The 71,797-nt window shown below is 36.6% G+C and overlaps 6 protein-coding genes and 1 long non-coding RNA gene across 10 annotated transcripts in view; 3 read left to right on the top strand and 4 right to left on the bottom strand.

Moving 5' to 3' along the window:
* The window catches only part of LOC117574761 (baculoviral IAP repeat-containing protein 5), a 765-nt gene extending 159 nt beyond the window's left edge, over window positions 1-606 (bottom strand). Inside the window, exons 1-3 of the mRNA XM_034258704.2 lie at window positions 366-606; window positions 130-309; window positions 1-69 (exon numbers count right to left, since the gene is read on the bottom strand). The exon at window positions 1-69 is cut by the window's left edge and continues 159 nt beyond it. Of these exons, the coding sequence (XP_034114595.1) occupies window positions 1-69; window positions 130-309; window positions 366-494 (378 nt within the window). The 5' untranslated portion in view covers window positions 495-606. The remainder of the gene's footprint in view (window positions 70-129; window positions 310-365) is intronic.
* A 6,173-nt stretch (window positions 607-6,779) lies between these two features.
* On the bottom strand, window positions 6,780-24,653 carry LOC117575779 (uncharacterized). 3 transcript variants are annotated; one of them, XM_052006486.1, is made up of 8 exons: window positions 23,594-23,964; window positions 14,017-14,796; window positions 13,376-13,698; window positions 10,112-10,891; window positions 9,817-10,052; window positions 8,931-9,103; window positions 8,157-8,284; window positions 6,780-7,550 (listed from the first exon to the last, which is right to left on the bottom strand). In XM_052006486.1, exons 2-8 carry the CDS (start codon window positions 14,544-14,546, stop codon window positions 7,417-7,419), a joined length of 2,304 nt encoding a protein of 767 aa, XP_051862446.1. In that variant the 5' UTR covers window positions 14,547-14,796; window positions 23,594-23,964; the 3' UTR covers window positions 6,780-7,416. The 3 variants fall into 3 exon arrangements, with proteins under 3 accessions (XP_051862446.1, XP_034116037.2, XP_034116038.2); XM_034260146.2 differs by lacking the exon at window positions 6,780-7,550 and adding an exon at window positions 24,607-24,653 and having other exon boundaries at window positions 8,044-8,284; window positions 23,594-23,728; XM_034260147.2 differs by lacking the exons at window positions 6,780-7,550; window positions 23,594-23,964 and adding an exon at window positions 15,448-15,544 and having other exon boundaries at window positions 8,044-8,284.
* Window positions 24,654-35,360: 10,707 nt separating this feature from the next.
* LOC117575019 (uncharacterized) lies at window positions 35,361-36,576 on the top strand. The gene has a single exon (XM_034259098.2). The coding sequence runs from the start codon at window positions 35,867-35,869 to the stop codon at window positions 36,479-36,481; it is 615 nt and encodes a 204-aa protein (XP_034114989.1). The 5' UTR covers window positions 35,361-35,866; the 3' UTR covers window positions 36,482-36,576.
* Window positions 36,577-36,918: 342 nt separating this feature from the next.
* On the top strand, window positions 36,919-37,425 carry LOC117576861 (uncharacterized). Its single transcript, XM_034261963.2, has one exon. It carries the CDS (start codon window positions 36,919-36,921, stop codon window positions 37,423-37,425), a length of 507 nt encoding a protein of 168 aa, XP_034117854.2.
* An 8,358-nt stretch (window positions 37,426-45,783) lies between these two features.
* On the bottom strand, window positions 45,784-47,145 carry LOC117577311 (uncharacterized). Of its 2 annotated transcripts, XR_004573116.2 has the most exons (4): window positions 46,968-47,145; window positions 46,402-46,895; window positions 46,024-46,277; window positions 45,784-45,962 (listed from the first exon to the last, which is right to left on the bottom strand). It is a non-coding gene; the product is annotated as an uncharacterized LOC117577311 (long non-coding RNA). The 2 variants fall into 2 exon arrangements; XR_004573118.2 differs by lacking the exon at window positions 46,024-46,277 and having other exon boundaries at window positions 45,797-45,962; window positions 46,968-47,144.
* A 14,382-nt stretch (window positions 47,146-61,527) lies between these two features.
* Window positions 61,528-63,032, top strand: LOC117577314 (uncharacterized). The gene has a single exon (XM_034262280.2). It carries the CDS (start codon window positions 61,612-61,614, stop codon window positions 62,896-62,898), a length of 1,287 nt encoding a protein of 428 aa, XP_034118171.2. The 5' UTR covers window positions 61,528-61,611; the 3' UTR covers window positions 62,899-63,032.
* A 2,803-nt stretch (window positions 63,033-65,835) lies between these two features.
* LOC117577222 (protein ABHD11) lies at window positions 65,836-67,034 on the bottom strand. Its single transcript, XM_034262215.2, has one exon. The coding sequence runs from the start codon at window positions 66,962-66,964 to the stop codon at window positions 66,047-66,049; it is 918 nt and encodes a 305-aa protein (XP_034118106.2). The 5' UTR covers window positions 66,965-67,034; the 3' UTR covers window positions 65,836-66,046.
* Window positions 67,035-71,797: the final 4,763 nt, after the last annotated feature.

Here is a 71,797-nt window from a genome sequence, read left to right as displayed (position 1 = left end):
AAAATTCTTTATGTTCTTTTCTATGTTATTTTTGACGACGGTTCCAAATATTTTAAGAAATTGATCCACCTTCAAGTAAATATATGTTATGTAGCTGTGTTAACTGAATCATAGCATAAGGGCACTTACAGTCATATCTTTCTCCGGGCAGCTCAATTTTACAAACTCGCATTGTGGCGCATGCTTCAGATGCTCCTTCCAAGGATCGTCGTCGGACTCCCAGCCGTCAAGTGTTTTGCCGCATACAAAACATGTGGCTGTATCGTTCTCCCGTTTCGTGCCTGTCCAGTAGAATCCCGCCTCAGCCATCTACACACAATAGTCATATTGTCATAACATTGAAATTACATTCAGATTTTACTTGCCTTGGCAATGCTGCATGTTGAGTTTGATGGAAAAGGCCAGTCCTTAAAACTGTCGACGCGACTTTTCTCCAATAGGTTAAGTTTGCTAAATGCATCAAGCCTTGGATCGTGCGTTGAAGTTGTATGCATTGTGCAATCCGATTTTATTAACGAAATTTACTAAATATATTCTACTCAACAAATACGGCGCTTACTTAAGTGAAGCGCGTCGATTTCGTTATTACAAAATGCCATACCTAAGTATCGAGCGTCGATTTTGCCTGGAGGTGGAAGTATATATATCGATGACAGCATCGATATATCGATATTTTAAAATTTTATATAAATAAATGTATTTGTTTTATTGAAACTTAATGTTCAATGCGTTTAAAATATTTTTTCTTAAAAATAAGATTTTTTAAATTAGATTTTTAAATATCGAGTTAATGAGAATATAACAAAAAAAAAACCATGTTAATACCATTTGAGCATTTATCAATACATATTGCAGGTTGAGCGACTCAAGTGTTGCAAACATTACTGTAATTGGATTGGTAGTTGAGTTTTATAAATATCGATAGCTTAAAATTTTTAATAATTTTAACGTTAAATTTTGAAATATTTTATTGTTATCGGAAAATGTAACAAATAGTACAGTTGGTTTTTAAAAAAAAACTAGTAGTCGTGTCAATTGCTGAAATTTTATTTAGGTGTATAATAAAATGGTGAGTAATATTTATAATTATCATTTATCGTCAGATTCCATGGATGTAAAGATTTAAAAAATTGGCGCACTTTTTTATTCATATTTGCAACATTTCAGTAACAATAATTGATATTAATAATACAAAATTATATTTAAATTGCCACTCGCAAGTAACTGGACAACTTAGCGCAACTTGTTAACTTTGACCAATCTCGCTGCACCAAACTCCAAACTTTGAGTAAGCGTATTATTAAATGTAGTTTATTAAAAAAATATATTTAAATTTTTTGGACTATCATTACTTAATAAACCCTTGAAAGTATTCTTTATACAAGTACAGTTTGCTTTTTACACACCTGTGATGACCTTTAACTCGAAGACAATAAACTTATTTCCAAAAAAGGAAAAAACTCCCTTATTGGTTGCATTCTCATTTTTGTGTTGGTCCACGCTTGTCTGTCTGATTTCAATTTCATTGGATTTCAACGATAATCGTTCAATTTATGGTACTTTTTACAACACAAGTCATTTAATCTTTTATGGGTTTGATTTGGATAAAATGTACGTGAAAGCTAGTAAATTGGATTTTGTTTTTACTTGCCAGCAAATTCGATCGGTCCGGTATTTATTCTCTTCTGTTTTTTAATCACGTGGATAACTAATTCAAAACCAACTTGTGTGGGCAATGTTAATGAACCTGTTTTGTTGTTGTCGTACCCCGAACATCAGACGACGGAGCACGCAAATCCGCAATGGACAATTGAAAACGTCTAGACCAGGGAGTAGGTATAATTCTTGGGAGAGGAGGTGGAAGTATGCAGAGTTTACAACAATCCTTTTGTGCTTGAACTCTGCATGTCAGCTGTATCAATATTGTTACAGTTCATTTTGTTTGCCCCCTGCAAATAAAGCATTTTATACAGTTTCCAAAGCAGCAGCGGCGATAAAGTATTTCATCCGGGCTGTTTGTCCTTTAAGAGCACCTTCCTTCTCGCCGTATATGCATTGGCGTATTTGTGGCTTATTTGCCCATTCAATTGACATTGGCTAAACAGTTGAACAGCCTTTGGAGCTACCTTCAATTATTACTTCCCAGTTTCAATCTGATGGACTTTAAAATTCTACGAAATTTACAGCATCATAGAAGTCTCCTACAAGAATTTCTGGAGGCAGGCTTTTTTGATAATTATCAAATTTAATCTAAAATTTTAAAAAAATTGGCAATTAAAATTTTTCAAGTTTTAAGTTGAAAATAAGGTGTTAATTTCCTAAACACACACCCATCTTTTTTATATTAATACATATAAAATGTATGAATTTTTGAAAATTAGGTATAAATATTTTATTTTACAATTTTGAATAAAATAAATTACAAAATAACTTATATTTTCGATTTTAATTTTCAATTTTCAAGCAATAAAAGACACTTTAATTAAAACAACAAACAAAACTATAAAGTATTTATTGAATTTGTTAAGCATACATTTAACGAATTTGATAACTTTCAGATCTCAACAAGCAATCGTGGTTAATTTATCTTTATACTAGTCCTTACGCTATTTTAACCAATAACTCTTGAGATTTTATCGTTCACATGACTTTTTTGATAGGATAGGCCAGTAATTGGAATGAGCTTCCTTTTTGAGTTATGAGAGGGCAAAGTTCCAGTCCGACAAATGCGAAGGAAATTTGTACGCGTGAAGCCGTGAGAAAGTTGTTTCTGCTCCGGACGCAGTCATAAATAAATAAAAATATACTTATATATGTGCATATATATATGTATGTGTGTGTGAGTTTGCCTGTGTGTGGCACACAATTTGGCGCATTTTTTCACTTTCATAAAAGTTTGAAATGAATTACTTAAGTCGACGGTTGGTTCTTCTCTGTGGTTTCCTTTCTTCGCTTGAAATTTGCTCCGTAGGTTATTCTAATACATTTGCGAAAAATGTAAAGAGTATTTTATTATTATACTTGCTTAACCTTTTAGACATAATGATTTGATGTAGAGCATTTCTCTAATATAATTAATATTTAGCTGTTAAAAGTACTTAGATATAGGGTAAAATAAGATGCGGTACTCATTTTCTGCAATATTTTTTTTATTGTAGTTGTTAGCCAGCCAAACTTGGCAAGATTTACGTTTGCAATTTGGAGTGGAAAACTGAGAAAAGGCCGAAAAGGGGCAAAGCCGGAGCACATCAAGTGCAACACGTTGTGCGTTAACTGAAAACTTAAAATAACAACGAAAATGGGAACAAGACCGAGAACGACAACGAACCTAGACCAAAACTGAAAATGTGAACAATGAGTTATGCTAGCAATTGTCAAGCCATTAATTTATGAAACTAATGCGGGCCTCACGAAACAAGTTAAATGGGAATGACGTCCGGACTAAAATAATTAAATATGTATAAACTTTATACTATAAAGTTTTCCACATATGTATGTATTTGCACTTGATTATGTAAACTGAAAAAAGACCAATTTCTAAAATCAAGAACATTCGTCTTACAATTTGTGCTCTCAATATAAGACCACTTTAAGAACAAATTTTGAAAACTAAGAACATTAATCTGAAAAATTCCAAATTTTCAAAAAGTTTTTATCTAGGTTTGAGTATTTTCGCTTATAGCTCAGTTAGTTCTTCATTGAAGACTAAGACTACTTATTTCGTAAGTAGAATGATTAATATCCATCTAAATGCCCCAATGAAATATTTAAAAAATAGTAAAATAAAAAAAAATTAAAAAGGCAATCAAATATAATGTAACATCCTTTTTATCGTAAAATAAGATTTTGCGTCTTGAAATTATAAGATATTTTCTCTTAGTTATACAAAATTGGGTTTTCCATTAAATTTTCTTGAAATCAAGTTATGTTTTCTAATATTAAGATTTGCATGTTCTTGACACACTTTTCAGATTGATTATTTTAGAACTTTTTTTTAGAATGTACTGTTGGATTTAATATTTTAGGTTGTTCTCCTAGTTCATGTTCATAGTCTGCTTCATAAGGTCTTCATGGTCTTAATGTCTTTTGATTTAAAATTCAGTGAATATAAAAGACAATAAAGAAAAACTTAAAATCTGAACCATATTTGAACATCTTTAGTTAATATAAAGTATTATTTAATTTAGTTTTTGAGTGAAATGAAATAAGAGATATATTTTTGATTTTTAAATAAATATGTATATGTAACCATTTGTTTGCTTTTCATCTGTTTATGTTTTGTGTCAACTTTGCGTTTGCAAAAAGTTGGCTAAGAGCCCTGTGCATTGCCAACCAACTGTAACTAATTGGAATATTTTTGCCTTGACATGCAGCTAGAATACGATATAGCCATATAACGATATGTATGTCACTTGCATTGCTCCGCACCCCTTTTCCCCCCATCGCCCCATCGTTTCAGCAGTTGTTTCGTAGGCTGCAATATTTAACTAGATGCAAACATAATTATCTCCATAATGTATAAATATTAAAGTGTTAGCATACATTTGCCACTCCCACAATGCTCGCCTTCCTCTTGGGCATCTTGTGAAACGCAGTTCAATGCACCGCTGGAACGTGAGTAGGAAATTATTAAGTCACAATGGGGCAACATCAGCACAGACATTTGTGCAGATAAAAATTTATTTGAGTTTTTGCCAGACGTTGCTGCGCCAGGTGCTCATTTCATCCTGCTCGTGTTCCTTTTGCTCCTTTTGCCTCTTGTGCCACTCCACCACCTCAAGCAGAGTGACTTGCAAGAGCAATGCGACAGGAAATTCATCAATGTCTCCAACGTCTGTTGGCCACATCCGACGCATACCCCAGTGCGGCAGCATTTTTCACCAGAGCTTGAAATTGCCTACAAGAAGAGCAAAGAGTGAAGAGGAGCCATGCAAAGAGAGAGAGAGAGAGAGAGAGAGAGAGAGAGAGAGAGAGAGAGAGAGAGAGAGAGAAAAATATATAGAATGTCAGTAAATGAGAAGAGTCTAATGGCGGTGCTGGGGTAAGTTTAGGGTCGGTTCTGGTGCTGAGGAGTATGCTTATTTACGAGCCGGAGACAGCGAGCAAACCACGCAAACGGAAGAACAACCAACTACAGACTAGTTTTGGTTTTTTATTTTAGACAAGAGGAAATTATGAATTTTTTTCTTGCTATTCCCTTACTCTATAATTTTTGCAAAGTTAAACGATTACTTCGTAAAAATCAGCAGATTACAACAACATTGAAATACAAAACTAAGAGTTAAATGGAAAATTAAGCTATATATTTTATCGACCGTTCTAAGAACAATTTATAAATTCTTGTCGGTTCACTTTAAGCCAAAACATTTGTAATAATTCCATAGCTTAAAGAATTGTTTCACAAAATATAGCATAACATAAAAATAAGACAATATTTTTTGTTTGTTTTCTCAAAATCCACTGTCTATTTGACCAGTTACTTTGCACTTGTCAGTGGCACGCGGTGAGGTCCAGCAAATTTTAACAACTTGATCCTTTGTCAAATCAGTCAAGCGCACTCGAATGCGAAAAATCCGAAAAAGTGACTGCAAAGCGAGCGTCGTAAACCACCAACTGCTCCCAACAGCAATATCAAAACTCCAGTAAAAAGCACCCATCACGGTAAATGGGAGGCAGCTGTAAGTACTTAAAGGCGATATATGCAAATTCATGTGTTCGTAGGGTCAGAAATGAGCTTAGTCAACGATGCAGATAAATTATGGGCTACAAATATTTCGTATATAAAGCATATTATTCGCATATATAATATATTACGGTTAAAATCTTAGACGCTCAGAAAGTGTGAATATCCTGAAAGTAAATTGTATAGCATTACTACAACTTTTTAATTCAATATTGATTCTGTCGAATTTTTTTTTTTAAATTCCATACAAGCAAATTGATAATAAAATAAATTTTCCGAAACTAGTTTTTATTATTTTAGATAAGTCGATACTATAAAAGTTGTATATTTTTTCTAATTTCCTTTGTACATTGGTACAATACTTGTTTTTGTTCATTCATAATATTAACGAGTAGGAGATGGTTTTTATACCCGCTATCCATAGGGTAGAAGGGTATTATAACTTTGTGCTGGCAGAGAATGTATGTAACAGGGAGAAGGAGTATATATATTCTTGATTAGCGTCAAGAGCCGAGACGATCTAGCCATGTCCGTATGACCGTTTCTCCGTCTGTCCGTATGTAACAATGAATCTCAGAGATTATAAGAAATAGAGCTATATTATTTTTCGAAGGCATTTGTTATGTTTGCACGTAGATTAAGTTTGTTTCAAATTTTTGCCACGCCCACTTCCGCCCCCGAAAATCAACTAAAATCGAATAACAACCGTAATTTTAAAGCTAGAGTCGCGAATTTTGGTACATTCAATAATAACTATAGTAATTGTGATTCCTGGCTGCGTTGAGATGAAAACTGTATAAGTTGTGTAAGTAATAACTTTGTATGTGGAAATTTCGTATATTTGTACTCTATTTTATATTTCGTATTTCGGATATTTGAGTATTTATGCGGTATATTTTTAGGGTATGGTGTTATTGAAAATGGGTAGCGGGTATCTTACAGTCGAGCACATCCAACTGTAGCTTTCTTACTTGTTATTTTAAAGTCGATTCCATTCTGCAGCAGACATCTTTCTTGGTCAGCTTTTAGTAAAAACCCTTTAAAAGTGAAATGAGCAGTAATAAAAACAATGTTGCGCTTTTTACACTTATGCATAATTAATTATTTTATTGATTTCGTTTTTCACTTTAATCTTATCTGATATTCGCATTATTTTTGCGCATTTGCAATTTACATCGATAATGTTGCTGTGTCTCATTTTGTTTGCATTTTCTGCTGTTTGTTTTTGTTTGCATTATAATTATTGTTTTATGTCAAATTAGCTTAATTATTACAAATATGTATCGTGTTCAGATGCATACAAGTGTTCAATGAATTCACAATAATATTCATATGCAAAGTGAATAGTCACTAACGCATAAGTTGTCGAGTACCATAATTTACAATACTTGAAATGCACAGCTAGGAAACATCAATCACTTTATATATATTTGATATATATATGATATACATTTTTATGTATTGTATTTATAATATATATGTGCTGAGATTCGATGGACCGAATCGTATCGTTAGCTGTATTGCATTATAGTCTCCTCATTTATATTTGCCCGGCAAATGCGAAAGCAAATACAAATAAATGTACTATGTGTTGTATAGTATACTATGATTTTCATTTGATTTCGCTCCTATTATTGTTTTCTATTCGGATTCGCCGTGGTGAACGCTACTTCGTGTTCAACTGGCTATGGAGTGGTTTTGTCTGCTGTTTGCATTGCATATGAGAATCCGCTTCAATTGTTGCCATAATCCTCGATAAATGTGTCAATAATGTATCGCTTAACCTCGTTGATCGACGTCCTTCGGTTGCTGCACTGCAATCGCTCTTGGTGTTCCGGCAGAACCAGCAATTGTTGCAGTTCCCCCCCTGAAAAATTTTGTATTATATTATATTCACAATTATTCAGCATTTTAATTATTATTCAATTGGTCAATGAGGCGTATACGCTATGGGCGCCATGTAGTATTCAGAGTGAATAACTCATACGCAGCAATGCATTTACAGATAGCGCATTAAATGGTTTTCAATCGTCCTCACTCCCATTCCCCATTTATAGAATCATATCAGAAATTGCTTGTGAAATGTTACACATTGTTGCTCAGTTTCGCAATTGGCACAGTGGTTCAAAGTTGCAAATAAAATTCCGAAAATTTTTGATTTGATTAAATCGATTTCATTATTTGGAAAAAGTTGAAACCAAGCCCCCATAGTGCTTTAATTAGCTCTATAAACATAGAAATATTTTATTGAATTATAAAAACAAAACCAAATGAGCTTCCAATTTTATGAAATCAAAGAATCAAAGTGGTTGTTGCATTGCGAATCATTCCTGAATAAATAAATATTTTGTACATCTCTTATTTTGTATAAAAATCTTAAGAAGCATAAATCTATGTCCCTAGTTCGTGACGTATATGCCACATGTATCGTTGTCCTTCTGGTGGACAATTACTTTTGAATTTGTCCCAATACTCACATTAAATCCACGTCCAATTTCCACATCCGCGTCCTGGGGCAGCGTAAGCAATCGCTTCGAAACAACAAAACTGTTTGTCCACGAGCAATCGACGTAAATCGATATGAAATCGCCATTTTGAATGCTGTGCGATAAAAGACCAACAAATAAACAAATAAATATGTGAAAGTGTATGCTGCAAATAATTAAAACACATGCCAGTACAAGCATGAGTACAACAGCACAGTGCCATATAGAAATATGCCAACAGCCGATGACAAATGGCACCCACTTACACCAAGTGTCAATTTGGCTGTTGTTTGGCTCCCGTTCACCAAAAAAAAAAAAAAAAAAAAAAAAAAAATATATATATATATATATATATATATGTGTGTATGTAGAAAAGATGCCGTCGATATTAACACATATCTGTTTGACTGTGTGTTCTATGTAGGTGCTCTCACTCATATATGTAACAGTGCGTGTTGTTTGTATGTGTGTCAAGGGTGCATTTCATGCCACAAGCATTTATGCTAATAAATTGAAAATGCAAATAAAATAAAAGTGTCAACGACTGTGTTGGCCATCAAACCGCAGGCAAACACACTTACACATTCCCACCCACACACATACTTACATACGAGTGAGTGGGAGAGAAACACTTAGCCTCTTTCTGAGCATACACTCAGATGGCCAATCAAGTAGAAGAATAACAACAAAAAACAGAGCGACAGCAATCTTTCTCTCCTACTCGTTCTGTCTCCCTTTAGCCCACTTTTCCGCCCTCTTACCTGATGGCCACTTGATGCCAACGATAATCATATAAATTGAATTTCACCGGCAACATTTCCGTTGTATTGTCGCGCTCCAGATATAGGCGAAGTCCATCCTTGCACGCCTCCAAATACAGATTGTGTGTGACGTTGCGAATGGAGAATATTGTCGATGTATTTTTTGTATCATTCTGCATCAGCGACAGGGGTGAAAGGACAAAAATTGAAAAATGGCAGTGTCAAAAGTTAGTAACTATATTACAATGTTATTGTATTACACGTTAAATGTGAATAAAATTATAAAACATGATAGTAAGCATTAAACAACAAAGCAAACTTGAGACAAGTAAGAAAGCTACAGTCGAGTGTGCTCGACTGTGAGATACTCGGTACCCATTTTGAATAAAAGCAACACAGTGAGGTATTTTTCTTTAAATATAAAAAATATTGTAAGACAAACTACTACTAAAATATACCTAAGGCCATATTTGATATATTTCAGAAGTACTAAAATCGGTCAAAATATACCAGATTTTCAGGCAAAGCAGCTAACCCCGATTGTAGCTTCAAAGTTACGCTTGTTTTCCGATTCTATTTGCGGGGTGGAGGTGGGCGTGGTAAAAATTTGAAACAAACTTAATCTGCCTGCAAACATTAGATGTTCATACAGACGTACAGATGGACATGGCAATATTGACTCGGATGTTGTCAGTGAACAAGAATATATATATTTTATGGGGTCGGAGATGCCTCCTTCTGCATGTAATATACAAAGTTATAATACCCTTTTAACCTATGGGTAGCGGGAATAATAAATATTGAATTGTTGAGTTTAGAGCTGAATAGTGATCGAAAAACTGTTTAACAAAAAGTCATATTTAATAAATTGACATGAATTAGCTACCTTTGCTCTTAAAGTGATCATCAAGGTAAAATTCAGCATATTTCTCCAGTTACGTACATAACCCATATTCGATGGCGTTGAAGAGGAAGGCACGCCCATGGATATTGGCGTTGTTAGATCTGTAAATTCTGTAGGTGGCGATGGCGCACTCTCATTGATGGGAGGATCATTTGCCTGCTCTTCGGCCGCTGAGATCGGCAGCTTCTTATAGAACTTGAGCAAATCGCTGATATCATCTATATGAATATGGAGATTCAGAATAGTGTTAATGGAGTTGTGCTACAGCCACACTTACCACTGCACTCAAAGCTGTTGCAGTTGCGCTGCTCGATGTTGTAGCCCTCACACAAAAGTGTCGATAAGGCAACGCTTTTAGTGGATTTGCGCTTCTTCTTATGCTGATTATTTGCACGTGTCCTGCGATGGTCATTACGTGCAGATAGCAAAAATGTGACGCCACTTGCGCCTGCTCTTGCTTCTGTTCCCGTTTCTTCATCTCCATTTGTACCTGCGGCGGTTCCGCCCAGTTCATTACCATCGTTTGTTAGTCCAACCGTTGCATGCGTCGATGATGGTTCAGCTGCAGCTGAAGCTGGTGTCGTTGTCTGTGCGGATTTTTGCAACTGTTTGTTCAAGGGTCGGTGAAGGACATCAGCTGCGATGCCAACTGGTTGCATCATCAGTAATGCTGCCTCATCATCCCTCGCACGTTTCTCCATCTCTTTTCCATTCCCGTCATGACTGAGCACTTCATTATTATCAGCATTGAATGTGAGTGCTGTTGCCGCCGTTGCCGTTGCCTCAGCGCTGCCGACATCATTATTTGCCTCGTCAGCAACCACCTCAGTCTGCTCCACATCTATCGCCTGCTCCTGTTCTTGTCTTTTTTCATCCCCTTTCTCCACCTCATCATTGGCGCCGTCGTCTTCGTCATCGTCGTCCAGACTCAGATTCAGATTCATATTCATGCTGATGTCCACCAGCGGATTGTCCAGCAGACAGCGACGGAAACGCTGTTGCACACCTTTGCCGCAGGTGACGCTGCACAATGTAAAATCGCTCCAATCGTCCCAGCCTATAATTGAGAAATGAAAGCCATTTAAATGCTTCAATCTAGCTGTTCAATAAAAACTTCGCAAAATATGTATACATGAATATGCGAACGCGACTCACAGGAACGATTCAATTTCATTACATTCATTCACTGCCAATTTAAGGATATTGTCCTATTAATGTATGGACATGTCTCTGTTGTCCAATGTGGTATTCGTGCGCATTCAAAGTAAAAAACAAGTCGGAACGCTACAGTCGAGTATGCTCGACTTTGAGATACCAGCTACCCATTTTGAATAAAAGCAAAATACTGCGGTATTACTCTCAAATATATCAAATTAATATTCCAAAAAATACTAAAAAATATTACAAACAGTATATTCGGTATATTTATATGGTACTATTTTAAAGATATACTATAGCGTGAAGAATATACCAGATTATCAGCCAAAGCAAGTCAGAAGTAGGCGTTTTTGCCCATACAAAAGTATTTCTTAATAATTTTGAGAATTTTTATCTGATCGCAACCAAATTCAGGAATATCATAGACTATAGTTATTATTGTATAAACCAAAATTCGTGACTCTAGCTTTAAAATTACATTTGTTCTTCGAATATTGTCAATTTGTGGGGGCGGAAATGGGCGTTGCAAAAATTTGAAACAAACTTGATCTGCGTGCAAACAGAACAAATGCTTTTGAAAATATTATATCTCTATCTCTTATAGTCTATGAGATCTAGGTGTTCATACGGACAGACGGACATGACTAGATCGTCTCGGCTCTTGACGCTGATCAAGAATATATGTATATACTACTTTATAGATATGCTTCCCTATACCTGCACTAAGTTATAATACCCTTCTACCCTATGGGTAGCGGGTATAAAAATATGACCAACATTTTGTTTTGTGGTGATTCTGGGTAAGTGTTTGATTCCAGATAATATCTAAAATTAAGTGCACGAAATGAATTGGTCGATTCCGTGGTGAAGTGTTCTAACACTGATTTAAGTAAAATATATCAAAAAGTTATGCATGGATGTTCCCTTATAATGCTTATTGCGTAATAAAAAAACGTCATTTATTTTTAAATTAAACTTAAGCTCAGTCGCATTTGCTTAGTTGCCTAATTGTTCCCATCACCTTATTTATATTCAATTTGAAAAGCACGTCTTTTAAATAATACAAGTTTTTATTCCTTCAAACGAAATGAAAGTGTCTCAGCAGGTAAAACGTTTGAGGATGCGGCATACAACCAAATTGAAAACTGAATGGAGAAAGTGTCAGAACACTCATACTCTATAAATACGGCGTCATCCAGTTTGGTTTTTATGTTCTCCTTTTCCACCATTAACTTGCTACATGCGCCGAAGTCACTGCAAAGGCCTCGTTTAATAGTACGGTATATGTTGTAAAAACTTTGTATGTGAATATGTGTGCTTGTCCTATCATCTCTTGACACAAAAGTCAAGTGTTACTTCCCACGTGTGGTGTAGCAGCCTTTGCAAAAGCGCCTCGTGTCTGTCCTGTCAGCTGAACTGAAGAATAATCGGATACACCCATGCTCACACACATTTTCTTACTTAGTTCACCGCATGCTGTGTCATCGTTATCGTCATCGAAATATTTGCAATATAGATAGATTTCATGGACTCACACAAGCATGACAACAATTTGGTTAGGCAATTTCCATAGGTTGCCTCCTATCAATCTTCATCAAAGACTAATTGATTAAAACTCAGGCAGGAACTAACTTTGGGATGTGCGCGACTCAGAGATAGGCACGAAGTATTTTACCTACATATATTCTAGCTACTAAACTGATGAAAATATTTCATAAATTATCTATTTTATTATCTGCAAGTATAGTACTCTTTTTTTGCAGGTAATTGGTGTAAGAAATCTTCTTATTCTCTCTGATAGGCCCCTATTAATTATATCCTTGTGGGAGACAAAATGTTCCTTTTAAGTCATGTAAAAATATAAATTATTATATGAAGTCTCAATTTATCGTCTTCATTAGCAAAATATTTATTAAGCTCAGTTCTAATTTATCTAAATTAATTTTATAAAACATATATTTTTCGCCTCAGGAAAAAATATTTGTATCATTCACCAAATAAAAACTTTAAAGTTAACTTTATAAGTTGAGATTAGTTTTAATGCTCATAGTTTGAAAAGTTGGTAAATTTTATAAATATTTCAAATTAAAATAACAATGGGGACTGATGAATTCAAAATATTCAACAACGTTTCAGCATATTTTATTCTATTTCCATTTTTCATTTTTGCTACCTAAACAAAGTTTGCTCGATTTTTTTGGTATTTTGAGTTTATTTAGTTAGATTGATTGGCATCAGAGGTTCATCACACTCTTGCATCATTTATGAACAATACACGTGAAACGAGCTTAAGCTGCGGAAGGGGCTTATTAGCAATAATAACACTAATACCAACTGTTCTAATTGATTATGGGCGAATGTTTAGGTTGGAACTTAAACTTACCCAAATGCTTCCAGATATGATTTTCAAATTGGGGCGTCCAACGGTGCAGTCCATTAATGCTGATGTGTAACACGTCTTTGTCAGTGGCCAATTGAGAGCTACTATCTAACGATGAGCCAAGCAACGGTCGTTGCATCTGCCCTGAGGTCATAGGCACGGGGTTAGAGCTGGGGAGAAAGTCTGTCCCAGCAACACCTGAGCCTGAGCTTGAGCCAGCGAATGATGCGGGTAGCAAATTGCCAAAAGCAATTAATTCCGTAGGCAGCATTTTCAGCATATTAGCATCGAAACAATGCAGCGGCTGCAGAGTGGCATTCAGTTGCCTGCGAAATGGGAAAGACACGAAGAGATTGTGGGAATAAGCTGGATGGAAACAGTTGTAAAGATACGCGATAGTTAAAGTCAACAAGGAGTCAGCACTATATGAATTGTGAAAGGTAATATAATATTATAATGATTTTTTCTTTATGTTCATTTCATGTATCTATTTACTTAAAAGATATATGTACTGTTATTTTATAGATATTCTTTAAATTTTTCACATTCTCCAAATTAATTTCACATTTTAAACTCTTCCACTTAAAAGTGGCTAAATTCAACATGTGCTTTTTCGAATGTAATTGATTAATGTTTTTGCTCACCCCTCATATTGATAAGCTCCACTGCCACTCCAGGTACTAGAGCTTCTGTGGCTGGCAAAACTGTTGCGTCGCAACACGTTGCCTGAAGTGCCCCCTTCTGATCCCATCATGCTGTCGCCGGCAGCCGATGCTCCATTGGCCATTTTGAGCATCGAGGCGCCTTTGTATATCGTTTCCGGTGTTAATGTTATTAAAATTGTGGCAGCCTCTGAGGCTGATGCCATTGCAGCACCGTCAGCAGCCAATTCGTCCAGTTCAGCATCGGTGAAAATTCGTGCTGCCAGCGCCTTAACAATTACGGGACTTGTGCGAATGAGTTCAGCAATACCTTTGTGTGCACAGCGTCGACGTTCTGCGGTCGACGTCGACGATGACGCTGACGATGACGATGACGATGATGTGGGTGCTGCAGTTGCAGCGGCAGCAAGCAAGGGCAGGAGCAGCATCCAAATGGTTGTGAAGTGACTGGGGGAATGCTGATGATGTCGCCTCACTGCGCTCAAGCGTGTTGCCGTTGAAGGGGCCGCCATGGACAGCTCTTTTTTCTCTCCCTCTTTCTCTCTATATATTTTTATCTGTTTGATTGCGTCAGGCGAATCTCGCTCAGGTTGGCATTGCAGTTTTTTATCGCTCTGTGGCTTCAATTTATATTCGCCAAAAGTCACGTTTCGTTTCTGATTCCTTTATGTGTCTTCCTCTTTCTCTTTCTCTTTATCTTTCTGTTTCGCTTGACGCCCGCAACGAGTGCTGAGCGCACTTAAAAAACGTTGACGCTCATTTCTATGCAGCAGAATAAAGATAAAGTTAGAGATCAAGATAAGAATACCCGTAATAAAGGAAACGCTTGCAAATAAAAATAATGCAAGATGCAACGAGAAATCGCAATTTGATTAAATTTTATGCAATAACGAAAAGAACAACAGTTATATTATTTTTAATATTCAGAAAGAGCGAAAATGAATAATCTGATTAATACAAAATTGTTTCATTTCAATGAATTTTTGAGCTGAAATAAGAGTAAATATTGAAAAAATAAGGAAATGAAGAGGATAAGACGATTACAGAAAATAATTGATAACGCTATTATTGTTGTATAAACATCGTTTAATTTACTGAATGGGTTCATTTTTTATTAGTACACCAGCTCGTTAAATTTTGTTCCCAAGATTGTTCATTATTATTACCCTCTACCTTTTATACCTAAAGAAAATGTGTTGAGTATATATATTCTTGATCAATGTTTGCAGCCGAGACGATATAGCCCTACTATACAATATATTTGGAATGTATATGTATATATACCAAATATAGCCTTCGGTATATTTTTGTATTTTTCTGTATATAAATTTGGTATATTTTTCAAAAATTATGTTATTGCTATTGGGTTGCGGATATCTTACAGTCGAACACACTCGATTGAAGCTTTCTTACTTTTTTTTATTTCGTTCGTCGTTTGCGTTTGTTCAGTATTCAGACTTTGACGCTCTTTCAATTTCAATTTCAATATTTTTTGCTTTAATATAATATAGTGTACTACTTAGTTTTTTTTAATTAAAATTTTACTTCACATACAACTTACTTTGTACAAAAATATACAAAATCTCGCAACTGTGAGATGGCCTATTGGGGAAGACAACATATTACAAAGAGAACTACTAATGGAATGGAACATGGAATATATATAAAAGAAAGATTGAACTTAATGAAGAAACCATACATAGATCGTAAAATGATCAGCTGGAATAAGCTAACTAAAATAATTAAAAAATAACTGAAGGAAAAATTAAAGATAAAAGATAACCTTTTTAGAATTTGTGCCTTCATTTTATTGAATTAGAAATTTTTGTTCATTTCGTGTACGAACTTAGATGCTTTAAGTACAAATACAATAGAAACATTTGCCTCCTTTCTATAGATTGACCTAATATTTAAAAGTAAGGTAATTAATCTTGAGCAAAGCTTTAGAGATTGTTTGCATATTGCTCAACGATTGCTACATTTACGAGTATATTTAATATGCTTCTTCTCTGAGGTCAAATAAAGATAAAAGGGATAAGTTTGCACCACTCGCACCACTTGACCCAGGTCGATGGCCGTGGCGTACATGTTTGAATGTTTCAGAGTGCAATTTATAGCAGCCATTGAAAATTGGAGTATCGCAGTCGGTATGTTGTCCGATCTCACTGGAGCTTACCAGTGCTTACCCAACGGCGTACCGATTCAGTGATTTCCCCTACACAACCTCTCTCCTTTTAACTGACCACAGAAATAATTAAACGCAATCCTTTGGTGCAGTCCATTTAAGATATTTGCTTTGGTCAGCAACAAGCAATGATAGTGCATGGGTTAAGGAGACTGGAAGGGAGGATAAGGAGTTGAAATCGGTGGGTCACTCTATGTTTATGCGTATGTGTGTGTGTGTGTGTGTGTGTGTTGGCCATCAAAATCAATGCATGCACTTTCATATCCTGCTTCAGGAAATAAATATCTGGATTAAATATTTTTGCTATTTCGAAACTTATACGCATTGTGCCAGTTCAGCTACCGCTTTATCCCCTTATCCAATTTTCTCTCTTGCGTCGTGCGTCGCAAGAAATGCTTGTGTGGCAACGTTAAACGTGCAATAATCAAATAGAATTTTTACGCACATAAAAACTGCACATTCCCTAGTTCTTGGTAGCTTCCACTGCATTTCCCAGCTGCTGTTGCTTCTCCTGGATGAAACAATACGAGTAATGGGAGAGCAAAACATTTTACCAGATAAATGTTGGCTGCCCCTTGGCTATAACAACAGACCAGGCAGAGCAGCACAAAGAACTGAGAGCGGGCTGCGGGCAGCCGACAGAGGACACTGGACAGTGAACAGTGGAGAGTGGAGAGTGGAAAGCGGACGGCGGAGCTAACAAAGTTACGACTGAAACTGAAATCATTCGGAACGTGCATATCCTGCAGGCTGCAGTTTCATCCTTTTTTTTCTTCTTAACAGTCGTTGCGAGTTATGTAAAATAAAACCAACCGGCCGTGCAAAATTGAGCTCTCAATTGTTTTATGGCATCGCATGGCCCAGAAGCAAAAAAATAAACATGCAGGCGAGTGACAGACTGTGAGATACACACTAGTCAGGTTTGATATAACATATACATCTCCACACTTTGTTGCATTTTAATCACATTCACAGATTCGCTGTTGTCTGCAGCTTTCAACAACAAACACAATGAAATGCGTGTTACCGTAGTTGAGGTATTGAAAATAGCTGAATTCCCGTATATATTCCAATATACTGCGATAAACAGCCATGCTGACTTAATCAACAGAGCAATTGTTGCTATGCAACATTGCCAATTAATGCATACAGGGTATGTCAGCGAAAGATAGAAAGTCCGGCGAAGTGTAGCGTAAAATCGACCGAGTTACGGTAGGTGAGCCCAACTGAAATATATGGGGCTACATTACGTTTGCATTTCCATTTCGTGACCATTCGTCAGGTCACTTTCCACGTCCAATACTGTCTCCGGGGGCAGCAATCAGTGTAATTGTTATTGTTTTTTGCTTATGCATTGCCTTTTATATCCGTCTCCTTTATTATTCTCATTCTTCTCTTCATTGTTGTTCCTGCTGCCGGATAGTTTAACTTTTGCAAATTGTCAAAGTTGTATCATGGCACAGACTGTTAAAAACAGTTGAGTACCAAATAAACTAGTCATAAGGCTTTTGTCCTAATGCTCACTGCAAAGTTGCATTGGACTTTTAAGCTAAAAAGGCGGTCAAACAAATGGTTAAATACTTAAAATAGGCTAAAATAAAAATAACACATGAGAACTATGGAGAATGTAGCACAAAAGTCATTGGCATTTCATTTATTTAGCTGTATCAAGAGATGTTTTTTTTTCCATATCAAAGTGTTACATTTTATTTAAATTCAAAATTTTTTTTTGCTCATTTGTATAATTTTTAAGCTCATAAAAGTACGAACGTTTTGATGAACTTTTTATTTTCAATTTAGCAATAACATTTTTTTATGTATTTTCAAATTAAATTTACTAAAAAGTTCGTTTTGCACATTTTCGTTTGTCAATTTCTGGCCCCAATCAAATTGATGTGGGACTTGTCGTTGACCTGCAGCAAATACGAATAGTTCCAAAATGAAACCGTAAAAAGCCAAATAAATTTCGAATGCGATTGATTAATAAAATAACAAAAATGTAACAACAATAGAAATGACCGAAAAAAGGCAACATTAAAAAATGAGAGACCATTATTAGAAATAAATTGAAGGCCATCTGAATGTCGTCCAATATGTGCGTATTTGAGGGAATATGTGATGTGTATGTGTGTGTGTGCGAGTGTGTAAGTGTGAGTTGTGTGCTTTGTTCGCAATGCTCGACATGATTGAATATCAAAAGCCAGTTGCCAAACGCAAATCTCTGGCATGTTTTGAGCCATTCCCCTGGCACATCTTCAACGCTTCAATGTAAGAAGTGACGAGGGAGATGGAATGGATGGAGGAGGTGTTTCGTGGGCGAGGGGTCGAAAATTTAACAAGTACGACTCTCAAAGGACTCGTAAAACTGATAGCCGCCCGTCGTTCCCGTTTGTTGGGGCAAGTTGCAAAGCTCCGCACGTTTTTCGAAAGTTCTACAAGTGGTGGACGGAGGATTGGGATCTGGGCTTGGATTCGGCAAGGCTACAAGTGTGAGCACGGGCCTGGGCCTGGGCTTGGGTCAGGTCCTAGGTCCTGGGTCCGGGTCTGGCTTTGGGTCTGTGTCGTGGGCAAATTTTCTGCATAAACCAGCAAATATATTTTGGGCACAAATGATGCCTTAAATGCCAGCTCGTCTCCCCTCTCTACTTCTTGCCTTGTCCAATGACTGTCTGTGAGTTACACACGCATACGCAATTATCTTCAGGGACAACTGTCGCCTTTTATCTGCACGAATGATTAAGCTTCCGAAATGTTTTAAAATTAATTTTATAGTGTCACCTCGAAAGTGGCATTCGCATTACGTATACGTAATCTGTTCGACCATTATACAGATTACGTCAAATTATATTTCTGTTTAAGCGCAGTTCCCAACGAAAATAATGTTCTGCTCTATGTCGCCAGTAGTTAAACCGCAATAAATGCGGACAATAAAATCGCCAATTTCCAGTGCATATGCTTCACACGCCCACATTTAGCAGAGCTGACATAGAAATGATATAATAAAGGCAAGAACATTCCAATTGCTTGATAGGTGTCCCTCGCATCCGTTGTCAAGCAACTAATGCGACGGTCGACGCCACTCAATCGAGTCCCGCACTTTATGCTATTCGCCTAGACACTCGTCAGCTTCTTTCTGTACATTTCTGGCTGGCATACTCGTAATATGTAAATTATTTTGCACGCAACACAATTGTGGCACTGAAAGAGGGAGAAGGAGAGCGAAAGAAGTGGAGTGTGTGGGAGTGCGATGATTCCCTTGTTTGCTCACGAACTTTATCAATGAACGCTGAAAATTCCTGCATAACATTTTGCTCGCTTGCTTTGTTCTGTTCTTTCCTTACTCACGTCCATATTCAAACTGTTTTATGAATGTGTATTGGGTAGTTTGAAGCAGAGTCTGGCACCCCGGGAATGCCCAAATGGGTAGCCCTGGTAATCGATAAAAAGTGCAGCCAAGGATTGATCATCGATTTATCGATGAAGAAGAGAAAGGTGAACTTGACGAGTGCCGATCGATAGCAGTTACTGTTGCTATCATTTTATTTTGTCAATTTTTAGGTTTATTTTTGAATACTCATTTGATTTAAACTAGATGGCTTATAATAAAAAATATTGATTAAATCTTATATGCATTTGGTTAATAGTAATACCCTAAGGATTAACTCCTTTGCATTTTATCTAATGTGTGTTCTCTTATATGTATTTAGGTTATCTAATGAATTACGCGGTATCCATGCTTTGATATTCGATTTTTTTTTAAGTATTTGCGGCACGCATTGTGGCTGTATTAAATTCTAATTTTATTGATTTATTCTCGAATCCGAGGCATCTTCTACTTTTTATTCACTTAGACAACAGCAGCAGCAACAGCTTTTCGCATCAGCCCCTGCATGACAATGATAATATAATCAGTAAAGCAAGCTCCAATTCGTATTTTGAGCCTTGTTTGAGAGCTGTCTGTAAATTGGATAGCTTTAAATAAAAATGAGACTTCCTGTTAAGAACGTCTGCATAACTTTGGCTAATTTTAAAGTTTACAATTGCAGATTCGTTTTTAGTCCTAACATAAGTTATGTTTCACATCTTTAACATTAATTTAACCTTGCAGTAAGTGCGCTACAAATGTCATCCAAGATTCCTGTCCGTTCTATATGCTATTATTTGTGGGGTTATAAGAAAGATGAAGAAGATTCATTTTTATATTATTCGTAGTAGATACTTATTCGATATGAAATACGTATATGTCCATGTGGATATAGATACGAAATGGAGAATAGGACCACTTTTATATTTTTGTCGTTTATTAAATAACTAATGGTTAAGGTGGAAACTGTTTAAAATCTATTTTTTTATATAGTTTAGGTTTTTCCTAATGTTTTAAGGTGTTTTTAAATTTCTCAAGTGAAGGGTTTTTTTTTTTTTAAAAACCTATATAAGGTTGTCCTTCTATGCAACAATAATACAAATAAAAATTTGATTTTCTCCGACAAAATTCAAATGGTTAACTTGGATTGGCAGTTACCTTATTTCTTGAAATATTTTACTTTTTCCAAGATACTCGCTCAAAGTGACAGCTTTTAAAACTTCTACCTAAATATTTAAAAAAACAATTCACAAAAATGTTCTACGAATTTGTTCATGAAAAGAATTTAAAGAAGACTCTTGGGAAGTGGGAGGAATTTGAAAGTAAGCTGTTTTGAGTGATTTAAATACTGCATTGCTTTATCCCTATGCCAATTGTGAAACTGATGACTTGACGTTAATTTACTAAATATCTAAACAAATAAAAGCACAAAACAGTTTGTCTGACTTTGACAGACTGAAGGATGGGTCTGAAAAATATATTTTAATTTTGCAGCATTTGTTTTATGCAAAAGTCATTTGAAACGAAAGTAAATTTATTGCCCATCAACAAACAAGAGAACCAAAGAGGGCAAATGGTTTCCTGCTCCATTAACCCAATATCCTTGCCGTCGGAAAGGAAAGGAAGAAAGGAAACAGAAAGGATGTTAAATGTGACCTCCACTGCCGAACGAATTTATGCGTACAATTAATTTTAAAATCCTAATCTCAGGCTGTAGTATTAGCAGGGATGCGGAACAGTTGGCGACTGTAGTATTTATTCGAATAAGGCAAATACCACAACGCCTACACTCGTTTAATACACCTGTTTAAATAATTGGTCTACCCCATACAGGCAACACATTCACATTCACATTCACATTCAATCTGTAGAGGTGGGGGCAATTAATTAAAATCCATGCGGATTATTTGCTAATTGGGGTTGCGCGTCTACGTTTTGGCAAGTTCTGATTAGATGCCTTTCTTCCATGCTTTGTCGTGCGATTAGCAACAGTAGCTAACGCAAACGCAAAAGCAGACGCAAGTCCTTAAAGTGGCCTCTGTCATGGTTTAATGAGCACATCAAATGCTAACTTTATAACAGTTCCTCCCCAGATAAATGGTTTCCCCTTCAGTCCTTCTATCTTCCTTCGCTGTGTCTCTCATTCTCTGTGTTCCCTCCATTTTCATCATCAGTGTCTGCATTTAGTGCTACTCCTAGCAGATGATAATTATAATGCCACTTAATGGTATAAGAGCTACACCGTTCTTGTTGCTTTTCGCTTGTTGTCTTCTGCCCACCTTGAATACCACACGCATTACGCATTTAAATAGCAGGAGCGGTTCAAGCATTTGCAGCAGGCCGCATTAAATGACAGCAATTTTAAAGACTTTATCTACAATGATAAATTAGCTTTCTAATTTGTAAATCAATTTAGATGTTAGACTATTTTACTACTCGTAAATTATAAGCATTGTCGCTGAGGACATTTAACTTGCAAATTACCATAGATCAAATTGTCAGAAGGATGCGGGCGCACACGCACACACACACACACACACACACACACACACACACACGCATACTTATCGTTCACGTTATCTTTGAATGTATTTGGATACATTATATTTTATTGCATTTCGCGCATAAAAATCGTTAAGAGAAACCTCAGTTATTTTGCGCTGTCGCTTCAAAACTTTTGCTGAAAGAATCCACATTAACCAATGAGTACTATGCAAATCTGGCATCGTTTTTTCTCTCCCTACTATCTCGTTATCCACTTTTTTGTGGGTCATATTAACTGGCAAACAGCAGGAGGCGATGGTAAGCAGCGTTTTCGCATTTTCCCATTGCCATTAACAATGCAATTTTGCTACAATATGAAAATGTTAAAATAAAGTATAAAATTGCCCCAGAGCAGACTAAATGCCAGTAGATCCTTTTCCCTCTTTCAATTATGCACAATGCTATGTCACATACTCTCATGTCCTTTGCAGCATATTCTCATTGCAAAAGCAACATAAATCAATTTTGAAAAGCATGGAAAAACACAAATTGTGGGATGCCCATTAAAAATGTGAATTGTACAAAAAATTAAATACTGTGTTGTGTTTTACCTTCCGTTCGTTCTTCTTTCTGTAAAAATGCTTAGATTAAAAAAAAGTGTAATAGTAAGCAAGTAGATTATTACATATTTGTAGGGCATATATCACGCAGATAAATTCATCCCCAACCTTATTTACGTCCCTATGAATAAAGTTTTTCCGGATCAATATTTTAATCTTAAAATAAGATGTTGTTAGTCTTAAAATGCAAATTTTGCATGAAAGAACTTGATTTAACACTTTTTTTTTAACTAAAAAGTCTTATTTCAAAAATTTCCTTTTAAGATCGGAAAAATTTTAAATTAATCTACTTTTTAATCTAAGTTTCTTTTCTCTGTGTATTGATGACCGATTTTTGGTGTAGCTTCTTCTAAGATACATAAGATAATTCCCCAATATTTTTTGTATCTGCTTAAATTATAACTAAAATCATGGTTTGGATCCACTTTATAGTTAAAAACTAAAAATAATCGTTATTCTCAGGCTAATTTATGTCTTAAATTTTATAATTATCTTTGATTTTATAAAATGTATTCAAATAAATGAAAAAATCATAAAACTGAAGTCATTAAATTTAATTTTGTGTATTTTCCTGATACAACAAAATTTAAAATTTTTAAATATAAATACTTGGTTTTATAAAAATTTAAAGGGGAAGAAATTACTATGAAGTCAACCAGATAGAAAGGAATTCCTTATTGAAAAATATTCTTCTTCTTTGTTTGATAATCTAAGTTTAGTTTGACGTAGAATCTTATATTCATTGCCCACACTTATGAAACTTCTTGTTAAGTTTTTCTTTTCAAATAGTGGGAAAAATCATAGGAATCACAAAAAACGAATATAATCTTAAAGTGATAAATTAAATGATGAACAAAGATGGAAATAAAGTAGTACATATCAATACAAGAATTTAAATTATTGTACCTTTGTAGTGTAGCTGGAGTTTCTCTTCAATATTGGTTTTAAGTATCCATCATAATAAATGACACACTCAGAAAATGTAGGCAGTTATGATAAATAACATTTGCAATGCCTTCAAAGGACACATACACAAAAACACTGCAAATTAAGGCTTTCAATTATTTTTCCAAATTATTAATTAAATTTTGTTGCAATTTTCTTTTAAGTTTGTTATTCACAACATTTTTCACATGATATAACACACATAGTCTGTTGCTAAGCAATTTAATAAGTTCACAAAGTAAATTTGTTTTGAGATAAAATTAATTTTATTTTGTTTGAATATTCCTTTGAGTTGTCTTCCATTAATTTCAAAGTTTATAATTAAATACTTGTGTTGGTCATTTGAGCAAGTTATGTGTGTAGCAACTGTGTTTTATGCATAAATAATTACATAGTTGGCCTTTTTCACTTCAAACTCTGATAACATTTAATGGTGGAATTCTAATTAATTAATCAAAGGAGTACAGCGGGAATGCTACACGCTAAAAGAATAAGAGAAAATAATAGATAATACAAACTTAGTAAAATAAAGGAAGAGTGAGTCTTCTGAATCTTTTTAATGCTAATCCTGATTTAGATACTGTAAATTGGTATTAATTTATGGTCCATTTAGATATGGTTTGAATATTTATAACTTTTGCTCTGTACAGCTAATTGCTGGCTAATTAAATTCCACGCTGCCACAATCGAAAACTAATTACAGTTTTTTAATTACATTTCCGATTGAATGTGTTGCCAACACCACAAAAGTTGTGGAAAGTTCAATTAAACTATAAACAGAAATATTTGCGGTTTATTTGAATATTTTGTTGTCTAGACGCTCACTTAGTTGTTTGAATTAAAATTGCGTTCAATTTGTTATTGTCCTGGTAACTGTTGTAGCTTTGCACTCAAATCGCGATTTGAATGATAATGAGAAGGAAAGCTGCGACGAAATAATCATCCACAAGTTGTCGAGCAAAAAACCATTTTACCATTTAAATCTCGGAGAATTTCGACATTCGAGAAAGCGAGACGCGAGCTAACTGACTGCCGCTGATTCTAGCCAGCTGCTTTTATACGGCTCCTCTTGAAGGACGATGCTAATGCGACTGCGCGGATAAATAATAACTTGAAGCCGAAAACGAAACCGAATCGGAAAGGATGCACAATGCGATTCATAATGCCGGCTGCTCTTTTTATGGTCTCTGACGCGTTTGTTTACATGAGGACAACTGAAGCTGCGGCTAAAGACTGTGACTTGAGACTTGGCATTTCATTTCAATGTTGGGTATGTAAGTGCGTGTGCTTGTGTGTATGTGTGTGTGTGGGTATTACATTGAAGTTTTAATTGAATTGCGGCTGCAAGTTTTTAACTGCATTTTCGCTCTGCCACAAAAGGTGTAAGAAAACTTTCGCCACAAACTTTAGAGCTTTAAAGTTTTCCCTTTTTGATGTGTGCAGGCGATTGCTGTCTTCTTTTCCCATTTGTTGTTCTTTTTCCCAGTTGATGATTGTTGTGGTTGTTACTGTTGCTTTTTATGTTGTTTTTGTTGTATTCAACAAATTCATCTTAGCAAATGCAGGCTTAAAAAGCGCGATGCGCCCAGCACTCAAACGCATCGTCTGAAACTGGGCAATAGAAAATATTCAAGTGTTTTTTGTCAGCTCTCCTTACACTTGTAACACAAGAATTGCATGTATGTGTGTGTGTGTGTGTAAGAGGGTGTGAGGGTGTGTGCCTGTGTGTACTTTTTAAAAGCGTGTCGAACACCTGTTGTTATTGTTGTTGTTGCTTCTCAATTCTGTTTCTTTGCTTGCCTTTTCCTCCAGCAAAAAGTTTTGATTTCGCTTTGTTTCTGTTGCTCTTTCATTGTATTTGCTGTTCTTGTCGCGCCTTTGTGTGAGCGTTATTGTTATTGTTGGTACTGCTGCCCCAGGAGTTTTTAAGCACACTGCCAGGTGTTTTGATTTATTGCCGTTTGGTTAAGTGCACCAGACACCAGGCACCAACTTCATTTTAATTCCCTTTTGCTTGGCAGGCATTTTGTGTAGCTTTTGTTCTTGCTACCAGAGGGGAAAACAAATAACAAACTAAGGAAGAGCATCTGAAACGAAGATTATGTGTAATCCATAGAAGTTAATCAAATATGGAAATATTTCAAAGAGAAAAGTTTAGCTAATGATTGCTTAAAGACTTAAAATAGCTTCAAAAGTGGACAACTTTTAAATACGTGCTACACATTCTTAGAGTAAATAATTTTTTTTTTTCTCAATGTTTTTACTAGTAATTTTTTTTGGTATATTCTTAAAGCTGTACTTAGCAGAACTAGCAAAATTTATATTGAAAATATTGTTTATATCGTTTCTTTCTTCAATATTGTGTTCGAGAGCATCTGCTCACTTACTATAAATAAGCATTATAGTTATTTAAATTGCATTATAGTTATTGTTTAAAATCTGTATATACACATATACACAATGTGTATATAAACTATTGAACCCATTAAAGGCAGAGAAATAAGAAAATACATAAAGAAAATTGCTAAAACGATCAATTTGAATAAAAAGGAATCCGATCGTAAAAAGTCGAGTTGCTTATTATGATGCAAAGCAAAAATAAATATAGTCAATCAATAATTAATAAACTAAATTAGTACTAACTTATATTTTTCGAATGCCCTTATTGTCTTTGATATTTTTCGCCTTCCTGGCTGTGTTTGTTTACTTTTATTATTTTAACAGCTCTTTCGATTGTGCGACTTTTGTGTTTACACTGCCATCATAGAATCGCATCGTTCAAGCATATGCGCATGGTCTAAATAGGGAATTAGGCTAGTATTTAATTAAATAGTCATATCGCTACATTTAAACATAACATTGACTAGTCAAGTGCAGCCGAGGGAAATTCAAATTTCCCTCTGGCAGAAATCGTGCATGACGAGTCTGGTAGAATCTCAGTTCCGCGTATTAATAAACAAGTAATAAAACTACAGTCGAGTGTGCTCGACGGTGAGATACCCGCTACCCATTTTAAGTAAAAGCAAAATATTGCGGAATTTTTCCAAAATATACTAAATTGATATACCACAATGTATTTTGTTTTATAGTCACAAAGTTATAATACCCTTCTACCCTATGGGTGGCGGGTATAAAAAGAAGGGATAATGGTGTCCTGTGTGAACTCCTGAAATGACTGTGTCTACTACGAAAACACAATTGGGATACTGAAGATATTCGATTCTACAGTTCAAAGTCCCTCCTAGGTTCAGATCATTATGTATGCTCTTTATCTGCTTTGTGTTAACCCACTTAGAACAATTTAAGCGCTGTGCTAATTTCACACCCCAAACAGCTATTCTATGTAGTAGCTGTGATGCAGTTGCATACGTAAAGCAGATAACAGACATGAACCCATTCCATTCAGTTGTAATGCCTAGTCATCGAATAGATACTTTTGTGCGGTTGATTCGTTCTCAACGCTAATTACAATTACTCCCTCCCATCTCCCCTCGGATTGATAATACCAAAGGGCTAATAGGTACTGATGGGACTGCTCGCGACACAGGGCAATCGAGCTCCAAAACATGCCCATGCATATTTTATTCTGTCTGTATTTCTGGCAAATTGCCTACACTTTTCAACATTTTCCATTTCTATGGCTACTCTCTTTCTCCTATTTGTATCTCGCCCTCTCTTGTGCTTTTTTATTCGTCTTGCATCCACGATTCGTTTGGCGTTCTGCAAGTGTAACTTAATTTGTTTCCCTGGCGTCGCAACCAGCAACCAAAAACCATTTGGAGCATGCACAATTTTGACACCACCCCAATCTCCGTCCACTTGGCTCCTCGCCCGCACAAGCTCCCTTTGGGGCAAGCCTAGTTACAAGTACATATGGCCTGGTCTGGTGTTTTCATTAGTACTCAATTAATGGACCATGATCTTAATGGGTTTTCAACAACAGGCAGTCCAAATCGAAAGCCAAAACCGAATCAGCCCAACATCATACCATGCCACGCCACGCCTCCAAATGAATTTGGGGGCGCGCCAACGAGGCGTGCCGTTTGCTAAGTGCGCCAAATCATCAAACTCTAATTGGAGGCAGAATGGACCACAGGATGAGACGCATATCCTCTCGAACATTGTGCTAGCCAAAAAGTTTATTACTGCCTCGAAAAAGCCAAAAACCTATTGACCAACCCCTCACCACCCGACTGGCCCTTCTCCCCATCTCTTTTGAGGGGTGGGAATAGGAAAAAAGAAATGATGATTTGCTAGGAATGCTTGTTGCTGGTGTTGTTCTTAGTGTTGTTGCTCGTGTTTCGTGTGTGGTTAACGTTTGGCTCTATTATCGGGTGGCAAACCTCGTCAATAGCTTCCGTCGCACATTCCCTGGGCAGACAAGTCGAGTCGAGCTGTTGATTGCCTTATGGCTTTGAAGTCTCACTTGATGATTGATATGGGTTCTCACATTAGCAAAATGTGCTTAGTTGCCACTTCTGACTGCAATTCTATACCAATTATCAAATAAAAACCAAACCAAGTAATTGGACACATCAGACTAGTCCTTCAATTATATTTTCTTCGACTTCATCGTATAGAAGCAATACAAAATGTATCTCGAATTCTACGCATTCATGGCGTTAGCTTGCGGACGAGTTGCTTTTGAGATGTCTTCTCTTCTTATACATCAGCTCTTACTTTCGTCAAATGCGATAAATTCTTTCCACGCTTTTTATTCAATCTCTGAACTCATGTTTAAATTTAGTTTTCAGGAATTTCAATCATACCGTCGCGGTCTTCCTGGCTTTGTTTCAGTGGCAATAATGATTTTGCTTGGTGGTTCTCCGACATTTTAACTCTTTGTCAAGCAGGCGATTCCTATCATTTTAAATATCTGTAGACCACATTTAAAAATGTTTCAAGTGACTTTTCGCAGATATTGCGATTAAATAATAATTGTTTGGAGCACGATTTGTATATCTTCGCCAACGAATTTTGTGGTAATATTTCTTGGAATTCAGTTTGCTAGCGCTAAAGAAGATGCAAGGTCTGAAAGGTAGCTCGCACAATTCGCAATTCGCTTATGGCAAATGCATGTTTGAAATTGTATTTTATCGACATCGACTGCCAGATGCTTGGCAACAAATACGGACCGTAAATATACACAATAACCGGAAAGCAATTGCTTCACGCCATTCGAGCCGCTGAAATATTAGCCTCGTTTGCCCCAGAGGCAGCCAGAGGATGTGGACCTGCAGCAGGACGAGGACCAGTTGTTAAACTCCCCCATGATGATGCTCTCGGCCACTTATAGGTGGAAAAGAGACCGAACGACACACCACGGTGTTCTCTGTACTGCTTTTTTTGTGTACACTGATTGAATATGGCCAGACATCTGCTGGCAGTCAGGCACTGAGCTCTAAAAGAAGCTAAAGAGGTATTCTAAATTTTGCGCACGAATTGCCAAAATAAATATTTAAATTTGAAGCAGCAGTAAATGCATGAATTGTGTGTTTACTTGTAAATTGAAAGCTTTGCATTTGAAATGTAAGGCAGTAATTGAGAATGAATTTGGGTATCAATGCAGTATTCTTGTAATGTCTGAATGCTACACAACCAACTATTTTATAACCAACTAACACCTAATAATAATATTAGAAATAGGATAAATAGTCGTGGAGAATGTTATTCGATTAATGAAAAAAAAACATTAAATTAAGTTACTGAAGATCTGCAAGCGAGTCTTGATTTTAATCCTTTCTAATTTATTTCCAAAGTTCAAATCAAATCTACTTATAAAATTCTTAAATATGAGAAGAGTAATATATATTTCTCGTTTCTAATTTTTATATTATTTAACTAGTCGAAATCAGAGATGGAACTAAGGTAGTCAAATCGAACTAAAAGCCAAGAGGAAAAACAAACATTTTTAGTCGAAAGTTGAACTTTAACAAAATAGATTTTTTATTTTTTTCTGTGTGTGTAAATTGGGGTTGAGGGGTGGCTGAAATATCTTAACGTTTATATGTGCTTGCTTAAGAGTTTCCGACTTGCTTCATGACACTCGAGTATTTTTAAGTATCTCCCCTTAAATTCCGTCAAGCCCAAAGGAATGTCAGCATTTTTGCACTTACTTTTCTGTTCCTGTTGTTTGTGTCACGTTAATGAGATTTATTATAAGAGATTGTTACAATATTTTGCTTGAGCTCGCATTAGACGAAGAAAACAGCGAGACAAGCAATTTAATTTTTAATTTTCCAAATGAATGCGCTCAAATTAGGCTCATTACTGTATAGATTATCCCCAAGGAAGAGCACTCATATGCTTTCCATTTCTCCATTGTCGGTTTGCTGTCAAAAGCATCTTTAAAGTTACTTAAATAGTGCGTTTTATTTTTAGTGTTGTAGAAATAACTTTAAGCAGTTGCCCAGATGTAAGCCTAGTTGAATTTTATCGCTTTTCAAGCCGTTGAACAGAGTCTCAATAACGGACAAGGGAAACTTTTAGAGAGTGTGCAAAAAGGGGACAAGGGGTCAACATATTCTTGCCCAATTCCACTAGAGTCTTTCACACTTGATCAACTTTCAATTACCCTACGAATACAGTGGGAAATCGGAAATACACTATCCTAAGGTACACCAAATCGAATACAAGTAAATTTGTAGAATTTTCTATATTGATTGTAAATATTTTGTAGTTAAAGTATTATTTAATTCGCAAATTTGATTCTGTTCTTATTATGATTCCTAAATTAGGGAGTTTATTATTTTTAACTTCAAGGCCATATTACTTGATTTAAATCATCAAAATTTACTTATAGTTTTTATTATCTTGAGTTTTAATAAATTGGAAATAACTCGATGAGGGTTTAAAGAGTATCTGTCAGAATGCGAAATTGATTTTGAGCTGTACTTTTTTAGTAAACTTGACAAGGTTTGGTGTCCATTATTTGATGGGCATTTAAAGCTGGGCCGGGTACTGGGTCAACACAACCTACTGACCAGTTAGTTGCTGACGTGGCTGTGCGTAAAATGGCATAACAAATGATGTTTAATGCTTTGGCTGATGAAGCTGAAAAGGCCCCGAAACAGCATTCCATGTGGCCAAGCATGCGTGTGCAAATGGAATGCCTTTTCTCCCTCCTTCCGTCCTTGCCACCTACTGGCGGCAACCTTGTGGGAAGAACACGCTGCTCATTTGGCTTGATAATTTATTTTCGCATATTAATTTTGCTCGACTTGTGCAAGAGAGTGAGTGAGAGAGGGAAAGAGAGATAGAGAGAGCAAATGAGAAATGTGTGATAAATGAGCAACGCTTAAATGCTTCATGGATACAAGTACTCCTCGCCGCGGGCCAAAAACCCAGACAATTATTATCCTGCAACACATTTAGCTCTGCCATTTCTGCTGTGCTTAAAGATATAAACATACATAAATGCAAGATATCGCATGTATACATACATTCAACTATATAGACAATTTCATATAGGGTTTAATTGCTTTAGGCATTTGTGTCGAGGATTTGGACCATTGTTGTGGGTGTGTCACATCGCGAAAGTGTTGAATTTATCAAGCTTAGTCCGTTGAATGTTTGACAACAGCCTACATAATTAATAGCAACTCAAATGTTGCTTATGTCTGTCTAGCTACTAGACTTGTGTTTGAATCGTTTCGGAATGAAGTAGCACTTCACTCTTCAAAAAGTACTACAATTCTTTTTACAATATAAAATGCACATGTTTCGCTGAATTCGAATGAACTTTAAAGTAGTCGCTGCTTATTTAAAAATGAACAAAATTATTAAATCACAAAATTTGTATTTTAATGAAAGACTATTTCTTTCTTGTATGCATACAAGTTGAATTCTGATTTAAATAAGTCTAATTGATTCTGAATGAATTGCCAAAATATGCATTGCAAATGTTGTAATTTGCTTGCTATAAAAAACTTATAAAACATAATCTAAAATCTGGCTTTGTTAGTCATAGCTTAGAGATAATGCAATTTATATGAAACATTGAAAATTGAGTGATGTTTAAACACGTTTAAGTAAATAATGGGTAATAAAAAAAAAAATTGTACACTTTTTTTATATGCATAAATTAGACATCTTACATATTAGTTGTTAAAGTTTAAAAGTTATTAATTTAAAGCACAAAACTATTATATAATGTAATTCTAATTATCTATATTTTAAGAAAGTTCTTAAATGCAAAATTGGAAGATATTCTTGATTCAAGAACGAGGAACAACTTGAGTTTAAAATAATAAGTAAAATGATTAGTGTTAACATCCGAGACGATGTCCGCCTGTCTGTTTGTCTTTCCGTCCGTATGAACCTAAGTCTAAAGTATAGAGATATAATTTTTTTTCGACAGCCCCTATTATTTTTGCACGTAGATTATGTTTGTTTTCGATTTTTGTCATCTCCACTTCTAATTCCGCAAATCGAAAAAAATCAATCAGCAAGCGTAATTTTGAAGATATATATTACTTATGTATAAGTTTTTATGTATCCTACAAATTTGCGTTCGATCAGATAAAAATGGTTGAAGTTATTTAAGAAATACTTTTGTTTGGCAAATAACGCACATTTAATTCGGTTTTTAGTGGCTTTGTGTGGTATCTGGCAAATTTGAATTGATAATCTGCTATATTTTTCACTCTATAGTATATTTTGAATATAATTCTATATCAATATACCAAATATAGCCCTAAAGATATTTTTGTATTTTTCGGTATATTAATTTGATATATTTTTAGAATATGGTTATATTGAAAATGGGTAACGGGTGCTCAGAGTCAAGCACGCTCGAAATTATTACTTGTATTTCCCGTTTTGATTACACGCTTACGTATGATAAACATTTTTATTATACTCGCATTTTAAATTAAATTTTATTTAGTGAAAATACACGGAAAAACATTTCCGAAATATCAAATGGCATATCCGGCAATTGGTCAACCATGACCATTGGAATATATTCCAATTATCGAAATGAAATGTCTCTCTCACCTCTTCCAAAATCGTTAAGTGAATGTTAGTCATTTGTTACCCTAAAGTTTACTGATTTCCCTTTAAGTCTATGAAAACCGTAGGATTTATTTCAAATTGTTGAACTACTGCTGCTGTTATTTATTGATGCATGTCTCAATATGCTGCCAATAGAAATTGCGATTGCGATTTCTTTTCAGTTTGTGTCCCTTTGTCCTCTGGTCTCATCAATTCTACAGTTTACCTGCCTGAGATATGGCTTCTAACGTCAGCATCATTTGTATACGGTTTGGGCCTGATCCGTGCACAATTGGAAACTAGCCAATTATATTGTGCAAAATGGCGTTAATAATGCTTTGGACGAGTACGAGAACATTATTAGAGACCGGAGGAGGAAGGAATGCAGGAAGTAACAGTGGTGCTTGGTGCTCTAAAGTGCCACTTGCCCCATGTTAAGTGTAAGCAGCAGCAGCTGCTTCGTCATCGTCATCATCATCATCATCGTTTTGAGTTTTCCTGTGCTGCTTGGCCCCGGCACAAATTTGCAAGTGTTTTGTTTATGTGCCTCGCGCATATCACACATCTCGTGTGAGAAGTCTCTTACATCCAGACTTTGTGCTGCAGCCCGTCGTTTGCATAATAATTTAACTCATTACATTTACGGAGCACTTGCCACAACTTGTGGCACTCAAACTAAATAAGCATAAGACACAACACAGCAAGACCCACGTTTCTATCTGCATCTTGTCCCAAAAAGAAAGATTTATGCTTGACATGCGGCAATTCAAAAGCCAGGATGGGGTCAAGTTGTGGTAGACCCCATTTGTAGCCTGCACTCAACTACTTAGAAAGTTTTTAAATGTTGTGGCATTTGCATTGTTGCATTGTTCATATTGCACATTTGTCTGCGTAGTTTCGCATCAATTAACCAAGTCAATCAATGGCTTCTTCTGCCTCGCTTCGATTGATAACTTGCCTCATAAGTGAAATTGCCCTTCCGCAATGTGTGTGTATACGAACAACTCTTTGTTGTCGTTGCCCCACCGTGCGGCAACTTTGCGGCCTTCTAACGAGCCACATAAAATGTGCCACTTGCTACATCTCGTAGCCAAGTTGAAAGTGTTGCAGCCAAAAGTTTTTGGCCTCGTTGCTGTTGTCGTTTTGCTTTGTTGTTGCTTGGCTTTGGTTTACCAGCTTGCCCTGGGAAAATTCTGAGAATTGAGTGAGTTCTTTTTAATGGTTTTAAAAGTATATCCGTATACTGATAAATATAAAACGATATTCAATAATCTTAATTGCCTGTTCAGAACTTCTACAACTATAAAAGTTAATACACGTTTATCAAAAGGAGTAGCTTTCATCTTTATGATACTTCACTCTCTTGCTTCTCTGCGAATGATTAATTGAAATTAGGGAAATAAGAATACTACTACAAGTCAAAAGACTTATTTCATTGATTTTAAATTTGAACAATCCAACACATTCTAAACTTTAAACAGATGATCTATAATTGCATATAAATGTGATGCCGGCAGGAAATGTATGTAACAGGTAGAAGGAGCATCTCCGACCCTATAAAGATGATCTATAATTGCATATAAATGTGTTTTTGTTATAGACAATGACTTTCAGTTAAAGACTTCGCCCAGTCGAAAGTATTTCAATTTGATTGTTAACGCAACAATGTCATTGTAGTTTTTCAACTTGATGCCAGTATTTTTCAGCTGCAGAGAGTCACGGTCAGGACCCAAAGACTGAGCTGCTTCACTCTGTACGCTTATTTAATAAATAGCTGTCTTCATCTTCAGTTGTTGCTGAGCTCATGTCCTGTTCCTGAGCTGTGCTGAGCTGAGCTAAGTTGTGCTGAACGGAGGAACGCATTTGCTGACGACCCGACGTCGTTCACTTGGACGTCATCTACTATTTTTATGTGCTTTACTTTTGCACTCTTTCTATGTTTTTTTCTTTCCTCATTTTTTGAAGTGGACGCTTTTCTTATTCACGCTGCTCTTTAATCTCCGTGCATTCGTTCTCTTCTTCCTACCGTGCAGCACATTTCCTTTGGCTTTGCAGCTGCAGCTCTTGATGCAACAGCAATTCACTTAACTTACTCAAGTCGTTGTCGGCATAACTTCCGCTCTGTATTCCTTTTCTAATACAGAGCAAAAATAGAATTGTAAAACGCACCGAAAACAAGTAAGAACAAAAGCTCAACTACGAGATATCCTCTCGTCGAAACTAGTGGAAATATTTCAACTGAACAAGAGTAAATATGAAGCTGCATAACAAGATTTAAGATCGAAGTTTCAAAGTTGAAATATTCTCTCTTACTATCAATTATGGGTCGATGTAGGGTATGCAACTTGAATCCTGTCTGCTGGATAGTGGATAGATCCTACACGAAGAGCTCTGTGCTTAGTGTTTTAATGCCAATGCTTACACATTTGATACAATTTCTTATATGTAAACATTTCAAAATCCCTCAGTTCGTGCATTTGTGCGTTTTATTTTCCCATTGGGAGACTCGATTGTGGGTCGAGAAGCTGTTAACTGCCATAAGAGTGTTACGAGCCTTAGACTAGCATGAGGCTCATATGAATGTGCAAAAATATTTACACACAGCATTTGAGATACAACAACAACACCAAAGTGAATGAAGCTGCAAATCTGTGCCAATGATGTGAAAATGTGAGGGAAATTCAAGTGGAAAATAAACTTATTTAGACTGTCTCAACAGTTTTAAATACAACTTCATAATTTAATTAAATGTGTAAGATTCTTAATCATCAATAGAAAACAAGTAAAGCTCAAAAATTCCAAAATTTGTTGACAAGTGAACATTAAATTGTGTATCTTTAACATTTCTTCGAGTTTTTCACGATTCAGATTATCTCAGAAAGTCATGATTGACAGTTTGCTCACTGATAGTTTCTTAATAGCGTTAAATGTTTGTAACTGACTTGTTAATTTCTTGACAATGGATCGTTTAATGTATGAGAGAATGCGTTAGTGAAATTGGTTTAAATGATTCTTTCAGAGCTCAGTGACTAGACTGACTGACCGAGAATACAAATTGTCATATAGTTGCTAATTGATCTGATTTAAATGCGGCTTCCTCATCTCTCTCTCTCTCGATCTATATCTTCGTTTCTGTAAATAAATGGAAAGTCAAAAGAAAGTGACTGCATCGCTGAAAGGTGTGAGAATGCTTTTGACTCAGTTCTATACTAGACCTTGCCACGAGAAGAGGCTGCTGTCATGGGTACAACAATTTTTTACTTGTTGCTCATTGCATTAATCGGAAGGACTGGCTCTATTTTCCATGAAGATGATCATCTAAAACAATTGAGCAGATCTCTGATGTTCCCAGCAACATCGCCAACTCGCGTTCAGTTCATCGGCGGCATTGGCATTCCAGTGGAAGATTTGCATTTCGAGTCAGTCACTTCGGGCTATGTCCTAAAGACGGAATACTTTTTACCCACCACTGCACAGGAGATAACCCGCGTGTATATGAAGCCTCAACCCATTACGGGCAGACATGATGAATCCAACTTTGGGTCGACATATCGTTGGATAATCTATCGCAGCATCGAAATGGTGCTAAGGAATATGAATCTACCGGGAAGACCCTGTCTTTTGAGAGTAATATGCGAACACGCCGCTCATCCTTTAACCCACGAAAGTGGATTACTTGGAGAGTTGCTTCACATCGTATTAACTCCATCAAGCTCATCGGATTCTTATTCTCTGCATACCGATCGGGAGTATTTGACTGCAGAGCGATTCGGCAAGCGCGGTGGAAACTGCGTCTCTGCCTATGGCCAAAAGTGTTCGAAATCTCCAATTGACTTGGTTACCATGTTGATGTGATAGAAATCAGAATTAATCCCAATATTGTGATAGAAATAAAAGTGTGTTGCTTTCAATATTTCAAAACGTGTTTGCTGACAATTAAATAGATTATTTGACTGATTATTTTGATTATTATTATTTATTATTTTTTTTTTTTTTATTTTTTTTTTTTATTTGATTATTTTACTTTGTGTTTTGAAGCTATCCCATTGTTGAATGCTGTGCTCTAAGTGCCTCGGCAGTGAATCGTTTGATCTACAAAATCACACTGTTAAAAAGTATCTTTTGTTGCAAGGTGTAAGTCCCATCAGCTATGCTAACAGAACGCTTCTTAAACTAGCTAAGCACTTTTATCGCTTAGTTCTCTGTCATATCTTCAATAGTGAGCATCTGTGATGCACTCATCAATTTTTGGTGGTGTTCTATTGGTCTTTCTTACACAGATCAATGGAACAATGATATATCCGGAACTGACGCCGACCCCATTGACGATTCTCTGTGCATTTGGCATACCTGTTGAAGATCTTGCCTTCGAGACTGTCATCTCTGGCTATGCACTTCGAATGCAATACTTTCTGCCTAACAACGCGTCGCAATCTCTTCCTGATCGGCGGCACAAAGGTGACATCAACTTAGGCTCCACGTATCGTTGGATCGTTTACCGTGGCATCGAAAGGGTGCTCCAGCATTTGGGTGTACCAGGTCACGAATGTCTTTTGCGAGTAATCTGCGAACATGCTGCGATACCCTTAACCCATGAGAGTGGATTACTTGGAGAATTGCTTCACATTATCTTGACTCCGTCGACCTCAATGGATACGTTGGGAGTGGCGCCGGATCGTGTTTATCAGACAGCAGAACGTGTTGGCAGTCGAGGAGGCAACTGTGATTTGCTCTATGCCAGAAAATGCCCAAGATCACCCATGAACTTGATAAGCATACTACTGAAAGTGAACAAATAATGAAAAAAACTGAGAAATAGAAAAGAAAATAATTTGATGGTCTTTCTTAAATGAGAACTTTCTTCTTCTTGTATACATTCTGTTTATATTTATGAGTTGTCAATACCAAATAAAAATAAGTGCAATCGCCTTTTCCATTTTACTCGTTAACACCAGGAATGTCGCTATTGCTGACATTCACAATATAATACTCAAATTGCAGCGTTTACGTTTTGCATGAACTATCTTCAGTTTATCTTGCTGTTGTTGTTGACGCAAACATCACGTCGAGGTGAAGGTGTGATAATTATAAAGTTGATAAACATTTTAATTAGTTTTCGCACTCACTGTTACCTGATTCGCATGGCAAATCAGCATCAATTGTAATTACATATGATTTATTTTTCGGCACACATACTACGTATGCTTAATATATTGTACGTGTGTCAGCCTGAGTTTGTTGTCCTTGTGACTGTGACTGTGGCTGTGGCTGTCTATGACAGTTAATCATGTAGCTTAACGCACTTAAATTTAAATGACAAATGCAATTTATATGAATTATGTGCCAGCTACATGCGAATAATCATGGCACCCGTAGCACAAATTTATTTCAATGTGCCTCACTCATTAGAGCATCCCGAGCACGTTCCACTCTCCGAAGCAGGCCCAAAACCTACTCGTAACTGGCTTAAATACTTTGGATGGCACGCAATCGGCTTGTTCATGTCCATGTACAAATTCAGAGCCCACAGAGCTGGAAAATAATTACACACATCGAATAAAACGCGACATGAAACAGAAACAGCAACAGAAACAGAGAGAGAAACAAAACAGAAACGAACAAAACCCTTCCAAGGCATTGATGGGGGCAGTTTCTGTCTTGGATGAGCTAAAGCTGGCCTGTTGGGCAAACTCAAATAGCCAGCTTTTGGCATTTCAATGCCGTTGACCAAATGAGTTTAATATTAATTAGCTGGCTGACAAAGCCAAGAATCCCCCTTGCAACGCAATGCGCATACGCTGTGTGACTTGAGGCCTTATTATACAGCAAATTAAAGCAAAATATATCGTAAAGGATTCATTTGTTCGCTCAAATATTTCATATATTTATTTTGAATGCCCTCAAAACATTTGCTACAAGCTTTGTACTGTTCCTCTAACATAAAAATAACAATATATTAATTGAAATCAACCGGCTAGAGCAAAATTTGTAGAGTTTTCGGGTTCAGGTTTAGGTTCGGGTTCGAGCTCCGGGTTTATGCTCAGCTACAACTTCATTTAAACCATCTGTGCTCGTTTGTCTTTAATTCAGACTTGCCCTGCGGCCACTCACAACAAGTGGGTAAACATATTTGCTAAATAATTTCTACCAAATGCAAATGTAATTTTCCCTCCTTTGTTCTCCATCTAAAAGTTTCGTTGCGTAAGGGGCATATTGTGAATACTCCAGGAGGAAAGTATATTAAGTTTTTAATATTTTTTGATTCAAATACGCTCACGTATACAATGATTCCATTATTTATGTGTGTCTTTTTTTGAGCGCACAAATTTTAGGCATCTTAGTTATCGTCTTGTTACTTTATCTTATATTTGCAAAATCCAGGGGATTTCGTGTTCAGTCATATTGCTTACTCAATGTTCTAATACCACTTTAAATTTGTCCTAGTGTTCGCTCAATTCACTTGCCTGGCACTGTTTAAGCCATATTTTGACTTCATGTCCTTAATATGGCAACTCTGCCAATGGCTCACTGAACACAAAATCCTTTAACGTTTAACAAATTTTTGGGCAACAATGTTTGTGCGAGTTCACGGCTAGGGAAGTCTGTCAAAGATTTGCAATTCTGTAGTGTGAAATTTATGGACAAACGTTAAGATAAACGTTGTGTCATTGATTAACGACCCCTTGTCGGACTTCTGACTACCACTTCGACTACAAGTGTGTGCGAGTATGTTGAGGTTTTGATTTTGGTTCCGTTTTTGGGGCATATGAAAACATTTTGAGTTGGAATGATTACGCCCAAAACTTAGCAGATAAAGTCCAGGCCAACGGAAGCTCACATAAATCAGTAAGTAAATGTGACTTCCTCTAGCTAGTTGCTTCAGTGTGGGACCAAAACTTTGTTGAACACTTAACGCGCAACAGGGACGTCAAGGACAACAGGACTACGCGAAGAGTCTAGTCCGAGTCCGAGTGTCCCTTGAGTGGACATTGCTGATGGTTCAACTACAACCACCTTAGAACAGGGAACTTCTCTCCAAAACTCGAGGCTGGAGAGAAGTTCTCTTCAGCTAAAGCTAAGGCTAAGTAACGGCAACCGTTTCAGGACCATGAGCCAAGAAGGATGGACGTAGATTGGCAACATTTGATGGTAAAAGTTACGTTCACATTTTTCTTTCGCGCACTTGTGTCACTTGTGAGTTTTTTGAACCTCAGCCAAGCGATAAGAGCGACAGATAAGGGTGCGAGTGCAACAAAAGAGTAAACCGAAAGAGGATGAGCAGGGAAACAGCCACAACTCAAACAGCACGTTGCAAGTTATTAAATTTTGTGGCTCAACCTTTAAAATTAAACTTTTAAGTCGACATTGACAAATCGACTACCGCAGTCATCTCCATCGCCACAGGATTTATTCAACCGCATACAATAAACACGAGTTTCTTGTTATGTTGCGATCTTAATTGTAAAAGATTAAATTAAAATATACAACCAATTGATGCTACTTATCAATTTACAGTATTTATTTTATAATTTTTGATTTCCACTTAGTTAAATGCAGTTCAATTCGTTCTAAAAAATAAAATTCTTAAATCAATCTCGTTTCTAAAATTCTTAAATCAATAAAAAATATATGTACATATGTGTGAACTAGCTTAATACTGATTTAATTGATTTTTAGCAACCACGATCGATTCTTAGATTAAGTTTAATCACTTCACAACTTATACAAATAAGAATAAATAAATTTCCACAAAATCGTCAGAAAAATTCTGTCTCTTTTTAAGTCTGATAGGTTAGTAAGTTAAGAATTTATTCCGGTTTACGTAGGTTTACGAGTAACTTTATTTAGGGATAGATCGAAAGGTCCTCTTTCGGCTAATTTTTGCATCATACTTCAATCAAATGTGGATTGAGAGTGAATAACTAACTAACTCATCTTGTGACATTTCTCGTACTAAGTCTGCTTAATTTTCGGGTAGTTTCTCCTGCATTGGTTCATCGTCACCTGGCAACAACGTCATCAATTTCCGTTTCCACAATCGAAACTCGTCGTTGTCGTTGCTAAGTTTTCAACCGTTCTCGGCAATTTGCATGCATGACAAGTTAACTCCCCATACGCGTTTTCCTCCTGCTTTCCACACTTGCGGATCCGCAGCCCCATTGAGGCTCGCAGCCTGTTCGGTAATTGCGTTGCATTGATGTAATGACAAAATGTTACAACTCGAAACTGAGCGTTTGCCATTTACGCGGTGCGTTGACAAATTGGCTGTCGCTGCCGCAGTTGTTATTGTTGTCTGTGCAGTGGGTGTGTCTGCCAAAGTGGGCGCTCTACAGTTCATTCTCACATCTCTGTCCCGCTCTCTCGTTCTTTATCTCGCATCTGTGATTGCTTGTGTGCAAGTTCTCTGATTTATGTGGCGGTAAATAATTTACAATCAAGCGTTTTGACAGTGTGACAACACTGAAGACGTATTTCTAGTCATCTCAGCCGTACCTAAATTATGGATATGCTCACAGATTACACAAACCACTAGCCACAAAGTTAACAGCGAGTTTATAAGGCTTATAGACTTTGGGTTTATGTAAAATATGCAATGACTTCATAAATCCGATGAAAGCCCTACATCAACTTGACAAAATTTAAATGGGCCACAAGTTTGATACGAACTTACTTTATTAAGTCTTGTTATTTTATATTCAGCAGCGTCTAAATTGAATTGATTTAAGAATAATACAAATATCAAAGTTGTCATTTAAACCAAATGTTGGAAGTCATCCCAAGTAGTTAATTAAAAGATTCACATGTATACTCCAAAAGATCTGTGATCTTTTTTCTTTCATGTTTTCTTTATTGTGTTTCTTTCTTGTTTAGTTTTGTTTTATAGATATTCTCAATTTAATAATCTATTCATGTTATCGATAAACTTTTTGTTTGGCTATTACAGCATGCCATTCATTTGTATTGTCTGCACAGACTTTATTACAATTAAGTATGATGCAAACCCATTTTTCTAGTTGCGACATTTCGTGATGGCGAAAGTGGCGTATGAGCAATATTAATTATTCAATGAACCGCATATCGAGAGTAATACAGATACGATACAAACAAAAGGGAGAAAGCAACTACGTTAGACTTTGGAATACCTGTTACATGTTCATAAGAAATAACAAAAGATCAATTTCAATTATTAGAAAGCAATATTTAAATATATTCGGCATGTAAAGCGACAACAGATTTACATCCATTCTTAAAAATTTAAAAATTTTATTTTTGTTCAACAGAGGCTGTGATGTTATTTATTAAATGGCGCCGCTGTATAGAAATACCCATGTAACCAATTGGTATTCGGTATAAAAAGAGCAAAGTGCCAAGTCCTTATATGCAGCCAGCCTGGTGTCTTGAATTTAAAGTTGAATTCTGAATTCTGGAGACAAACACGCGACTCGGCAATAAACGTGCAATTTTCACAAAATTACAAAAATGTGAGCAAACATTTTATTTGTGCTTTTAACTTTGTTGCTGGTTGCCAGTTAGCAGTTGCCGGTTGTCTTCAGTGAGTTTGCCTGTGCTTGTGGAAGAGAAATGGCATAAATCTTTGGCAATTCGTACAGCCAGCTGGCTTGCTGTTCTTTTATTTTCATTTAATTCACCAGCTTCAACTTCCCTTTTGACTTTTTTCACTTCTTCTCTTCTTTTGGTGCGTGTTGCAGTGACAAGAATTTGAATAATTCGCCAAATGTGCCAAGTTGAAATGTTAAAATTGCCAACGACTTTGGCCTTCCCTCAAAGCAGTTGGTTGCCTACAGTCGATGGTCGCAAGTCGACAGTCGGCATTGAGACAGACACTGTTGTCGGATGTTGGCAAGCGCCTGGCTGTTTCCGGTTTCGTAAAACTCAACTTGCGACTGCCAAATGATTGCAAATGAATGGGCACAGAATGGTACTCTCGGGTCTGCTCTTTTTCTCCTTATGTCTCCTCTTGTCGCTTAGCTTAATGCATCGTTAAATTTATAGTCGCAACACAAAAATTATTTAATACAATTTTCGCTAATGTGTCGCAGCCATAAAAGACAAACATAAACAAAAGTCGGTCTCATTAGGAAAAAGAAACGAATTGTGAACTCACTTTGGCCAATTAATTTGAAAAAAACATGCTGATGTCAGGTTCATACTTGAATCATTGTTGTTGTCATATTCATTTGGATTCTTTTTCCCCAGCTTTTGATGATGCCTTGAGAATTTTTCAATAAACGAACCATGCACAAATATGTCAGCATGCTCATCCTTCTCACCGCCCTCATCGTTTCCTTCATTGTCGTCGTCAACAGTTGTTGCTCTGCTATCGAGAGAATTAATAAGCAAAAGCAGCAACTACAAAAATGACAGCAACTGCTGCAGTAGGACAACGCCAGTAAAAGGGCAACAATCAAGCTCCAGCTGCTGTTGTGGGCGTCTAGAGAGGCGTGGCTGTTGCGTGGCTTCTCTTCAGCATAGCCTCAGAAGTTGCATGCCTTGGCGCATTTTAAAATGTTGAAGCATTTTATGCGTGGCATACTTTTAGGAGCACAACTATTCAGCACATGAAAAGTGCCAACGAGGAGACGAGCACTCGGTTGGCACATCTTAGTGGGGTAGTGAATGAAGGTGCATATTTGCGGAGGAGCAATTAGTTGATGTCATAAAAGACACGAATAAACGGTTGATTGGATAATACTTTCATCACTACAGACACGAAGGAATTCAATAAATGCTTGTGACTTAAATTGCGAATACATATATGTGGACATCGAAGTTAAATATAGCATTAGTGTGATAAGTTCAAATTAATTTAATTTACTATTTATTAAAGCCTTGAATAAATATTCGAATTAATAATCTTTTTAATAGCTGACATCTCACTGTAATTTTACTGCATTCGTTACAAAGCAAATCTGCAATACGGCTCTTTTAAATGGACACCCCTTTTAATTGTACGCTTTCCCCATGAAAATAATTTTAATTAGTGTTTCGAATCTCTTGACAGGACATGCTCTGGTCTGGCTGTGTGCAATAAAAAAATCCGAGTTCCTACTAAATTTACAGTTTAGAAAATGCTAATATATCTCCCGGCACTTGGAACCCCAGAAGAAGATAATCTGCGCATGTTCGGGTTTGTTCATTCATGCCAAATAGAATGTGAGGCATGCATTTCTTTTTCTCCCTAGACTCAGGTAGTCAGATAGAGTGGAGTTCTGTCTCCTCCTAAGTTGGCATCTCAGTTCCAACAAATTACAGACCAACACTATAATTCTAGATGGATTTTAGGTGTTGTAGAGCTGTGCCCTTCGAACATAGGCATTAGGCTTTTAATTTATTGATTGATACAAAAATATCGAAAATCAAGTATGAAGAACTACAAAGGAGGTGTGGTAATATTCTAAATCTATACCAAATTGATGAACCGAAATAATATAAAATACATCGACGGCTATATTTGACATAAAATCTCTAAAATGATTTCTTAAATACATTCTATAATTATTTAAAATTTTTCTGTTTGCAACCAATTTTTAAGGAATCATAAATCCCGTAGTCATTTATGAATAAATAGTCTCGCTCTCGCTTTAAAATAACGCTTTTCGATTTTTATACCCGCTACCCATAGGGTAGAAGGGTTTTATAACTTTGTGCCGGCAGGAAATGTATGAAACAGGTATAATGAGGCATCTCCGATCCCATTTGGCTGGTATAATGTGCCGTCTATGGTATATTTTAAGTATGATACTATACCAAATAAATAATTTGGTCTATTTATAGTATGTTTGTAGTAATTTTGGTATAAATTTACAAATACTACCATAATATTTTGCTTTCATTCAAAATGGGTAGCGGGTATCTCACAGTCGAGCTTTCTTACTTGTTTCGATTTCAAGACAAATAACAAGTGCTGTCAGATAAATTTGAAGGCACGCAGATGGACATGGCTATATTAGAATTCGATTCGCAGGGGATTTTGATCATTTATGTTTATCAAATAATATTAAATGGCTAATAGAGATGGAGAACTATCGATAGTGAGCGTCATCGATATGCGACGATAGTCAATTTTTGAAAGTGTTGATAGTGTCATTGATTGTTCTCCACCTCTAGAGCAAGCATTAAAAGTGGTTGTTGATAACAAAGCTGATCCTGCGATATTTATCGTTTCTCTATTTTAAATCAAAACGGTTAGGAAACTTGTCACTGCAACATCGAGTTCAAAATTAAAAAGGTAAATAAAGTCTTCTTATGCGTGAAACAAAGAAAAATCCTATAAAAAAACAGAAACTTTCAAACCTTTTTTTGTGAAATAAAAACAATTAAAACTGGCGACAAATTGATGACAAAAATTGAAGATTTATTTTAAATCCATTGACTTGCTTTACTCAGGTCAACTTCACATCGGACACTTTTAAATTAAATTAAGCGGGCTTAACGTCATCAGCTCTTGAAAATTAATTGCATTCCACCTAACAACAATATTTCCTTTGAGGTAACATAAACACAGTAAAGTCACCTTACCACTACCTGGAATTCTCATATGTAAGTACTCCGATTTCCAAACTTGACCCAAACAACAAGCCACTAAACGAAATCAATTTGCTGGCACAAATATTTGGACCATAATAAGGACCCCAAAATGGTCTAATTATGCGTGGTCATATGCGGGTCAGCAGTTGCCCAATTCCAAATGCAAAGCTTTATGGGTCACAAACTGACCCTTACAAAAGGGTGCGCACGTGTGCAAGTGTTTGTATCTGTTCTAAATGGTTACGTGTGTGCGCTGGTCGATGTGTGAGTGAATGTAAATGAGCAAAACAAAGCAGAAACAAGCTAATCGACAGTTGTGTTTTTGCTCTTCTTCTTGCACCTCTACTGGGCTCATGCATATGGAAATAACTGGACATTTTTTTGCTGACACCCATTATACTTAGCCAACAGTGTCAGAGTTAAGTCATTTAAATGTAACAGCTGACTAGCAAAGCCAGAAGTATAAACGAGTGTTGTGGGAATATCGACTAACAACCAGTTACAAATGTCATTGAAATATTCTATATTTCCTTGGTCAGAATCGTGAATAATGAACGCTTAATTTAGTTTTAAAATATGAAGAAAAATTATATATACATATGTAAATGTCCAAAACAATAAATTATATTGTTATGTGTTATACATGTTCATTGAATTACAAAACGATGTGCCTCCTTAAAAAACAAAAGAGCTAAAAATAGCTAAGACCTTTACTAGTCCATCTCAAAAGCGCCGGAAGAACACAAAGCGTTGTTCAAGTTTAGAAATCCATTTGATATTAAATGACCTGGAAATAAAGGAATAATACTACGATTAAAAGCACATCACACACAAAAAAAGCAAGCAACCCATTTGAATTTGCTTAATCCTTAAGGGCAGACAAAAGGTTTTCACAGTTGGAAACAGGCAAACACGCGCATCCTTTCACACAGGTTTCAACTAGAAGGACCCCTTTCACGTGGAGCACTTCAAGCTCTTGGAGAAACGGAGGGCGATTCCCTTCCCAAATAGTCAACGGGTCGAATTGACTGGGACATGGCTTGGTCATGCCGTGTTTAATTGAGTTTGAAATAGGTGCCACTTTTTTGGCCTCTCTGTTAAACTGGGTATACGACGACGCATGAAATTGGCTTAGTTTTAAGTGTTGTCCATGTGTCCGTGTGTGTGTGTGGTTGTATGTGTAATTGCATTAGTGTTAGCTGGGTTTCCTACTTCAGTGTACGCACCTTTTACGAAAAGTTAATTAAGTTAATCTGCAGAGCTTGGCTTCTTCCCGAATTTGTTATGTGAATTTCGAAATTAATCCGATTCAATTATTATATACAAAAATTGTGTTTTATTTTGGACCCGAACACGCTTCTGGGGAGCGTACATATTCGTACTTGTGCTTAAAATTCTATATAACATTTTTTAGCTGTAGCAGTAAGAATTGATATTCTTTTAGCCCTTCGCCGTCATATTGTAATATTCCAATTTATGTGCGCACTTCCTGAAATCCTTTCGGCAAATTCATTTATTTCAATTGTTGTTGAAGCTTTGGTATATCTCGACAACGAGCCGAAAAGAGACAGAAAAAGCATAGTCTAGTGTACAGCGTAATAAGCCGTTTTTATGCAGTTCGCATTGTGCGACCGGCGTTTTTATTGTTTCCGGCCGCATTTGAATCGTCAGGGGCCACGGCCATAATGACAGTGGGTAAACTTGATGCGGAATGCGATTACTATATAAAATGCGATATGCAATCTAGAAATACCACACAGTAAGCAATAGTGAGCTAATATATTCGACTTACGAATATTAATGAGATATGATACGTCCCATATTTTTTTGAATTTTCAAGTCAAAGGTCCTAGCGGTCCGTATTTTGTTTACTATAAAAAATACATTAGTATTTAATACCAGATTTAATACAATAAAATAAAATATAAAAACTATGTTTGGTATAACCAAAAAAGTTTCATAAATAAATGATATTCTGAAGCAATAAGCCACTGCCTACTATTTTTGCAATATTTAATTGTTGCCTAATCAAAAACAATATTATCTTATGTACCAAAATTCGAGATTCTTTTTGGTAACAAAAAATTACCCAAGCAGATAAAATACTAATCGTTCATAAAATGTAATAGATAAATATGAAAAACAGAAAAATATTTCTGAATTAAAATATATATAAAATATATATATAATTATAAATATTGTGCAAGCAAAGGTCGATAAAAAGTTCTGTTAATTTGAAATTATAATTAATTGTATATTATTTTTTAATTAAGCCCACAATGTGTAATTTACGAGATATCACTATTGTTCGTCCCACTGTGCGTGTCTATCAGACACTCCCTCGTTCAGGGCACAACTACAGGTTCACTCTATGTGGCGTCAATAGGCGTGTCGGCTAGGGGAGCGGATGCGGGTGCGGGTACGGAAAAGGGTACGGGTATTTGCGGACTTTCAAACAGCGCAAACTTTTGTCTACATTCATTTTTATTTTATAACCCCCCCAATACCGAATAAAATAAAGCAAAACAATGCAAAGTAAAAACGAAAGTTTTTCAACTTTTTGCATTGTGCGCTACATTTTGCTGCCTTTTTGGGTGCTCGTGATACTGTTTCGCATTTGAATGGCATCGTTTCGAGGCCTGTCTGTTGACTTATTTTTATGAGTGTGTCTGTCGATGGGCGGTAAGTAGGTTGCGCCTTCTTCTTCTCCTTTAATAAGTATGTCTATCCGCCAGGACAGCTGGCGTTCAAATTACTTACAAAGTACTTATTTGCCTATTTTAAAAGTCATTCCTATAAATGGCAACAACAATCCGAACAGCAACAACAAGTAAAGCTTAAAGCTGACAATGATGTCAGAGATAAGAGCAGGCAACGCTCGGCGGCAAATACATAAAAGTGTAAGATTCCTCGAAGAATGGTAATAAAATTAGTAAAAAAAAAAATGCAGCTGTCTAAACAACTACCTGATAAACATAATTTTATACGGAAATAGATGTTGCCTGAAGCAGGACGCAGTAAGCATCCCTTTTCAAATAATCTCAGCCATCCCTAATTGAACCACTCTGAAAATGTGGACATAACAATTTGCATAAAATGGTGCAATGGCCATTTCCACGTGATTTTCCTTTCCCAAACATCCTTTCACTTCGCATTACTTATTCAATTTTATTGGTTTTATATTTTTCATAATTTCCACCTATCTGGTAGCTTTAAAGCTCGTTTCTTTCTCTTTCGAGCTATTTTGCATTTAAATACAACAAATTCATTTGACTTTAATTTAAAGACTTTAAAGACCTCATGGTACTTATTCATCTATCATAGAAGTGAACAAGAGTTTCACAATTTGGAAAATAAATGTAATTTATTTTGTGAAAGTTTTACAATTTGCGAAATAAATTTAATTTATTTTTGTACTCGGGTATTATAACTTTATGCTATGCTCTAGAAATGTATGCAACAGGAAGAAAGAGTCATCTTCCAACCCCATAAAGTATATATTGGTTGCCAATCTGGTATATTTTGACATGTTTAGTATATATTTCGAATGTAGTACTTCATTGATATACCAAATATTGCTTTTCGCATATTTTAGTACATTATTTGGTATATTTTAAAAATGATACCGCACTGTTTTGCTTTCATTCAAAATGGGAAGCGGGTATCTCGCAGACGAGCACACTCGACTTTGGCTTTTGCTTCCTTTTGTGGCTAAACAATTATCGAAACCCTTAACTAACTAAGATACTTTTACCCTCTTTAGAGGTTATCGAGTCTTCAGAAATCAACGACTAGATTTAGTTTATTTCTTTGTGCAAAATGGTTTTTCACTGAAACTTAACTTGGCATAAAGCCTTTATCACTGATTTAGCTGTTCAACCATATGGCCAATGCCAAAAATTATTTTGGCAAACTTAGATCTGAAAAACTGTTCATCAAGAAATAAATTGTTCGCCACCATTTATGCCTTCTCCTCTAGTTGAAGCGTGATAAGTGCAAATCAAATGAAACTTTTTGAAGCGAGAGTTCTTTTCAGTTAAAAGCGAAGTAGTTATGCCATAAATAACCGACTGAAAAGCGAATGGCGCTGTCATCGATACGAACACGAGTAACCAGTAACATCACCCTCGAGATCTAAGAGCTGCAAATTTCAACAAAGGCTGACCGCAAAAAACTTGAATGCGACAATTAATTTCAGTGAATTATGACCACACAGACGCTAAATGGGGCTAATGTGATGTCCGCCATTGGCAGAAAACAGACAACATGAACAGCTGTCAGTCCAGACGCAATCGCACACACATATGAAGTTAGGGCATTGCGTTATGCGAAAATGTCCGAAACGCGGTTAGAAAGTTGTTCGCCAACTGCGTTATGGCCTAATGCAGTGTAATGTAACCGCAGCACAACGAGCACCATTCCCCTGCGTGTCATTTGCCATTGGTATGAATGTGACAAATTTATTTAGAAATAGCTTAAGCGCTGTGGCGTATACGTGATATTTGCATTGCCCCTTTAAACACACGGCACAGTTATGGCGAGCCATGAACCATCATATCTAAGGCCAACTGTCGCCACGTTTGCTCTGACATTGCCCATTATTTATGGCCAAACAATTGAGGCAACCCTTGGCTCAAACTATTGTTCGATGCGCGGAAAATAAAGCCAAAACCAAAGCGACAACAAAATCATGTGCGGGCTGTTCGACTAGCAGATACCTTGGACGTATCTAGTTCCACTTACTATAGTTTTCGGATGGATCTTTTTCTCAACTGTTTGAGATACTTTGGATTGAATGTTATAAAATCTTTCCCCTTGACGAAACTTAATAATTTTGGCTATTACATTTGATTTGGAATAACGAAAATACACCATACCGACTTGTTCAATTGATAAAGGGTATAAAAAAGATCCGAACGCAGACACATACACTCATACACAAAAAAGCAAATGACAAAAACCTAACAAAATGGCAGCAAAACATCGCGGAAGTCGCGAGAACGAAAAATGCTCGTAAAGTACAATGAACCGCAAGAGTTGCATTCGGATGTGTATGTGTATGCATCCGTGTGTGCTTGTGTGTGTGCGTAAGTGTATGCCTATATGTGTGCGAGAGTGTGTGTGTTTTTGAAGTTGAGTGGATTTCAGTGAAAGAAATGCCGGAGAGAATAGTGCTGGCAAAAAGCAAAGGAGCATTGTTATTGTTTTGCAACATTTGGCATCATTTATTTTGTGGTCCAAACAAAGCGTTAAGTCGGCTGAAATACAATGCTGAAGAGAATAGATGAAACATACAGCCACAGACGACAACGTCTGTGAATACTTCAAATTGGGGATGCACAGCTGTTGTCACTGATGGTGCAGGAGATTCGTTCTAGTAGCGAGTTTTTGAATTTTTTGATAACTTTGGGCAATACTTTGATGTGGTCTGAAACTAAATAGCGAAAACACTCTTAAGGCACAATTTGGCTAATAATTAAATAATTACTAATAAGTTTAAACACTTTAATGTAGTAGTATCATGTGGTCATTATGATACTCCTTATAGTCTAAATAGACAGAACAAGTAAAAAGCTAAAGTCGAATGTGCTCGACAGTGAAATATCCGCTACCCATTCTGAATAAGAGTAAAACTGTGCGGTCTCATTATAATTATATATTAAATTGTATGTCGAAATATTACTACATTCAAAATATATCAGATTGTCACCCAAAGCAGCTAAATCCCGTAATTAGTAGGTGTTTTTCCCATACAAAAATAATTCTTAAATGAATTTCACAATTTATATGATCGCTATTGATCGCGACTCTAGCTCTATAAATTAGATTTTTCCCAATTTATGGTGGTGTGGTAAAATTTTGAAACAAACCTGATCCGTATACAAACATAACAAAAGCTGCCGAAAAAAAGTTATAGCTCTATCTCTTATAGTCTCTCAAATCTAGCGTTTCATTCGGACAGACGGCCAGACATATCGTTTCATCTGTTGACGCTGATCAAGAATATATATTAGAATATATATATATGGAAAGCTATAATCCCTTCTATCCTATGGATAGCGAGACTACAAATTAAATAATGCTGAAAAATTCTGATTAACTAAACTATGATTAAATGCATGTAATTAAACAAAGAGCATTAAAGTTTAAGGTGTTCGAACGTCAACGAGTGCAGACGTGTTTTTTATTTCACTTTGTGCTCCGGAAGACAACCAATTATAAAAAAAAAAAAAAAAAAAAAAAACCCGATATCAATCAAGACAAACGGCGAAAAGACGCTTAGTGCGATGAAAAGTCGCAACTTACTTTTATTTTGTGTTTAAAACTAGTGCACTTTTGTAACTAATAATAATAAACATATAAAACCAACATAAAGTAAATAAGGTGATGAACCAAAGCGAGCTTCGGTCGCAGCGCCAACGTCAGCTAGACGAGCGTCGGCGCTCTCTTAGCAATGCATACTTCTCTTTCGTGTCGACAGATGCAGACGAATCAGCAAAAACAAAAGCTTCTGCCGATCAACCGCGAGCGTTAACCCCAACACCGAAAAACGAACTCAAGCCTACTCTCAACGAAAGGGCGCACTCTCTCTCTCCGTCTGCGTTACCGACAGCGCAAAGCGAGGTAAGCGATAAATGTGTTTCCCCCCTTCCTTGCTTTGCCTCGCCCCAACTGCACACATGTCTGGCCACGGTAACTAGCACAGTGACGTCAGTTGCAACTGTAAATGCAATGACGACAACAACAACATCAGTTTCGTCTGTATACCCGATACCGTCGATCGTTCCACCTGCTGTGTCAGCTGAGTTTGCACTGACAAACGCACCAAGTAAAAAGCAAGGTTCGACCATACAGACTGGCATGGATCGCTACGTAAACATTAAAAGAAAACAAAGTCCACAGGGCTCGAAAATGGGTAACGTTGCAAAAATCAATCGGGCTTCCTCCGATCAAGGAACTATGCAGAACCCTAATACAGCAAATAGATTTGAAATTTTGGCTGACATCTCCAACGAAATGCCTTCTACAGTCACGGATGCGGACAAAAGCAAAGCGAAGCCGCCTCCGCTATACATCCGAGAGAAAAATTCTAACAACCTTGTGAACACAATTATCGATCTTATTGGTAAAGATAGCTTCCATGTAATCCCCTTGACTAAAGGAGACATTCATGAAACCAAGGTCCAAGTGAAAAGCGAAGAAAACTTCAGAAAATTGACGGAGCTCCTAAACGCCAAGAAAAAAAGTTACTACACTTATCAGCTAAAAAGTAGCAAAGGACAACAAGTGGTCATAAAAGGCATCGAACCAGATGTTAACACTACTGAAGTAGAACAGGCACTAAAAGATAAAGGTTTCAACGTAAAAACCGTTATAAATATCCGCAATAGAAACAAGCAACCGCAACCTCTCTTCAAAGTGGAACTCGTTCCTGACTCCAAGGCCCTCAAGAAAAACGAAGTACATCCCATCTACAAAATTCAGTTCTTACTGCATCGCAGAATTACAGTCGAAGAGCCGCACAAACGTAATGGCCCGGTCCAGTGCGCAAATTGCCAAGAATACGGACACACTAAATCTTACTGCACACTCCGCTCTGTATGCGTAGCTTGCGGAGGACTGCATACATCTGCTGAATGTAAAGCACAAAAGGACCCAACCACTAAAAAATGTAGTAACTGTGGAGGAAACCACACCGCAAACTATAGAGGCTGTCCAGTATACAAGGAGTTAAAAAGTCGTGTCAACCATAAAGTCTTAACAACGCGATCCCACAACGCACCATTAATACCCTCCAAACTCACGCCTGAAGTTTTCTTTTCGTCAGCAGCCAGGTCATCACTCGGTAGTTCCAACGTAACAAAAAACGTAAGCTTTGCAAGCGTCATAAAATCGAATCAGGCGAGCCCTGCTTGCAATGACCAATCACCACCTACAGTCCCTTACCAACCCGTAGAGCACAAAGAATATAAAATGGAAACGATGATACTCAGACTGCAACAAAGCATGGAGGAATTCATTGCTTTTATGAGAACAACCATGCAAAGTCTGATGACAAATCAACATATTTTGATTCAGATGCTCCAAAACACTCTATCAAAATAATCAATGGCTCCCCTACGCATTGCACTGTGGAATGCCAACGGCGTTCCACGGCACAAAATTGAGTTAGCACAATTCATGAATGACAATGAAATCGACGTAATGCTACTAGCAGAAACCCACCTTACCAACAAATACAATTTCCAAATCCGAGGGTATTTGTTCTACAGTACAAATCATCCTGATGGAAAGGCCCATGGAGGCACTGGAATACTGATTAAAAACCGCGTTAAGCACCACTTCCACAATGCGTTTGCAACTAGCTATCTGCAAGCCACATCTATCATTATACAGTTGGATTGTCACAATATAACACTAGCCGCGGTATACTGTCCTCCTCGCTTTACGATATCCGAAGCCCAATTTATTGACTACTTCAACTCGCTAGGCAACTACTTTATAGCAGCAGGAGACTATAACGCTAAGCACACGCACTGGGGATCTCGCCTCGTGTCCCCGAAAGGAAGACAGCTGTATCAAGCAATTATAAAACCTAGCAACAAGCTTGACTACGTTTCCCCTGGTTCACCAACTCACTGGCCTAGTGATCCAAGAAAATTGCCAGACTTGATTGACTTCGCAGTTACAAAAAACATCCCACGTAATCTGATTAGCGCTTGTTCTCTACCGGATCTATCATCAGACCACTCGCCTGTACTCTTTGGCCTAAACCAACAGCCAGTTAGTAATGACAACCCCGTCATGCTAACCTCTAACAGCACAAACTGGCTCAAATTCAAGAAATACATAAGTTCACACATTGAACTTACACCACGGCTAACCGACGAAGATGACATCAACAGAACCGTAAACAATATCGAAACAGTTCTGGTTTCAGCGGCTCGAATCGCAACACCACGTAGGCAAAATATAACACATAACACCAAGCACACGAATGCAGAAATAGAGCAGTTAGTTCTGGCAAAGCGTCGCTCCCGGCGCGAATGGCAATTATCTCGATCGCCATCTGCAAAACAACAGTTAAAAGAAGCTTCACGTCGACTCACCCAGGCTCTACGACAAGAAGAAGACAGATCCATACAGCGCTATATAGAGCAACTATCTCCAACCAGCTCAACTTTGGAAAGCTCACTCAACACTGAGCGCACCAACAGCAACGGTTACGCCATTACGGACCCCTGCAGGTTGCTGGGCCCGAAGCGACAAAGACCGAGCCGACACATTCGCTGCCCACCTTCAAAATGTTTTCCAGCCAAATCCAGTAACAAACCTGCCTAATATACGTTTACAAACAGAAGTAGACTTCCCTATTGCCGAACCAATTGTATTTCGAGTATGCGAAGTCATAAAAATTATAAAAGAGCAGCTGCAACCGCGAAAATCTCCGGGCTGCGATCTAATAACACCAAAAATGCTTATTGAACTCCCACTATGTGCTGTTGGTACCATATGCCAACTCTTCAACGCGATGACAAGAATCGGCTGCTTCCCGAAGAGGTGGAAAAAGTCAACCATCATAATGATACCAAAGCCAGGAAAAGACCACACTCTCACCTCCTCATACAGACCAATAAGCCTACTTTCGTGTTTATCAAAACTCTTTGAGAAATGCCTTTTAACCCGTATCATACCATACTTAAGAAGACATAATAGTATCCCAGCACATCAATTCGGTTTTCGCGAAAAGCATGGAACTATCGAACAGGTGAACCGCATAACATCAGAAATTCGAACAGCATTCGAGAATAGGGAGTACTGCACTGCGGTATTTTTGGACGTCTCTCAAGCATTCGACAGAGTATGGATGGCTTGACGGCCTAATGCACAAAATCAAAATAATGCTCCCTAATAGCACGCATAAACTCTTGAAGTCATATCTTTACAACAGGATATTTGTAGTGAGATGCAATACCGTCATGTCAGCTGAACATAATATCGAAGCTGGTGTTCCTCAAGGCAGCGTTCTCGGGCCGACTCTATATCTACTCTACACTTCTGATATCCCTACGAGTAGACAACTGACTATGTCTACGTTTGCCGACGACACCGCGATCCTTAGCCGATCTAAATTTCCACAACAAGCTTCAGCGCAACTTGCGACCCATCTAGACGCTGTAGAGAAATGGCTCTCAGACTGGCGTATAAAAGTAAATGAGCAAAAATGTAAACACGTAACTTTTACCTTAAATAGACGAAATTGCCCCAACCTTACACTAAACAACACCGTGCTTCCCCAATCAGATGAAGTAACGTATCTTGGCGTACATCTCGACAGACGGCTCACCTGGCGCACGCACATTGAAGCTAAAAGAACTCACCTAAGGCTGAAGGCAAACAGTCTGCATTGGCTTATAAACTCCCGCTCCCCCCTTAGTCTGGATTACAAGGTCCTGCTCTATAACTCCGTTCTGAAACCAATCTGGACTTATGGCTCTCAGTTGTGGGGGAGCGCCAGCAACAGCAACGTAGAGATCGTGCAGAGAGCCCAAGCAAAGATCCTTAGAACTATCACCGGGGCACCGTGGTACGTTCGGAGTGAAAACATTCAGAGAGACTTGAATATACTTCCCGTCCGAGATGAAATAGCACAACACATGGAAAATTACTACATCAAGCTGTCGAACCATCCAAATCACCTTGCTAGAGCACTAACATTAGTATGCAGCCGTTCCCGCCTTCGTCGTAACGACCGTCCCATCCAGCGACAATTACTAGGACCGCCTACCATAAATACAGTTTAAGAAACTGTTAGAATAATGTAGTATTTTTAAGATTTAAACACATTTTGTTAGTCTCGTAAGAGAAGATTCAAAATATAAAACATACAGTAATAAAAAAAAAAAAAAAAAAATTAAAGTTTAATAAATTTGTAAACACTGAACAATGTTAATATGTTGCAACGTAAACACTTAAAGAGCTGTGAAATTGGTGAAAAAATAAATACAATATTTATTTTGATTGCTTCCAATTGTATGCAAATTGTGCTTTCAAACTTTTTTAAATACTCATTATATTGTTTGTTCTTTTCATTGGCGACCTTTTGTTGCTCCAAGAGATTTGCTTAAAGCCGTAGCATAAATATTAAATAAATACCGCAATGACCAAATACAATGAATGTTAATAAAGTTGTTACTATCATGTTATTGAACACGCTTTAAATTATTCAATTTATTTGTTTTAATCTGCAATTGACCTGATTTAAATACTTAATTAATGACATTTCGTAAATAACCAATTAGCTCCAGCTTTTTGCCAATTGCCACTGCTTTTGGATTACAATACAAACAATATATAAAACAAAAGAATTATGTTAGAAGTCGTTTCAAAATATGACCATTTAAGCCTTACTGGTCGCAAATCTAATCAACTAAGTACGAAAATAAAAAAGTCGGAACTCAAACACCAAACAGACTGCCAACGATAAGCAAATTACGCAATCAACTTATACTCGACCTTAAGTTGTAGCTCCATCTTCAGTCAGTGCGTTGTGTGCGCCTTATGAACCGCATTCAGTTTATAGCACCCGCAGTTTGAAACTTTTCATTCAATTCACTTAAATTACCCTTTGCATTTTGTTGCCGCAACATTTTCAACTTGCACTTGCAGGTGCTTTTCTTCCATTCGTATCTTATGGTCCGATTCTTGTGCTACTTTTGCAGTACAACTTTCCTTTCAAAGTAAAACACGAAAACGTTACCTTGGTCCTTGGTTGTCCTGCTGCTGCTGCTGCTGCTGGAAGTGGAGTCGAGAGGTAAAGGTCCTGCTGGTGAAGCCCCATTGCCTTTGCAGCTAATGGTGTTTATTGCATTTAGTCTCCTGCTGGCACTTAAATCGGCATCAGAAGGACACAAGCGACATTCAACTGTGACACTGTTACTCCTTAGCCCGAAAGTCAGAAGCAGAAACAGAGACAGAAGTAGTGAGAAAGACAGAGAGGGTACACCTGCAGTCAGGCAGGCAAATAACAAACAGCCGCAACCCAAGACGACTTCCAGTTCAAGTCAACAGCTGACAGAGTCATCTTTGTGGAAGAAAATGCTAAGTAAATTCACAACACAAAGTCCACAAAGCAGCAGGTGGATTGGTCAGAGGTTCTCAATCTGAGCCTGAGTCTGAGTCTATGTCTCCAACTAACCCCACAAAGTGCACAGTCATTCCCATCCTACCCGTCTTGTTGGGTGGCATCTCTCTCTTTCTGCTGACGATTACTGGCGGGATTTAGGTGCAGCAAACTTTGATTAAATCACATGACAAACTGAGCAAAATGTTGAGCCACTAACACCAACTAACGGCAGCCTCGTTCTGGACAGCAAATAGACTCAAGTGGGTTGCCACTGAACCAATTGACTGGCAGTTGGTCTCAAAAGGTGATGACTAAGCACTGCAGATTGGGGATAAACAAATTTACTAAGCTATTTAAATCACTTTCAATGCTCTGCTCGTTTTGAATGGCCATTGTCATAGTGTGAAATACACAATTTCTTAATCTATTAATCTTGTATTACCATTGCTTTAGTTCTACACAAATTGGTTAAGTTCATGCAGTTGACACAAACACAAATTGCATTTCATCCACTTAACACAACAAATAAATCAATACACAGTTCGAGTATCACTTACAAAACTATTTTCATATCATATTATGTTATTTTAAAATTTAGTATGTCTTACGTTTTCCACAATTTCTATTCAAGTTTCAAGTGTTTCAAGTGCTTCAAGTTTTTGATTGAATATTAATGCAGAGACTTTTACATTCCTACTCTCAACTTGCTGGTTGTTATGTTGAATACTACTATAATATAATATTTCTATAATCGCCACATTAGTTGTCTTTCAACGATCTCTTGGTATCAATATTAAGTATGGGAAAATTATCATACATTCTATATTCGCTTATACTCCTAAATGTTTATATGTTTATGCGTGGGCTTATTAGCTATTATTCGTAACCATAATACATATGACAATTCTATGCACCCATAATCATCAGCTACAGGGCAAGTCATGTCCTTTGTTGAATACACGTAATTTATCTCAATTAAACTTGGATTACAAATTATGAATATTGATTTATGAACGCTGTGCCAGCCCTAATCCCATTGGGACTTGCTAATTTGATTTGGAATTAAGGTATGTGAACTGTCCAACCCTATTCAAATATGAACTCGAAACTGTGTCGGAACCTGCAAGTTAAATACGCACTTCTTTCCATAGCTAAGCAAACCGGAAACAAAATGAAAAAGCTTTGTCAAGCCGAAAAGAAGAATTTGTATCCTTAACATGACGTTTTTAGGGTCAATTTCGCATGAATGCACTATTTTTCATTCTAACTATAGATGAGCATCACAGTTGGCATTTCAGTGCACAAAGGCTTTCTCCATTTACAGTCTTGATTTTTGATTTTGTCATTTTTTAAAGTCAACCAGTAAACGGAAATCTTCAGCTTAATTTTGAGCTGAGTCTGAACTGTTTCCTGTGATTGCGGGACACAGGACACAATTTAACGGCTAACAATAAAAGCAAAGAGGAAAAGAGCAACAGCATAAGCGACAGTGACAGCGACAGCAACGCTGACCTAATGAGCTTCAAGCCACAGACGCAAAAAGAAATTGACACGACGCAGCGGCATTTCATTTAATTGTGCAAACTGTGCCAGACTGCGTCTCCTTCATTCTACGCCCTATGGACAAGAAGTACCACGAGTCAGTTGCTTCTAACGAACAGTGGCTGTCAACGTTGCTAATGTCGATAAGGTCATTTCGGGGCGTGCCTCGTAAAGAGGCACCATAAAAGCGAACAGCACTGTTTGGAGGGAGGGGTGAATAGCGAGAGGGGTGAAAGCGTTTATCAGTTGGGCCAGCATCAAGTTCAGGATAATGTAAGAATATACATAAACACCATACCTACTTACGAATGTCTTTTCCCATGAACATATTTCATCAGCTTGACGACAAACTTAGAAACCCGAGAATTTTGTTCCTTCTTCGCCACTTTTGCTCCTTGACTTTGCACCCTCTGTTGTGTTAATGGATGGGAAGGGGCCGACTTAATGTTCGCCTTCTTCTTTTTTTGGGGAAGATTGTGGGGTTAATGTGGTAGCTCATTAGCAAAATAATTGCCAACTAATTGGCTCAACTGAAGCTGGTCCGGTGCTCCTTGGCAACTGGATAAATCCAAAGCTGATTGAAATACTTGAAATCAGAAATAAAAATTAATTTACCGTCTAACCTGCAATAATATAAATCAAGTAATAAAGAAATTTTGTCAATTGAACTCACTTCAAATTATTCACTTTATGTCCTAGAGTGGATCATTATTAAAATTTTGCCATAGTCGTTATTTTGAAAAATGATTAAGGTTCAACACAATTGGTCTAGTTATTATTAACCTGACCATATTCACTATGCTAGGCTTAATAACTAAAATGTACATATCTATTTTATTCAACAATAGAAAATAGTTTCTTTTAACCATAAGGATAAGATTGCCAAGTAGGAATAAGTATATCTTTTAAGCCTTTTCACAACCTCATTTTATTTCATCGGATTAAGATTTTCTTCTCAGTCGTTTTTTGCGTGCTCTTAGCACTTTTCTCTTTTTTCTGGTTTCATATTCTTATTGATGCTTATCATTTAAGTGTTGCACCTTTCACTGCTATATAGTGTTCTATAAGATGAATTATTGCATACTTTCTCTTTTATTACCGTCGTTTCGTTGAGTTTAAGCACCATTATCATACAAAGTTGCTGTAAAAAGGTAATCAAACTTCACTGATTAAAATGAAAATGCAAAAAAAAATTATGAATCAATTTTTATTCAACGAGCGAAAGTGCAAAGTCATCAACTGGATGCATAAGTAGGTAGCATGTTGGCGTGGGAAAAAAGTGAATAATGGGAGAGCGATTGCACTTTGGAAATTAACATACTTTGAATTTCTTTTATGTATCAAGAATATCTCAAAAGATACACTTATTTCATGGTGCTTATTCTATAAAAATTCACATAATATATTCTACATATTTGTTCTTACTGATATATTAAAAATGAATAAACAAAATAAACATTCAGGTCTTGCCATTTTTAATTACTTACTGAATAAGCCAAGTTTTCTTTTTCTAAGCAAGCGAGTTTGATATATATATATATATATATATATATATATATATATATATATATATATATATATAATTATAATTATTATAATTATAAATTATAATAAACTTTTATTGTAAGTATAAATTCAAAAGACTTTTTGCACTGCAATACAAACCTTAATAAGTACTAACATCATCAAGGAATTACAGAAGTAAATCATTGATTGAATCGGCTTGATTATTTTCCAAAGTTTCCATGTTCCACAATATATTTCTTCATGGAGTGATGTTCCGGATTTCTAGTTTCAGATACTTCTTATTCACTCCAAAATACATTTGATACTGTACAAAGCCAGTACAAAATTAAAAATCCTAGCGGCATAATTAAATATCCTTGTCAATGTAAACAAAACTTGAGCAACTTCTTTATTAAATTTGGTAGGCATACAATATGATAATAATATAATGTGGGTTGTAGTCATATTAGACAAGAACCATAATTTCTTGATTGGAATCATTAAATTAAAAAAGTAATTTTAATAAATAGACTGACTTTGATATTACATATATCTAGAACGCAACTAAATTTTCAAGAATCATAAAGATTGTAGTTATTATAGTATATATGTTAAGTGTGACAACTAAATCGTGACTCTAGTTTTAATTTTGTATTACGCCTGCTATTTTTTTATTTTAAATCTAAAACAAAATCGGTTGCGTGTCGAGATTCAGTGTTTCAAGTGGACAGATAGACAGACGGATAGTCGGCCTTAGCTATATCGACTCGACTTTTAATGCTGATCAAGGATACTTTATAGCGTCGGATATGCCTTGTTCTGCGTGTTACATATGCATATGTATTTCTTCTAAACGGAAAGCTATACGCGTGACCCTTCTACCTTATAGGCTACTCAATAGTTTTACAATTATTATTTAATGCTCATATTATTGAGTTAATCGCAATGTTGCAAATATTAGTAAAATGAGCAGACATGGAGATGCAACATGGTATTAGGCTGGAAATACTTCATTACTTATGGAAACGAAATGTTTGCAAATGTTCAAGCAATTGCAATAAATACTATTTAGATTTAGGTAATGTGAAATTAGGTAATCGTAGTAAGTCATTGAAATTTGTCGATTATTGAGTCATTATCGGATTTGTGTTGGGTTCCAGAGAATTGAAATACACTTCAGTAGTTTTTAATATATCATAGGGAACGGTTCGTGTTCATTTTGGCAGTATAAAACATTTTTTTTAACCTGTTTTTACAAACGATGGACTTTGCGACAGTTGATTCGGTGTATGAAAATCTTTTTTCAGCTCAAAATTTTTTTGCGATGCACGAGCAGCAGCAGCAAATAGATAAACAAAATTCGATGATGGCTAACAGCTCGCTGATCGATCTCGATATGTTTCGTTATGAGGATGGTGGGGGTGATGCGTGTGGTTCACTCCTATTAGGGGAGGACTTTTGCGGCACTTTCAAGGACGACACTATTGGTGGTGTCAACAGCGGTAGCAGCAGCAGCAGCAATAACGCCACCAATGGCGAGGATGATAAAAATATGAATGGCGGCAACAGCATTACCACCATTAAGAATACCACCGAAGGTGGGTTAATGGATTCAACATCGGCAACAAGCACAACAAAAGTAACTGCAACAGCAGTGGCTGCAAAAACTACTAATATGACATCCTTGCTGGAGTTGCAGGCCCAACAGCAACAGTCGTTGCAGCAGCGGGACAAAGTTAATGATGAAGCAGAGAAACCGTTGGATGCATTTGATATGCAATCCTCAATGACGGACAATCGGGGAGCACCGCTTGGCTGTCTCTGGTCCTCGCAATTACGCCTGCCACGACCAGCACCAACTATTCAGATCGGCGAAGAGAAATTTGTGCTTCGTACCGATACTATATTCGTATTAGGCATGCGCCTAAATGTAACTAAGAATGATATCATCGTGTTCTTTGGCAAGATGGGCCACATCAAGATGGACGAGCTGACTTTAAAGCCAAAGATCTTTGTCTACAAGAACAAGCTAACTGGTCGCTCGAAGGGTGAAGCCACCATTACATACACTAGCCCTTATGCGGCCCAGGCGGCCATACATTATTTAGATGGCGCCAAGTTCCTGGGCCAAGTCCTGAGTGTTGTTCCGGCTTACCTTTCCACACGACCGGGTAAGAGCGTACGATTCAGTTACGCCCAGGATCCGATTATCGACCAGCAGCGACGTCAGCGTCAGAAGAAATGGAAGCCCGCCATTGACAATTGGGTCTGTGAGTTGTGCAGGAACAGCAACTTTGTGTGGCGACTCAGCTGCAATCGCTGTCAGGTTAGCAAGAGCGAGGCCGTAGCCAATCCTGTCGCTGGGTCAGGCCAAGGCACTTGGCGTCCACGTAAGCGCGATTGGACTTGCGGCTTTTGCTTCAACGTTAACTTTTGGTATCGTCAGAAATGCAATCGCTGCCGTGCACCCAAAGCAGAGCTGCAATCGGGCTCAGAATCAGATAGGGATAAGTGGGAGCTGGTCGTCAGCCAGACTTCCGTGGTTTAACTTGACCAATTAACAAAACTTTATAGGCACACACCCCTTTAAATTGAAAGTGAATATTGCCAACTTTTTTAATCTCTTTTGAAAAATTCTTTCATACATTTCAATAAATGAAAAGTGGCGTCTTTAAATGTTTATTTAAGTGCCTTTCTATTCGTAGTTCTTTCGATTTTTAGCAATGACAGGGATAATCGCTTAAATTAAAACTAAGTAAATACTTATTGATTTATCTATCGTTGCTACATACGAAACACGAAAACGGTCGTATGCATACAGCTGGCGGCCAAAAGCAATTTTCTATTAGCAGCCAGATGGTGGATGCCTCTGGAACGCAGTAAAAAGGATTTGAATCTAGCAACATCCTCAGTATTCAACCGGCAAGAACAGAACGAGACTGCCAAATGCCAGATGACAACTGGCAAAAACATTAACCAGCACTTGGCATTGTTGTTGGTTGGGGTTCAGTTCATCATGTTTTTGGATTGTAGTTTGGGCTGGGTTATGAGGCTTGTGTTGCAGCTTTTGATGTTACGCAGAGTGCGTTAGTGTCAGTGTGCGACACAACAACAATCACAACAACAACAACGCACCCACAGACTGCTGTCGAATGTACATGCAATAAAATATGTACGTGTCTAAATTTTAATATGCCTGCGTGTCTGTTTAGCATTCGCCTCAATCCTCTGTCGGATTCTCTGTCTCAGTCTCTTTCCCTATATAGCTTGTTGCTGTGCTGCGCTTCTTATTTACGCTGTGCTCTGTTTATTTGACTTTCCAGACTACTTATTTATTACACTGCATAATGAAATTTCCCGTAATCCTTATTAAAACCAAAGCTAAACAACAACAAACCCATAAGCAAACAACATGCTCACAACAGCCTCTTCATTGTTAAGGAATTTTACTTTGATATTTGACACTGTCTCTTGTCTTTTGAGATCTAAATCATTTTTCAGTAAACGAAATAGACATACTTGTATGTCAACCAAAATAATACTTTCGTGTAGTTATGCCGAATTAAGACTCGATCAGACCACACATATTTATCATCGATCTTTTGTTTCCAATATTACGTGCAATTAATAATACAAGCGATTTCAACGAAACCGATACCTACAAACCAAATAAACTAAAAAAGATTTATAGTTAAATGGAGTCAAATATTTAATTTGCAGATAAAAAGGGATTTATATTACTTTCGAAAATTATAGATTTATTTGGCTTATCCTGTTTACAAAGTTGAGTTTTGTATTAACAACAAAATTTTCGCGAATAAAAAAAGCAAATTGGATTAAAAAAAGTGTACTATGTATCCTCACATAGAGTTATTTACGTATACACTTCACATAGCCTTTTATTTTTCTTTGAAATGAAAACTGTTGAATCTCAAGTCTTGTGCATCACTTTAGACCCGAATTGTTTGAGCCGTTAACATTGAGTGGAGTCAATTCAAAGGTGCTAGGATACCTATTAAACAAATATTGTTTTTGAAGCTTAACTGTTGCTTTCAGCACTCTATGTTGTTTCTGCTTGTCAGATAAGTACGGGTATTATCGAGTATCGAAGGAGCAGACGTCTAACATCGTCCACACGTGCAATACAAATAAATCAGGCAGAGGGATCCAAATTGTATCGCATTGTTGCGTATTTCGACTCACCTTGTCCTACTTTATTTGCTTGTAGTATTTGCTATTTGCTATTTGATTCTTCTTCAGCTTAGTTCTCAAAAACGCTTAAAGCTGCATCGAAATCTGAAACGGAATCATTGAAATAAGAAAAGGAACTCAACTGAAGGTGTGCGAGTATGTGCGTTGATCAAAAGGGGAGAATTGGCTGCCACGTTGATTTCCCATCGATTCTGACTTTCCCTGAACACCCTATTGTGACCTTTAATCCGCTTGTCAGTTACACAGCGCGCTCACTGCTTTATAGAGCAAAAGGGTTGTGGTAGAGAAGTGCTGACAAAGCATTTAACTTGCACAAATTTCAACAGCTCCATCCACATACATAAGTTTGTTCAAAAGCATTAACGTATCTTTAGAAACCACCGCAAAATAGTCGCATTTTGTAAAGTTTTCAATTAAATGGGATTGCTATGCAATGTAAATGTATAATACTTCAAAATCTTTGAAAAATCGTTTTGATTCCAAAGAAGAAAATATTTTAGCAATAATATTATACATTTAGCAGAAATAGGAAAAAAATATATATATGGAAAACAGAAATATATAACAGAAATATATTCTATACGAATTTATTAGGAAATAGCAAACGAGGCAATGAAAGTTGGCATTTGAGTACATCTGCTTTATAAATTTAGGTATTCTTGTAATTTTTATGAGTAGGTTTTATGTGAATCGACGTAAGATTCATAAAGGGCAGAAAGCATGTCCAATGCTCAGATGCAGACACAAACAAATCGTGAATTTGTGTGATTTAGTGCAACTATTCCATCGAATCATTGTTATACTCTTACCGAAAGAAGATTAAAGAGTTAGATAATTCCTTCATTGAGTATTGCAATATTTTTCTCATTAGGAAATAGATTTACATTTGTTTGTTAATAAAATATTTAAACCAATTAAATTCAATACTCTTTTAAACGCTAAACTTTGCCAGCTTGAGACAAACCAATTTCATTATGAGTAAGTCACTTTGCCAATCACTTTAAAACAAGAGACGCCTTTCTAATGCTACGAGAATATTTTTCTCTTTCGATTTTCAACTTTCAAGTAAAGAGCACGTAAACCGGCATTCATATCCGAGTCGCCGCACTTTATCATCCACTCTCTCTTTCTCTCTTGCTCAGTGGGAAAATAGGTTGAATAAAAATTTAAACATGAAGAGAGCTTGACATCCGTTTCATAAACAAAAACACAACATGCAACAGTTTGGTGGATAAAAGACTAGGGGTATTTATAATTTAAATAAAAGCAAAATACACAGTTAGATGCGATGATGAATAGTGAAAAATTAAAAAATTTAACCACCTTTATATATAATTTTTTTATGTATGTGTGATTTACAGGATGTTAAAAGTTCCATATGATGATGATAATATATACTTTTCATTTTGGCTTTAAAATATACTCGAACAAACTATTGGATCTATTGAACATATTGTACTATTAATTTGATGGGGAATCTGATATTAGCTCTTAGTAAAGTCTACAACTAGATTGACGAATTTCTCTGGTTGCTCCATATGAACTTTGTGCTCCGAATCTAAATACTCTACACGTAAATTGGGAAAGTATCTATTCATAATTTTCACATTGTCCGATGTCACAAACTTAGTTTTCAAAGCCGCAATAAGAAGAGTCTCCCCCTGATATGGCCCCAGTCCTGAAAGCGTTTTCTCATAATCAATCATTGTTTCCTGCCACCCATTGAGAATTGCCTGGGGATTTGATCGCCAGTCGAAATCACCTGACTCAGTCTTCCTTAGGTTATGAATAACCAGAATTAAATCCAGATCGTTTTTCACAAGTTTAATGAATGAAGGTACTATGAACTTGCGACCTTCTGACAGAGTGAACTTTTTAGGAATGGTCTCGACCACCTCAATCATTGTCTTGAATATGTTCGACATATTTAAGATTTCATCTGGGAGACGTCCAGGAGTGATATCCACAAAAATGGCGCGCTCCACCATCTCAGGCTGAGTCAACGCCAGTGTCATTAACGCCCTCCCGCCCATGCTATGTCCTAGTGCTACTATGCGATTTAACTTATGGCTCTTAATGAACGCTGCCGCATCAGCGGCCAAATGCTTTGGTGTGTGTTGCGGACTATGAGCGCTCTTGCCGTGATTTCGTGCATCAACAGCAATGACAGGCCGTGATCCTCGCTTAGCTATTTTTCGGCTAACACGACGCCAATTGGTTCGGGATGCACTTAGACCATGCATTAGCAATATCGGAGGTTGCTTTAATTGACTATGAGGCAACTTATACACAGCGTAATCCATTTTAACTGTCTGAATAGATTGATCTCCAGAACTGTAACTACGTCCCAAAACTGTGAATCGCAGCGCCACCAAATTACGTGTGAAGTGCTTAAGAACCATTACTGTGTAAATTAATTTTGAAACAAAAAAAAATTGACAATATTTCCAAAGGTCCACAGATATAATATCTATATTTCAATACTACAACACTAAGCATGATACAACTCTTCGATCTGAGTAACAGAACCATCATTAGTTAGCCTAATTGGTATAAGAATAACCTTTTCTTATTTTTAAAATTGTTTCAGTTTGTTTTTTTTTCACTGTAAAGACGGCATGCGACAAATCAATTAGAGAATTACTCATATTAATGATTATTTGATAGCATGCTCTTGTTTTCTATACCAATGGTTTAAAGTTAAGTCAGAGCTCTAATATACACAAAGCTTTTAGTCTATACTGCAACCAGTTAAGTATAAGCACTAACCATACAATACATGGATATGTCAAACAGCTCAAATAGTGGTTTCACTCAAAACAGAATTATTGGCACCAAAAGCCATGACAACAACCGCTCAGCGGCAGTCTGATTTCGAATTTCGAGCATCGGGCGCATCGTGCACTTTTCTGTCAGATTCTGCCAAGCAAAAATAGCTAGATTTAAAATAAAAAGTTGCTAAAAATCGCTATAAATTATGTGGAAATTAAAAAAAAAAATTAATTAATAACATTTTGCAATCAAAGACAAAATAAGTCAGAAAGCTTCAAAGGACGAGCACACTTGACTGTGAGATACCCGCTACACATATATGTATACCGAAAATACTACAAATATACCAAATAATATATTTGGTATATCTATATAATACCACATTCAAAATATACCATAGACGGCACGTTATACTAGATTGTCAGCCAAAGCAACTAAGAACCGTAGCAAGAAGGCGCTTTTGCCCATACAAAAGTATTTCTTAATAACAATTTTTTTCTGATCGCAACCAAATTTTCAGGAATCATAACTACTACGAGTATTGTTATTATTGTATAATGCTCTAAATTTAAAATTACGCTTATTATTTGATTTTTGTTGATTTGCGGGGGCGGAAGTGGGTGTGGCAAAAGTTTGAAACAAACTTGATCTGCGTGCAAACCAAAATAATATATTGTAAAAATGCTAAAAGTATGCCAAACTGTATATTTTGTATATAAGATATTTAAGAAAAACTATTGTATGGGAAAAACTTCTATTGCAATGGGGTCTAACTTGCTTAGAATGGAATATTTCGTACTCATTAGTATATTTATACCCGCTACCCATAGGGTAGAAGGGTATTATAACTTTGTGCAGGTAGGAAATGTATGTAACAGGTAGAACGAGGCATCTCCGACCCTAGAAAGTATATATATTCTTGATCAGCGCCAACAGCCGAGACGATCTAGCCATTTCCGTCTGTCTGTCTGTCCGTATGAACACCTAGATCTCAGAGACTATAAGAGATAGAGCTAAATTATAGCAGCATTTGTTATGTTTGCACGCAGATCAAGTTTGTTTCAAATTTTTGCCACGACCACTTCCGCCCCCGCAAATCAATAAGTGTAATATTATAGACAGAATTTTGGTATATACAATAATAGCAGGTCATTGTCTCCGTCTTCCTCCATCGGCACTATATCTTGCCCCAGAAATCTGTATGCATAAATGTTATTTGTGGGACTGGATTCCTTTGGTTACGATATGATAAAAATTGTTTAAGTTACGTAATACATGTTCGCCTCTATATTTGTATCTGTATGCATAGAGGCCTGCAATAGCTCTATTGTTGTGGTACTCGGGTTCGAGTCCGCTCGGGGTACAAACTATTTTTTTTCTAATCGTATTTACAATAATTATAAATAAAAATTGTGGATGTTATTAAAGAAATACTTTTTTATGGGCAAAAACGCCTGCTATGTATGTATTGTATGTATGCGTATACGTAAATACATGCTCGCCTATATTAGTATCTGTATGCATAAATGGTTCATAAACAATGCGATAGCTCTGGTGGTAGAGTGCAAGCCGAACATGTTGTGGTGCTCGGGTTCGAGCCCGCTCGGGGTAAAAACTTTGGTGGTGCTCGAGTTCAAATCCCGATCGAGAATACATGCATATTTTTTTTTAATATTTTGAGATTATGGGTAGCGGGTATCTCACAGTCGGGCACACTCGACTGTAGCTTTCTTACTTGTTCAGCTTGACTTTGTGCTGGTGCTTTTCCAATTTGTAGCCAATTCGTAGGAAAATACTTTTTGAATAGCTGCTCTCAAAAATGGAGTTGGTCCTTCTCCACCAGTTTTCTCTATAAATTGTTTCTGAAAATTTGGTTATTTATAACAAATTAAAATTGATTCATATACACCTGGCCCTCGCTTAACTCGGACTCTTTTAGCACGGTTACAAATTTGCTTCCATCCCCCTTTTAACACGCTAAAAACCTCGTTCTTACACGATTTTTTGATAAGAAATGAGAAAACATGTTAAAGCAAACTGGCTTAAGCTATAAATGCCACCAAATACATTTAAAATTTGAAATGAATATAACTATATGATCTCCTTACTTTTAAAACTTTTTAAGTTTCTATAAAGTTTACCCTGTTAATTAATTATATGAAACAACTTTTTTAATTTAATACCAACCTTTAATTTTGAAAATATGAATGTTATGCATATATTAATGGCATATGCATAACAACTTTTGGTTAATTTTAAACATATGTACGAACATTTAATAAAAACAGACAAAATTTGAACAATAAAAAAATTGTTTGCTGCCAATTTTTAATTTTGCGAACGTAACCCCTTATTTTGTTCTAAACCCATGTTTCGCTTAACACATAGATTTCCAGGAACGTAACCCCCGTGTTAAGCGAGGGCCAGGTGTACACAATACTTACTAATTGTTATAATTTCTCACTATTCTGCTGTACGTCTTTAACAAAGTTGACAACTTCATTTGTCGGTGAGAGGAAGGCTTCTGAAATCTGGCAAATCATCTGTGCGTTGCCCTCTGGTGCTGTGAAGTTTTCTATTTTCCAATTTGACGTTAATCACGTCCACTTTCAATTAGGTAATAGAAAGCTTTAGGTCCACAACTTCAGCCTTTAATAATCGGTTTTATTTCTGTATATCAAGTAAAATATCCGTAATTTCGTCAAATCTGGGATCATTTTGCACTAAAAATAATATTGTTGTTGATAGATATTGTATTTAATTATGCTCTACTTACATGATTTTGAATTGTTCAATTGTGTGTAGTGAAAATTTTCAGATGCATAGTAGTTCTCAGACATTGTGCACAAGTGGTGTACAAAAAAAAAGCTGTGGGACGCAGAATTACGTAAACATATAATTTTTTTTAAGTATATCGTTTACTGAAAACGCAATTTTGTCATCAAATGCTATATCAGCCGCACAATATATTTGAAAATTATTCGACTCAATTGGTCAAAGAAAAGCTTGCGTCAAGTTTAGTGCCATTCCAAAAAAAACTGGCATATTATTACAGTTGTTTAATTCAGTAATCTTAAGAAAGTTATTTCCTACCAAACAAAAATTATCGGGTTCTCGGAGTGAGAAAATAACACCTTTCACATTTATATTTAAAATTTTTCCCTTTTTAGTTATCCCAAAACTAGCATGTAATTCATATCCTTCTTTCTCTAAATTATAGCTACTTTCTACATGTCTTTTATAAATTTGTACTGCTTCACAATCTCCTTTCCTAACCTTTCGATTAATTTTATTTAAATGGTTCTCAAATTTAAATGCGTTTATACCTTCTAAAGATCCATAAAGCTTGGCCTTATCATGGATATGCAATTATGAATGAAAATTATAAGTTATGAAGGACAAATCATATAGCCTTGGTAAATCAAACACAAAAGATTTACAGCATATGAGTTGTTAAGCTTGCAGTCATATATATCTAAAAGAATTCTTAAGGCTAAAGATAATTTTAAAAAGTTAGCATATCTTTCTGTAGTAAGAACTTGTTTTAATATTATATAAGAGGTCCAGTATAAAGTACAAATTGTCTAAGCTCTGTTGCCTTCCATGTGACAAGTTCTCTTAAACTTCGAGGTTTTCTTTTAAGTTCCCTTGTCATGTTATTTCTATTAAAATGCAACTCTTTTAAAAGGGATTCGATTATCCGCGATGTTAAGGAAAATTCTGCACCCTTTTTTTTTACCCGTGCATTCAACAATGTCCGCATCACGCCTAAACATATGACGTGCATGTAATCTAAGGAACATTGTGATACACTATCTAGCATTTCTAATGGAGATTGCTTTAAGTGATGTTCTGGCTGAGATCTGTTTCTGAAGAAATAAATAGTTCTAGGTGAATTGGTTGTACACCTGCCACATGAATAGTAATCACTATGTCGCATAGTTCCCAAAATATAACACTTTGCCGGTCGGTTACGAAACAACGAACAGAGATTTGGTACAAATTATTAGAAAACAAAAAGCCCTCTTACATAACAATTTTCGTCTCAGAAATAAATTCTTGTAAATAATCGCGCAACTTGGCTTAGAAGTTCCTTCATACACGTCAACAAGAAAAACGTAGGTTCTGTCTGCAAAGCTCGCCAATATTGGCCAAACTTGTTTCGAGCTGCTTTTGAATAAGGGAAGGCCATCAATACCGAAGTCCAAAACCAAGTTCGGTAACTTCCAATCTTGTACTTTCAAGAGGTCCTTTAGTCCGCATTTTTCTCCTTCTTCAACTGTTCTCTGAGTAACAGTGCCAGGAGTCTTTAAAATGGTTCTAGCGTCTTTTGCACTTTAGTAATATTAAGAGCAATGCATTGAGTGCAGCAAAGCTTACTCCAAATTGGGTAGCCTATTTTGAAATTTCTTCGCACAAACTTATTTTTTCGTTTTCAGTTTCGTATTCACTCTCACTATCGA

Source organism: Drosophila albomicans, chromosome 2R (assembly GCF_009650485.2).
Source record: "Drosophila albomicans strain 15112-1751.03 chromosome 2R, ASM965048v2, whole genome shotgun sequence".
Lineage (NCBI taxonomy): Eukaryota > Metazoa > Arthropoda > Insecta > Diptera > Drosophilidae > Drosophila > Drosophila albomicans.
This window is presented reverse-complemented; position numbering and strand designations above follow the sequence as displayed.

Excerpts from the sequence above, each read along its gene's own strand:
- LOC117577314 (XM_034262280.2), top strand. The coding sequence starts at position 61,612 with ATGGACTTTGCGACAGTTGATTCGGTGTATGAAAATCTTTTTTCAGCT.
- LOC117575779 (XM_052006486.1), bottom strand. The coding sequence starts at position 14,546 with ATGGCGGCCCCTTCAACGGCAACACGCTTGAGCGCAGTGAGGCGACAT. Across the intron at positions 10,892-13,375 it reads TCATATCTGGAAGCATTTGG|GCTGGGACGATTGGAGCGAT; the intron begins GTAAGTTTAAGT and ends TCTCAATTATAG. Across the intron at positions 7,551-8,156 it reads TGGACGTGGATTTAATGTGA|GGGGGGAACTGCAACAATTG; the intron begins GTATTGGGACAA and ends AAAATTTTTCAG.
- LOC117576861 (XM_034261963.2), top strand. The coding sequence starts at position 36,919 with ATGATATATCCGGAACTGACGCCGACCCCATTGACGATTCTCTGTGCA.
- LOC117577222 (XM_034262215.2), bottom strand. The coding sequence starts at position 66,964 with ATGGTTCTTAAGCACTTCACACGTAATTTGGTGGCGCTGCGATTCACA.
- LOC117575019 (XM_034259098.2), top strand. The coding sequence starts at position 35,867 with ATGGGTACAACAATTTTTTACTTGTTGCTCATTGCATTAATCGGAAGG.